Source organism: Colossoma macropomum, unplaced genomic scaffold, assembly GCF_904425465.1.
Source record: "Colossoma macropomum unplaced genomic scaffold, Colossoma_macropomum, whole genome shotgun sequence".
In the NCBI taxonomy this organism is placed as follows: Eukaryota; Metazoa; Chordata; class Actinopteri; order Characiformes; family Serrasalmidae; genus Colossoma; species Colossoma macropomum.
In genome coordinates this window covers 12,563,012-12,635,100 of record NW_023494810.1, presented here as the reverse complement: position 1 = coordinate 12,635,100, position 72,089 = coordinate 12,563,012, and the positions used below count along the sequence as shown (strand labels likewise).

At 38.0% G+C, this 72,089-nt stretch overlaps 1 protein-coding gene across 1 annotated transcript; it reads right to left on the bottom strand.

Annotated features, from left to right (window-relative positions):
- Positions 1 to 17,439: 17,439 nt before the first annotated feature.
- On the bottom strand, positions 17,440 to 61,454 carry slc6a11b (solute carrier family 6 member 11b). Its single transcript, XM_036559528.1, has 14 exons — positions 61,090 to 61,454; positions 59,352 to 59,486; positions 58,742 to 58,882; positions 57,526 to 57,607; positions 54,910 to 55,042; positions 45,885 to 46,019; positions 38,891 to 38,994; positions 35,838 to 35,962; positions 29,381 to 29,493; positions 27,562 to 27,699; positions 24,787 to 24,889; positions 24,296 to 24,396; positions 22,448 to 22,618; positions 17,440 to 19,050 (listed from the first exon to the last, which is right to left on the bottom strand). The coding sequence occupies exons 1-14, from the start codon at positions 61,310 to 61,312 to the stop codon at positions 18,901 to 18,903; spliced, it is 1,854 nt and encodes a 617-aa protein (XP_036415421.1). The 5' UTR covers positions 61,313 to 61,454; the 3' UTR covers positions 17,440 to 18,900.
- Between the last annotated feature and the right edge of the window lie 10,635 nt (positions 61,455 to 72,089).

The following is a 72,089-nucleotide window of genomic DNA, read 5'->3' as shown; positions in this document are numbered from 1 at the left end:
TTCACTCTCAGAGAAACCAAGTTTTTCAATTACATGTATCATCTGTCAACATGAATTAGTATAAAACTGTATTTTTTTTTTTCAACAATTTGGTGGGTGCAAATCTCTGACCTTCGATTATACGTTTTAAGAAAGCAATTCAGTGTATTATAAAGTCTTAAATTTCACAGTATTATTAACTATTATTAGTCACTACTTATATTGCACTTGAATTTAGATAATAAAAACAAAACACCACACTTTACAAGAGTTTTACATTTGAAAATGAATTTTACTTATTTATTCTGTTTACTAGAATGAACTGGAATCATTTCCAATATTCCAAAATGAATCCGTTCAATGCACTGATGCATTTTTCAACCATAAATCATGTAAAGGTTAACCTAAGCAGGAATACAGCACAGACAAATATCTAATGTAGTTGATAACAAATTCACTTAGAAACCCGAAACAGTTAATATATTTTCCTGAATTAAGCCAAAATTAATCAAACACCCATTTCCCAAAACTTAATGGGATGCCAAAAGCTTTTCAGAGATGCTTTCTGAAGTGCATTAATTGCGTATGGTCTGCTTCCGTTACATTATCCTCTTATTCCTCTGGGATGGAATATGCAAGAGATTAATAACATTTCACACTTGAGCAGGAGAGAGTGTCAGTGGAGGAGTGAAGCCCTTCAAGATTAGAGCGTACACACGCCACATGCTGCAGGGATTTGGATAAACGAACATCAGGTACTTTAAAACAGAAACTTCCATTTGCTTACAGAGAGGGAAAAAAGAGCTATGCCTATACATTTTCTTCTCACAACGTACCAAAAGCTGCTTTAAAAATAAAATATCTTTAGAAATTGATACATATATACATGCTAAGACCTACAGCAGAATTTCTGCAACACAGTCTGCATTGTACACAAGGAAAGCTAACTATTATACAGCTTATCTATTCAGTTTTGTGTGCGTTTGTGTGTAGATTTGCTAATGCTGATCCAGGACCATGATCTTCATGTCGACCCTGGATAGATTTACTAATGTTGATCCAGGACCATGATCTTCATGTCGGTGATCCAGAACCTTCATCATCATGTTGACCCTAGATAGATGTTCTAATGTTGATCTAGGACCATAATCTTTATATTGATCCTGGATAAATGTACTAACGTTTGATCTGAGACCATCATCTTTATATCGATCCTGGATTAATTTACTAATGTTATCTTCTCATTATCTTCACATTGACCCTAGATAGATTTACTAAAGTTGATCCAGGACCATCATCTTCATATTGATCCCAAATAATTTTACTTACATTGATCCCAGACCATCATCTTCATGTTGATTCTACATAGATATACTAATGTTGATCCAGAACCATCATCTTCATTTTGACCCTGGATAGATGTACTAATGTTGATCCCAGACCATCAACTTCCTGTTGATTATCCTGGATGGACACTGAATATGGCAACGATGAATCATCAATGACAAATGTATCCAGGATAAACATTATAATGATGGTTGTTGGTCATAATCTGCAGACCACTCAAGGAGGGACTACTGTGATAGCTAAGTTTGCTTAGATCATTAACAGGCCTCATTTAAATGAATCATTAAAAAGGTGCAGCCTTAATTTATGCAATGAATAAAGGACTGACACTGAAATGAGATGAACAACTCAAAGAAAAAAGAAATTAAGATGTTCTTTTCAGTGATGGCCTTTATAAGAACCATTCTGGTAAAGGCCTATGATTGTCTGTCTTTCTGTCTGTCTGTCTGTCTGTCTGTCTGTAAGTAGCAGTCTGTATGTATTTTGTATGTATTTTCTTGTCACATTCTTATTGTTAGTATCCTCTCTGGCATGTGGTCATATTTTGAAGGTCATAGGAGGCCGTATGTATCTTTTCATTTTGGATAAAGGAAGAATAAATGAATAAAATCTGGCTTTTTTCTTTCTTGAACTTGAATCTATGCAGGATATTCAAGATGTTCTCTCCCTGTCAGCATCAGCGAGCATATCCTCTCTCGTCTTTCTGCTTCCTTTTTTTTTTCTTTCCAGCCCATTTTGTCTCAGACGTTCCGGATTATGCACCGGATCCCTCTAATCGGAGGCGCATAATTCTCTCGTTTTGCGTCTGAAGCCACGTGTCTGCAGTCTGCCGCTGCTGTTTGGGCTCTTATCGCATATGACAGCGCGGCCCCCGGAGAGAAAGGCCATTATCATACAGGCCGGACTGTGATGTGTCTATCGGCCAGCCGAACTGACACCTCACACACAGGTCTCGCTTCAGTTTTTAGAGGATTGGATGCATGTGTGGTGGGCAGTGGGGGGGGGGTGAGAGAGAGAGAGAGAGAGAGAGAGAGAGAGAGAGAGAGAAGCAGACAGTGAGAGAAGGAGTCGTCATAGGTCAAGAGTAAATCAAAAGAAATTACACAGCTGCCAAAGCCCTGTTACCTCAACAACACCAAGGTAAATATGTTACACGCCCCTCCCCCTCCTCTAGATCCACATACGGCTAAAAGTAATGAGAATTTGCATTTTGTTTTCTAGAAACACATTCAGCAAGACCAGAGCAAAGAGACTGCAGAGTGTGCATTTGTCCACAAAACATCTACTTTGTGCTTTATAACAAATCAACGTGCCAAAAACAGTTTATTGGTGCTATACAAAGGTAGAATCAATTTGGGCTCAATGGATGGTTCTTAAAAGAACCATTTTTGTAAATGAGATGTGTGAGTGTGAAGAACCTTTTTCAAAACTCTTGATTTTGGAAGAAACGTTTCAAGAGTCAGTATTTACAAACATTTGGAGAAGAGATGTAAATTATTTACAGCCAGGGTTGTGAAAAATGCTTTGAAAAAGTAGTAATGGATTACTGTGATTAATAACTGACCACAATGATTTATCAGTCTACTCAGGCTTTAGCAGAGCTCAGTAACACTGAGATGAATAACTGAGTATCATATTGATTTATCAGTCTACTCAGGCTTTAGCAGAGCTCAGTAACACTGAGATTAATAACTGAGCATCACATTGATTTATCAGTCTACTCAGGCTTTAGAAGGCACTTAAGTATTTGTAAAGAAGCTGTTAACTTAGGTTCTCTTTAGAAATCATAACATGTAGCAAAAACATGCAGTGCACTGATACTAAAATAGTTAATGAATAAATATTGATGGTGTACCTTTTAGAAAATTGAATGATTTTGTTTTATCTAGTGAGTAAATATTCTAAATTTGTTCTCCAAAAATTGTAAAAAGTAACTGTATTCTGATTTCTGTCTTTTTAAAATGTAACTTGGACTGAATACAGATTGTTGATGTCTGTATTATGAATACATATTCCCAATACATGTGTTCCATTACATCCAAACCCTGTCAATAGCTTAACCTTTAACTAACAAATAACCAATTTTTTGACCAATGCTAAAAAAAAGTTTTTAAAAAAATCCATAAAACAACAGTTCCTATTTCAATAGTTTATCATTCAAGTTGAAAGATGTTTTTGGAGTGTACACACGAGGGCAATGGTTCTTGTAGCCAGGCCTACTAAAAAATGAGGTGTGAACATCAAAATAGTGGCATTCGAGAGCACAACTACAATGATGTACGACCTCATTTCCAAAAAAGTTGGGACACAAAATAAAATGGAATGCAATGATGTGCAAATCATGTAAACCCTATATTTAAATGAAAATACTACAAAGACAACAGATCAAATGTTGAAACTGAGAAATTTTATTGTTTTTGAAAAACGTATGCCCATTTTGAATTTGATGCCAACAAAACGTTTCAAAAATGTTGGGACGGGGGCATGTTTACCACTGTGTTTCATCACCTCTTCTTTTAACAACACTCTGTAAGTGTTTAGGAACTGAGGAGATGAATTGCTATAGTTTTGAAAGTGAAATGTTTTGCATGCAGTGATTTCCACTACAGAATCATGTCTGTTTTTAATGCAGTGCCTCCTAAGGGCCCAAAGATCATGGCCAACAAATACTGGTTTTTGGCTTTGTCCCTTGCATACAGTGATTTCTCCAGAATCTCTGAATCTTTTAATGATATTATGTACTGTAAATTAATGAAAAGTAAAAGTTCTTTGCTGTTTTATTCTTAAATTGTTGCACTATTTGCCTGTGCAGTCTTTCACAGAGTGGTGAACCCCTCCCCATCTTTACTTCTGAGAGACTCAGCCTCTGGGATGCTTTTTAATATCCAGTCATGTTAATGACCTGTTGTCTATTAACCACTGGGTGTTTTTTTTAGTATTACACAACTTTACCAGTGTTTTGTTGCCCCCGTCCCAATTTTTTGGAACATGTTGTTGGCATCAAATTCAAACTGGGTATATATCTTTCAAAAAACAATAAACTTTCTCAGTTTCAACATTTGATATGTTGTTTTTGTACTATTTTGAATGAAATATAGGGTTTAAAAGATATCCACATCATTGCATTTTGGTTTTATTTACATATTGCACAGTGTCCCAACTTTTTTGGAAATGAGGTTGTACCATATCGAAAGGAAACATGTGCAAGGGATAGGACAGACAAGTATTTAGTGCATGTTCTCTGACAGAACATGTGATTCTCAAAGCTGTGAAGAAATCACACATGGGTGTGAACATTTATAGAGAAGGATGTGGTACACTGAGCCACAGCTGCCCCGGTCATGGTGTTTATGTTCGTTTTTGCTTGGGCAAGTAATGAATGATAAACATACACTCTTAAGAAAAAAGGTTCTTCAAGGGTTCTTTAGTAAAGAAGATGGTTCTACAAAGAACCTTTTTGAAAAGGACCCAAAAGGGATATCAAGCTTGTAAAAATAGAAGAACCCTTTTTGGTGCTATACAATACTCTTTCCAAAAAGGTTCTATATAGAACCATCTACAGCACATTCTCCATCAATCTGAAGAACCACTTCATGATGCAAAGTACCATTCAATCATGCAAAGGGTTCTTTGAGAGTTCATGGTTCTTTATAGAATCATTTTCTTCACTAAAGAACCCTTCAATAACCTTTTTAAGTGTACACCTTTAGAAATTCAGAATCTAGAACTTTCAGTATCTGATCAATCTGTAATACAGAGATTTCAGTTTCAGTTTTTGGGGTTCATAATCATAAATGCATTGTTGCTTATATCTCCATTTTTGTCTTTTTAATTTTTTTGTGCAGAATTTGAGAGGTCCAGTTAGTCGTGCCTTGTGTTACAATTTTGGATTAGTCCAATAAAAATGGTCCAAAATTACAGGAAAAACATCTTGGACATACAAAAAATGATGCACTCATGAATGTGTATAGTGTTTTACAATGGCATTAAACATACTCAGCTTGAGTTTAGGCTTGCAGTTTCATGATTAATTGCCAACTAATGTTGGTCAGTTGTAAAAGAAATTGCCAATATTTGCGTCCCTAGTTTGGACAGATATCCAAGCCCAGATATGTTGGTCTTTTTTGTTGAACTTGAACTACATATCCTATAAATATACTTTCATGCGCATACAACTAACATCAAATACATATGGTATAATAGTATAATTTATCAATAGAATAAAGGACCTGAAGCGGATTAACGTCATTCCCACATGGCACACGACTCTAGATTGGATTTCTTTGTTTTCTGCTTTTCAGTGTGACCTCCATACTTCACCATCGATCAGCTGATTATTACCCCGAGGAGAATCCATTCTGAATAGAGCAGAATCAATGTGACTCTTCATCTAGCAGCAGAAACACCATTTAACCGGTTATTATTATTGGATAAACTCATAGTAAACAAGAGAATTGGATAAGCTTTATGAGAGAAGAGGAATGATGTGATATAAGTGGTCATTCATGGTCATAGTTAGCAGTATGTTTGGTGGCTATGTCTAATAGACAGGCTTCTGTCAGGTACACTGTTGTGCAGACCATAAAGTATAATACACATCTGAAACACAATATCGATGTTATTGATGTGTCCAGAATAGCAGCTGTCCAGCTGGGTCTTTCAGTCTTTGCACAGAACCTCAGTTAAGGTGGGAACAGAAAGACCACACAGTTTATATTCCTTCATTTTCAGATAAGCAGAATAGTCTATGATGTCACAGGTTTTCATTTCTTTGCCATACATAAAGTTCAACAGTTCCACTTCATCTGTAACAGTGGATACATCACCACAGTTGTCACATGTATTATTAATGTGTAACTACACAGTTATTACATGCTACAAGGAAGCACAAGTTTTTTCAACGTGTATGCGCCTCGTCTTTCCTGTATGCACAGAATGTTTCTTCTCATTGTGGTTTGTCGTTGCTGCAAATTTTTTTTAGCTGCAATCATGTTCAATCTCAAAGTATGTTACTATCACCAAGTCTATCTTCAAAAGTAATTGTGCCATCTCTTTGAAGTCTCCGCTTTTCATTTGCTAAAAATAGGCCAACTCGGAGATTTATTCATTAGACTGAATGAGGAAAAATTTCTATGGGTTGAATAACGTGCCTGGAGGTCTCGTGCTTTTGACCTATGAATGAAGTACTTGCTGTACAGACATGAGGAGGTCAGTGACTGAAACAAGTCTGGCTGGTACAATGGGTTTCTTTTGAGCTAACCTATCCATGCTCCGCCCACAAATATATTCTTACATAGCAACTGTTGACAAGCTTACATAGCAAGCTGTTGACAAGAAGGATCTCATTCAACACAATGAGTTTTGTCAAAATACCTAAAGATCAACTGACTCTAAATGTAGGTATTGTGATATAAACTGAGTCTGTTCTACAGTTTCTCATTAGGTTTAATGAATAACTGGCTCTTAATGTAGGTATTGTGATATAAACAGAGTCTGTTCTACAGTTTCTCATTAGGTTGAATGAATAACTGGCTCTAAATGTAGGTATTGTGATATAAACAGAGTCTGTTCTACAGTTTCTCATTAGGTTGAATGAATAACTGGCTATAAATGTAGGTTTTTGGGTGGATCATGGATAGGTTCATAGTTTTGGCCTGTGATTCAAGGATTAGTGGATGGCATTTGTTTTATGCTCTATTAATAGTGTTAATAGAAAATCTGTAACATCCTCTATAACACAACTATCAAACAGAAATAAATACAACTGTCTAAACATTGAAAGGTTATTTCTTCTTTAGTTGTGCTTTTTTTCTGTCTGTATCTGGGAAAATGTATTCATTTCTCATTCTCAGTCTCTGATAAGTAAAAAGGAGTGCCTTCAAGCCCATACAATTTCATACCAAATGCACATGTCCAAGGTCCCTCTTCTATTTACTTTGCAATTCTTGTAGCATTTATATAGGAAATTGAGTCTTTTTTCGTCTTCTTTCTTGCATTGTTCAGTTTCTATAGAAACCAGAGCTCGCAAATCTGTTCTTTGTAAGTGGACGGTTGCCAGACACCTTGTGCAAGGACAAGACAACCTAATGATGCTGTCGGAATACAAGACATTATGCTTAACAAGCCAAATGTATAAGAAGAACAAGAGAGGTTCAGTTCAGCCCTGAAGTCCAAACAAAAAGATCCGAGTGATTTTGTTTTGTCTGAGACTGATTGGGACAGAAGATAAACAGCTCAGGAGTCTAAATTTAACCAAGGTGTTTTTTCAGGCTCAACTGCTTATTGTTATTATTACTAGTATTATTATTATTCTTTCCATCAGCCTTTCCTACCTGTGTTGCGTCTCCTTGAAGTTTCTGTGACAATACTGCATATTGCCTTTTCCCAAATAACAGTGTGAGATAGCGCTGCTTTGAAATTCATTTATAATACCAGGGGTTCAAAGGCCTTTAATGTAAAACGAAATACTTAAGATGACACTGAAAAAAATGCCTTCATGCCTTTGATGTCACCACTCCAGGCTTTAACAGCTTGCTAGTGAACTAACTGTGTAATATCACGTTGATTTTGTGTGTTTGCTGCCTCCTGCTGGCTAAGGATATATGAGTTAGTCATCACTGTTCTCCCATATATCTAGACCAGTTTTGACTGAAGGCTGAATTTATATTTCTGACAATTTAATTATACATGAATTCCATCAGCTCAGAGGACATAAGGTGTGTATTTTTAGCCCTGAAATCACAATTAGCCCTATAATTATAATGCTTTATGTAACACTTAGGAGGGTACAGCACAGTGAAACATTATTTAGCATAGCCCATAGGTAACTGAACAGAAATTATGTTTTGTTAAATGAAAAATGACTATGAGTGCAGCTTTAAAAAAAAAAAGCAGTTCGACAAAAAATCAAGTGTACCCAATTTTCCACTTACCTAAAATGTAGGCAAAGAGCTAAGACATGTTTGGAGTTCAAATTTTGCTTCTTTACTAGCTGCAAGGCTAATTGTTGCTAACAAATACTAGAACTCAATAGTCACCCATGTAGCTCAAGTGGTTTCTGTAAAAACAGACCCCCAAAACTCCTCTCAATCTGCTCAAAAGGCATCCAGGTCTTGTCTATGCTGTTTAGAGCACAGTATGACTTAATGCGAGCTATAAAAATGAACATAGATTTTGAGGGACATATTTGGTGAACCTCATTGAAAGTCTGTTATTTTATATAGTCCCCAAATTTCAGTGGTTTGTAAGTAATTAGAAAGTCAGCTATATGTTGTTATGAGTTCTTGTGTGAGTATGATAACAAAAAGTGCTAACATCTGGAGTCGGCTGCTGTACAAGATGCAGCCAGATGGTAAGGCCTAACAGAAAGGCCAGCTTACAGTTAGCTAAAAAAACAAATTTTAAAAGCCTGCAGACTTAAGACTTTTGTCTTAGGGCCAGATGAGATGAGGATATACCTGTACTGCAGTGATGGAAAGAGTAAAAGAAGGACAAAGTGGAGATGATGATCCACAGCATGAAACATGGTGGCGTGGATATGCCAGTGGGAATAATTCACTTGCCAATATTAATGATGTGACTATTGATTGACAAATCCTGAAGTGTACAGAAAGATTTTACCTACTCAGACCCAACCAAATAGATCAAAATTCAATTGTATGTTATTTCTCCTTGCATCAGGAAAGTGACCCAAAATATACTGCTAATAGACTAAAAGTGCAAAGTTATTTACAGGCCAACTCAAATCAACCAACCTGAACCTCTCAGAGAATATATTTGGATCAGTGAAGACTGAAAATGGCTGCCTTACAGGCCTGGCTACTCTGGGCTAGTCAGTGCCTGGTGTTGTGTACTGGCCATAAACATGCGATTTTCAAGCCAGTTCCCATGTAAAACTAATCCATTTCAAACAGGACTATATTCATCATTTATTTTTAAATAAAATGTACTTGAGTACAAAGCAACAAAAGCTGCATCACTGTCTGGTTAGCACAGTGCTGACCTTATCAGTCTTGTAGTACTGGCCAGAAAAATCTACACATTTGGCAGATATTTCTAACTGAGGGAAGAGACTGGAGTGCTGATTCACATCCTCCCCTTCAGCTGCTTAAGCACTTCATCCGCAGCAGGGCTTTCTTTCATCTTCTCTTTTTTCTTTTTCTTTGTGGAGGAAAAAAGCAGACCTCATTTCTGAGGTGAGGTGAAGTCTCACTCTGTCAAGCGTGTGCAGTCTTAGCTGGTTTACTGAGTCATATGGATAAATCAAAGTCAGCTGATAAAGATCACTTACTGAATTTTAAAAAGCACTGTGTCAATCTGGGTTATCTGCTGTATGGAAGTTCATTCTGACAGATAGAGAAATATTTACCTCTGAATTGTCTTTTTTCTCCTATGTTTCTGGCAACAGTACGTCAACAATATGACTTAGTATATTGTAGTAATTTTTTACTTTCAAAAATTAGAATCTGTTCTCAAAAGTGTCTGATTTTCTCAAAACTGTAACTTTTTATTTTTGATTTCTCAAATTAATATGCATTATGTTGAAATAATGGCTTATTTTTCAAATATTTTGATGTATTTCAAAATAATGTCTTATTTTCAAAATATTTTGTACTGACTTTCTTGAAATGTAATAAGTCACTATTGTAAGGTAGTAAAGTATTGTTCTGAGCTATTAACTATTTCAACATTGTCCAAATAATGATTTAGTATTTCAGAACAATGACCGTCAAAATTTTGACTAAGTATCTCATAATGATGACTTACAACATGAAAATCTGACTTAGTATCTCAAAAAAAAAAGAATTACTGTCCAAATAATGACTTACTATGTAAAATGTTTGACTATGTATTTCAAAATAATGACTGTCAGCATTTATCTAGTATCTTAAAATAAGGAAGTCATTATTTAGTCATTATTTTGAGATACTAGGTAAAAATGTTGACAGTCATTGTTTTGAAATACTCAAACTTTTTACATAGCAAGTTGTTATTTCAACATAGTAATTCATTATTTTGAGATATGAAGTCAGATTTTCACATTGCGAGTATTCATTATAAGATACCAAGTTAAAATTTTGACAGTCATTATTTTGAAATACTAAATCATTATTTTGAGAAACGAAGTCAAAATTATGACATAGTAAGTCGTGGTTTTGAAACACCAAGTCAACATTTTGCTATTCTGCTTCTAGAAACATCTGAGGGAAATTAATTCCTCCTCTACATGAGGGGTGAGGGGGTGAGCCTCCATAATGCAGAGGCTGAAAAAAAGGCATTCTCAATTATAATTTCTAATTAAATTTCTAATTAAAAAAATTATATATAATTTGTTTTTCAGAGTACAGAAGAACCAAACAGGTATTGGATTGGGGGGTTTCCTTAAAGAGAAGTCATATGTCCTTGGTCTGCATCTGCCTCAGCCATGCCTATAATGATGCCAATCATTTTCAATACCCTCACTGGAACCCCTGTCCAGAAATAGCAACTTCATGGTCAATTTTCAGGGAACATTCATGTCCCTCCCTCTGCTTTCTCTACACCCCCCCACTAACCTCCCTGCTTCTCCATTTCTCTCTGTCTGTCTCCTTCGCCTTCCCTCTTTCACTGTCCTGGTTTCCTCCTCCTCGTGCACTCCACCCTCCCTCTCTCTATCTTTTCCTCTCTCCCTACTTGCCGGTCTTCACTTGGCTGAAGGGCATTTGTACTGTGACGCAATGTGCAGCAGCAAGGCTGGCTTGACAACGCGCTGGCCCTTCCACTCCCTTGGCCTCCTTCTGTTCTCTGTTAGCTGTCATTTGCATTCCATTAGAGTTCACTCACTTTGCCTTCGCTGCCAGAGCCTCATCACTCCCATTATGCAGCAGAATTATTTCATACGCCTCTGCATATGCCGGCTATAGCGAATACCCAGCACTTCCAAATCATGCGCACATTTCCAGAGGAGAAAGGGGTGGAAATGCTCTGATTAGCGATTATTTATGACCGGAGGCTGGATGTACTACTTTTGACATCGAATGTCCTTGATGAACTGCGCTATATTTTTGTGTTCCCCATTTAGATGCTCAGGTCAGATCGAGACGAGATGGAATGTTTGCAAAATGGTAAAAGTGTGGAAAGAGAAAAAAGATGAGCTTAACCCCTTAAAACCCCAGGATTGTTACATACTAAGGCTTATTATTCATTAAATACAGGGACTTCAATGCAAACTAAAGGACCTATTCTGGTAACACTTTACTTGTATTCTAATATTTTATACTAATGCTGTTTGCTATCCGGTGTGGACCAGAGGAGGATGGGTTCCCCTTTTAAGTCTTGGTTCCTCTCAAGGTTTCTTCCTCTTGCTCTTAGGGAGGTTTTTCTTGCCACTGTCGCCATTGGCGACGCTCATGGGGGCTTGGACTCTTGGAGATTTTTCTGTACAGCTGCTTTGTGACAACACCTGTTGTAAAAAGCGCTATATAAATAAACTTTGACTTGACTTTAAGGGTGTCTATATAACACATTCATAACATCTTACAGGAACACTTCATAACATTCATGAATGTTTAATTCAACATTCATAAAGCATACGTTTTACATGATATCAATATGGATTACTATGTCCTTTAACTGAGAGGCATTTTTCAAAATAATCGTCCTCATTTTTTATTTTGAAAAACCATATTATTTTCACTGAAATGCCTCATTTCTGGACAGCCAAAATAAAAATATCTTTGCTCTACCGCTTTGGTCAGTGCTTTGACATCTATACTGTCAGATTCTTTTGAATTATGTGTTTCTTCCTAAGCATTTGTATTTTGCACTTTGTTTTGCTTTTACCTCAAAAGTGATGGACGCTAACCAGACTGAAATGTAAATGCTTAATGTTATGTAGATCTTTAAATTGCACTGCAAGCGCAATGAGGACTTTTATTTTGAAAAATGTATCTCAGTAAAATGACCCAGTAGACCATATGAACATCATGTAAAACATGTATACTTTATAAATGTTGAGTAAATATTCATGAAAATGTTATGAAAGGTTTATGTGAGATGTTATGAATGTGTTATATAGACACGCTTCGAGTAAAGTGTTATAAAAGTGTGTAATAAAACTTTGGCTTGGTAAGAGGTTAAAAAAATAAATAAAAACCCTGACAACCCTTGACATTCAGCTAAAAATATCCAAAATAAAATCTAGGTTGTTGTCATCTTTAGGCAACACATTGGGCAAAGGCTTTTGGTTGCAGTCGTCTTTGAGTTACACAGGGTACCAATATCAGATCTATCCTGAAGCGGTGCCTATCCACGTTTGAATCTGAGTAAGCTGATGAACCATGCGCCTGACTCCAGGCAGGAGACGATCACAGCTTGACTTCACACGTCACATGCTGGAAAAAAACCAAAGGCCTGAAGTGCACATAAAAGCAATCAGGATATGAGAAAATCTGCCACTGACTCAAACATACACATAAAACACTGTTTTTGTAAATGCAAATAGTCCTAGCCGAAAAAAAAAGACTTCTGTAGTGACGCAGAACTGTAGATCAGTGATCATAACACCTATAGAAGCTCGTCATCACAACTGACATAAACCTAGATGTACACTTGTTAAAGCTTACTCCAATTAGCATTGTCTGTCATAAATGCTGCCTTTGTCAACGTTAATGTCAAGCTGACAACACTGATTTTTCTGACATTTGGTTGTCATGACACTTTTTTGGGTGAAATGACAAAGCATATGCATATTGTGTCATAATGTGATGTAATTTGTTGCAATAAATATTAACATTTTGTCCACAGCTGGCTTTGTATATGTTATACATGTTATAAATGTTTATGTAACTTTGTCAGTTGTCATAAAGGGCTTGTATAGGTGTTATGTAGCCTTATAAATGCTGCCTTACAGTAAATCGTGACCAAATTTTCCAGTGTTTTGTAGTTTCCTATCTTAAAACTTGCTATACCTTTCTATCATTTCAAAGCAATGCCTTTTGGACTTAAACATGCCCCTACAAACTGAAGTACCTGGATAACAGATACTTTAGTTTCTGGAAAACAATGCAAAAAGATGCAAAGGAAGAATGAGTGTTTGCATGTTCCTTTTGTTTTAATTACAGCTGTCGGATCATTTGACTAGCTATCTAACAATGTGCCTTCAAGACAAACTAAGGGCAATACTCAACATGAGAAAACTGAGAATGTCACCTGTAGAAGTCTGTTTTGGATCATTATTTTATGTATTGTAAGGTAAATATTTCCATCTTCAGTTTTCTGTAGATCCAGGTATCCAACATGGTTGTTGTCCTTGAAATATGTAGGGGCCACAGCTTACTAGATGTCTACAGAAGCTTGTCATTTGTTGTGATGAATTATGTCACACTAACACTTTCCATCACTCTTATTATGTTGTATCATATGCAACTTGAGTGCTCATAAATGTTAATAAATATAATAATAATAATAATAATAATAATAACAATAATAATAATAATAAAGTCCATTTGTATCCAAATAATCAACGTTGGTCTTTAATCTTTGTCTTTTCGTTAGCTACTGGCTAGGATGTTGTCTGCATTGCTATGGTGACCTGCAATCTGCACGCTGATCTTCAGGGTTAAAGGGTGACTTAGCAGTTATACATTAACTCCAGTGTTTAAGACCATTTATTGTTAAAACTGTATTAAAATGATTAGCAGAGCTTTATTTTACTGCAAAGGAGGAGTATAATTATATAAAGGAGCCAAAACAAGAGCCTCCGGGGCCTCATGTTGCCGACCACTGGGCCAGGTCCTGATGGTCATATGTTTTCCACTTTTTGGTAACACTTTACTGTAGGGTGCTGTTCGTAAGGCTACATGACACCCCCATAAACTTGTCATGACAACTGACATAACCCTACATAAATGTTTATAAATACTTATTCCAATAGGCGTCATTCACTATAAAGGTTACGTTTGCCAATTTTGATCAAAGTTAGCTAAAGTAGCCTTTATGACAGATGACACCTATTGGAATAAGCATTTATAAAGAGTTATGTAGGTGTTATGTCAGTTGTCATTACAAGCTTATGTAGATGTCATGTATTCTTATGAATAGCACCCTACAGTAATGTGTTACCCACTTTTTAATGTTCCAAGATATATTCATAACTTTTGAGATCTTTTTTACATTTTTACAATCTCTGCTTTAACTCTTACAACCATGTACCAAATGTATTCTGAAAGATCATTTTTCGCATAGTTTACCTTGAAATGCACCACCAAACAAAGGAGCAGCTGAACTTAAGCTGAGCTAATTAAAGTAACTACAGCTTCAGATTAAGGCCAATTCTCTCACTTCACAGTGTTGACAAGCATCCTGGACTTGAGGAATGACAAAAATATGAACAATCATAAAACCAGAGGAACTCTTCAATCATACTAAACATTTACATCACTGGGAGATCAACTACAGGGGAATGCTTCATTTTCACTCTGTGGTCATGGTTTATGTATCAACTGTATTAACAAAAGCTCCTTGGTTGTCATTGTGCATGGCAGAAGGTGGTAATCCCCTAAAGCAGGGGTGCCCATCTCTGGTCCTGGAAACTAAACAACCTCAGACAGTGCTAATGTTAAGGTACTCCTGAAATGGATCAGTTCTGATAGATTTGGGTTGAAACCAAACTCCAGGACCAGAGTTGCGCCTCCTTGCCCTAGAACCATTAATTTTGTTGATAATCCAGGACCAGTTGTGGAGGTACTGTTGAACCATATATCAGCTTCACAGTTCACTTATAACCTCTGACTGAAAACTGCAACCTCAATGTCCTGAAACAGTTTCATCTTCAAAGACCACAACAGAAAACTTTTAACACAGTGATGCAGGAGTGGAGCAGAACAATGAGAGCCTTATCATCATTACAACATATAATGGTAGCAGTATTAACACAGATAACTGTTACCTAAGTTCCCCTACTTGGTCTTAGGCAAGGGTGCTCATCTTATTCACAAAAGGCTGATGTGCTGCAGGTTTTCATTCAAGTCAAGCAAGAGCACCCCTGACTCCACTTCTATAATCAACTGGTCTCTATCTTAAAAAGAACTGGTCAGGTGTGGTCCTGCTTGGTCAGAATGAAAACAACATGCAGCCTGATAATCCATTAATCCAACTAATAGCTCAATCAGAATAGAATACATCCATGTAAACACATCAATCAGAATAGACTAGTCTGATTGAGGCCATTCAGAATACAATTTCTATCCGATTGAACGAGGTGGGTAATCCCGTAAATAATCCATTAAATAGAAGAATAATATCTGTGTAAATGTCTGTATCCAATTACAGTCCTAATAGGAAAGTTTAAGTATGTTCTGCGCATGTGCGTCGCTTTATAGCGAAAGTTTGTAAAGTCCAACATGGCGTGAGCTGAAACTGGTCTGCAGAGGAGATGAAGTTTAGGTTCTGATCTTTAAAAGACGGCGGTGGGACGGGCATCCAGCTTATGTGTCTCAGAACATGACGCCATGATGCCCTTCTTTAATCAGTACAGGTGAAGTACGTTTTCCTGAGTCCGACATCATTTTAAAGCGATTGAAAACACAAGCACTTCTCACTGCATCAACATCTACATTGTTACTCTATGCATGCACGTCATTTTGGATCATTGGATTACTTGTAGTGTGAATGTAAATGGAGATTTTCATCAGATTGTTGAGTAGAGTGCATATAAACACCTCAGTCTTAATCTGTAATCAGAATGTGTTCAATCGGATTGGCAAAAATCTTTGCATGTAAACACAGTTACAGAGACTCAATTCCTCAAAAGTCATTCATTCTTCGGCATCCACACAAATATGTTAATAAGATTCATTGAACAGCAACAGTAATCTGATTATTGCATCTAGTGCCCAAAAATTCTAATGCTGCTCTCATGGAGCAAATATGAGAACTTCTTAGACCTCTCACTGAGTCCACTTGGTTCAGACACAAGGCCAGTAATTGAACACAGGACCTCTGGATGTGAAGAGTGATGATACTGCTCTGATAAAGAAAATGAGGAGCAAACTTTGAGGCCAAATACTCAAAAGAAGTCACATGTGTCTTGGAAGGGATATGTCATGGTCAGCTCTGCAATGAAAGGACAGGTCATTGAACTGCCTCATCTGTTGATGCAAAGAGTCTGCTTTTCCAGCTGCACCAGACACATCCTTTTGACAGAAACCTGGTCCCCAAAAAGTTTAACATGTTGACATTTTGTACCTTGACTTTTCATGTAAAGCATATTTATGAACACCGTATCTGAGATTTGTTTGGATGTTTTTAATATACACTTACTGGCCACTGTATTAGAAACACTGTTCTAATATGGTGTACTAAATTCTTCATGGCATGGATTTAACAGTTCTGGTCTATGTTGACATTAAATTTGTCAGCTGCAACAAAACTCAGGCCATGCCACTCGAACAATTCTTGATTGTTTTTAATGGTTCCAATGTGTGCCAAGAAAACATTCTCCCGACCATTACACCAAATCCACCAGGCAAAACTGTTGACAAAGAGGCAGGTTTCATGCTGTTTACACCAAATTCTGAGCCTACCATCTGTGTACACAACAGAAATCAAGACTCTTCTACTGTCCAGTTTTGGTGAGCCTGTGCCCACTGTACCTTCAGATTCCTCTTCTTGGCTGACAAAATGGAACATGACGTAGTTGCTGCTATTGTAGCCCATCCACCTCAAGGTTCAAAGCTTTTGTTAATGCTTTTCTGATCACCACTAGGGCTGAACAATATGAGGAAAATATCTATTTGTGATTGTTTTCCAACTTAATATCACAATAGTGTGATTATTTTTCATAAACTGAGATTCAGGCTTGGTTTTTTGACCAAGAAGACCAGAACATAAAGCTTTTGATTTTATGCACTGCATTGCTGCCAAAGGATTGGATGAACTAGATAACTACACAACTGTGCAGGTGTACAGGCGTTTGTAATCAAGTGTTCTGTGAGTTGTGGACTAGCATGAATGATTAAGCTTAGAACTTAAAACACAACTGTACTGCAACACTGCAGCGTAATATAGAATAATTCGGAATAGTCTAGAGAAAAATTCCTAACGTTAAGATCACTGAAGGGCTGAAACAGAAGAGTTTCTTTTTAACTTTTATTTTTAAAAATGAGTAAGCAGATCATTCTTATGTCCTGTGAATACCAAAATCTGTGTAAACAGCACATATTTGCATTATGTCTCTAAATCTTAATATGAACACAATGTTGAACGACATATCAAAAGTCTTCCGAGAAACACTTTCGACAATGTCATGATAAAAACAGACCATACCAAAAATCACATGCATGTGCACAGGGTTCACAGTGGATTCAAGATAACTGGATAAAAGTACTTCTACAGTGTTGAAATAGCTGGGTCCCATCCCGAGAATCTCGACAGAACTCTCTCTTCACTTCTCCTTAATCAACACTTGGTTTACTCTTGGCTTAATGATGTCAATACACTATCTACACCTACCGTTATTTAATTAGAAATCTATTTCCTATGTTTCCAGTCTAAATCCTACTACTTAGGCATCAACAACAAAATCTCCCCTTCGAATATCTCAAAACTGCTGGTACTGCTTTTGTATAATAGCTGCTAGTGTGTTAGGCAGTACAACAAAGTATGGGAGGCTTAAACCCTTTCTAATGGATCTCAATTACAACATACTTACCTTCAGTCGTCGGCTATCTTAAGGCCCATTTTCACTTAACATGGTTCCAGCAATGACAAATCAATTAAATCTACATAGCATCCATATTCTGAATGTTTGCTGACCTTTCTTTGCACTTCTTCAGCAACAACCACCCTTGGGCCTCAAGCTTATCAGCGAACTGCCCTTGTAACACTGACAGTGTGAAGTCACCACTACAGTATAACAGTAAAAGGACAAGACATTTACTGACCTAAAGAGTGAGTCAAGATGGCTATCTGGACAACCAGCCAAGATAAAATAGCAAAAGTGAAGAATTGTGTTCAGTCTGTCAGGTTCGATTAAACTCAGTTTAATCACTGTGAAATGGCAGCAAATCTGTGTCATATAAGACAACACCACGGAGAATGGGTTTGTCATGTCATGCTCGTCCTGCGAGGCAATGTCAGCCAAAAGGACAGAGAAATACACCACAGCCAGGGTTAACGTTAAGGTCTGATGACCCTTCACCTCTAAGAATCCTCTACAAACATACCTGCAAAATTTGGAATGGTCCAAAATGGTTCTTCTACACATTAGAAACGTTCCCTACAGAATAATGCCAAGAGACAAAATGTAGAAACATTTTACAGCACATTTCACCTTGGCTTCACTCTAAGTACAGTAATAACTAGTGTCACAAATAGCAACAAATTACAAGATCACCTTTTAACAGTCTAGATTTTGATATAATCTGATACAAAACATTTTAATAATAATGTTAACTTGTGATGGATGTGTTAATCGTTTGTGCAAAAAGGGCAAGACTAAGAATGTGACAATAATTTTCTCTCTCCAAAAATAAAGGCAAGCTTTAAGTTCTTTTCTTTCTTGGTGGTTGTGACTGTGTCTTGGTAGGTACTGGTTTAGAAATGTGTCTCCTTCTCTGTGATGGTGGAGATCTTGCCGTCCGCCCTCATTTTGGCATCAGCGTCGTTGATAGCATATGGACTCTTGGCACCGAGCTGCCCTCTCATCCTCAGATCAGAGCTGGGAGTGGTGAGCTTCTTGATTCTCTGGAATCAGGAACAAATCCCACAGAGAACGTCAGTATTACATCCTATCGAACACTAGAGGGCGCTCCCGAGCTAGTCCAAAATGAATGGGTTAAGATGGAGCATTTGAGCATATTATTAATATTATATATTATTTGATATTTTTAAGCACTTTTGAACTCGAGTTAAGGGAGTTTAAAACAGTGCCTAATGGACATCCATAACATCCTTAATGAGCTGCTCTGCTTGCCAACCAATCAGAACTCAGTAGCAGTAATGTTAGCGTCTTGCTGCCCAAAACCTGTTTGCTGTAGAAAAAAGGAAATATATAGGTAGGTTTTCTTGGATTTTTTAGTGAAATACATCCTTGTACTTTCTAAAATTAAAGGAAAGTTTTGGACAAGTGATTAGAAACTATGTTAACTTTTAGTTTTTAGCCGTTGAGCTCCATTTACTCCCATTCATTGAGGGCTCACTCGCAGGTGCCTTTTACTGTTTTGCAGTCATATTTTGATATAACGGGGCAAATAGAAGTGGCCAGACTCCTCATAAACCAGCTCTGGTATTAGTTCAGAACTTCTTCTCTGGTCAGTCAAACATGACAGGCTACCGAATGAGAAGTGTTGCGCAGCAGCACAGCTACGCTGCATAAGAAGTGCCACAAAAAAGCTCTGATAAACAAGAAACTGAAGTTCATTCTAAACTCTACTTGCATAGATTTATTCTGACTCTGATCAAACTGTCAACATTATGTGAATGTACTGGGTTTGGTATCAGCCAAATAACTTCACAAATTTGCTGTTTCTGAGCTAAAAGATACGAGGTGAAATGGACCACTGAAGTGGTGTCATTCTACAGTTGGCGTCACACTTATATTAGAAACTCTGAGTCTAAGCTGGATTCCTTCGTGGCAAAAATGAATGGGATTTCAGAAATCGCCACTGACTGTGCCCTGTGTTTAACAAAACGGTTCCACACTCGAGATGTTTTCTCCTATGTGCTTAGACCTAGAACTGCTATTATGGAAACATCGCCAACTACAGAATGACGCATGACTTCAGAGGCCTCAATGATGAGGTAGGTGTCTAGTAATGTAAGCTGAGGTGAAAACACACACTTGGCATTTGTCTGTTTATCTTAAAGACTTTAAGCTGGCTGCCTTCATATGTGTACATTTCAAGCCATGTGTCACCTACTATAGATTTGCGATCTGGGTTTAATATAGTACAATAATAGTAAAATGCTGAATGGTATCCTTGCTGCATATGATGTGCAACAGCCTGAAGCATTAAAATTTCTTTTGTGAAGCTTTTCTGTCAATTGTGAGAGTTATTGTTTATCGAATACTGTTTGCATAATGCCTTATTTTGAAATCTGCATATCAAATTTGGCTGAAATGTCTATCAATAACTTTGGCACACTGTGTGGACACAACTGTGTTATGTTCAATAAAATCCACTGTTTTGAAATGCTAATTCCTGGTGAAGCATAACTGGCTAGAGTCCTGCTCAAGACAAGCAGAGTAAACAACACCTACAACCAAGCAGCTTCATGGTTTTTGAAGGTCGCTCAGTCAATAAGACATGGCACAATGGGGTCAGACCAGGGCAAAGCCTCCCTTACACTTACACACGCAATACGGTATCAACTCTGCCCTGCACTCAGAATACATTTCCAACCCTGCTGTGCTGCAGAAACCTTCATCTCTGGCTTGTCATGGTTCCACATGAAGTAATTTTCTCAGAGTAGTTTAGCTAAGAATTTTGTCCTGTCAGACACCTGTCTGAACTCAATACCCTAAACTGAGAAGTGCTGTCAGATCACTGTTAGGGCTGAGTGCTGCTCGAAATGTTTCAATATTGATGCCAATACCTCGATACCAACGCCTGAATACTATTTTCTGATACCTTCTTTTAAATGACAAAACTGAAAATGGGCAGCTTTCTGTTTCAGTCGCATTTTTAACAGGACTTTGTCCTCTTGCCCTCGCTGCTACCCTTTGGTGGAACTCCTGACGCCATCCTCAGGGCTGTTTAATTTCTTTATTAGCTAAAGTGAAGGGTGTTTGATGAGCCTTCAGAGGGTGAGGAACTGCACAAAAACAAGTTTAGCAGCAGAAATCACCCAAAAATCATAATTTCCATGCAAAATGCAATGATTAATGTTTCAAAACCACAGCATTTAATTTCCTGACCTTTTGGTCAAAATCTACTCCATCTGTTATTCAGGACTGCTAATATAAACCCATTATTTTACTCTGGTAACTAGCTTGTTAGCATGCTAACAGCTACAAGGCTAACAACAACAAAGAGGCACTTCAAATTTTACAGCCAAACAAAGCAATTACTCACAGACTTTATGTATGCTATGTTTAAATATCTTTAAAAATGTTGTATGGTGAGCCAATAAGCTCACTGAGGCTAACACTCTTTGCTATCACTTCCTCCTCTTATGCTGTGAATGGCCGAGTGACTTTTTGGGAGCCTGTACTGTAGTGTAGTATTGTACAGTATTGAAATGGAAGCCTAATCAGGAATCGCTGACATTTCTAACATGCATTCAGGATGTAATTTAGACATTTACTCAGTGGTCTAGATGTTGATCTAGATGCTGATGAGGCTGACAACTTAGGTACTGAAATCTGGTTTTGACTATCATGGAATTTTTCAGTACTGTGTAGTATTGATGTAATTCTGTCGGTAACAAAAGTATTGAATTTCAACACCCTGACTTCAACAAAACTGAACTCTTTGTGGTGCAATACAGAACTATTTTAAATGGTGCTTAAATAAACCATATACTAGAAGTTTTCATCATAGAGAAGAACCATTTAACCATGCAAAGAACCATTTATGCATTCAAACTGCCCTAGTTCTATTCACTGACTAAACTGAACCGACCAAGAAGAACCTCTTCTTTGATGGTGTAGCCAATATTAATCAAAAACAGATACAGTTGTATGCAACAGTTTGAACACCACTGGTCAAATTAACACATTAATTAACTGAAACATCCTCTGAGAATTCACTTTTAGTGCAAATTTTAGTTCAAAATTTGTACTGTAGTTTAACATATTGGGAAAAATAAAATGTGCCATAACTTTAGCACAGACCACAGTTTCTTTTATTATTTTTTTAAATATCTTAAATTCAGCAAATAATCAGTACTTGTGCATGTTACATTGTGCCTATTTGCTTACACTGTTACCATCATCTTATTTGCATGCTGCTAGATATCTCCGGCCTCCAGCGTCCATCCTTATTTAATACTCGGTCAGTTATTAATTTTACTTCCCTTTTTGGGGAAACTATTTGTTTAAAGAATGTCTTGTATGCCTGTTGCTATTTCTGAAGCTACACAGCCTTTACAAAAGCAAAGTACATGAGAGAAAATGTGAGCTTGCAGTCAGAAAATGTACCTCCATGAAGGTTCCTTCCGTTTTCCAGATCTGGACTATAATGCCCAGAGGAATGCAGACCATTGAGGACAAGGCCATCGTCCACCCAATCCCATAGCCCCAGTCCGGATAGGTGTAGACGTTGTTATATTTCAGAGGCTTATACTTGATCAAGAAGAAGAGGAATATACCCTAAAGGAGGGAGAAGAAATACTTATCAAACTATACCACACAAGAACTTTACACGATTACAATCACATCACTGGCACAGCCGTATTAAGCCATTCTGGGGCCCCTAGGCTAACACTGTCTTGGGGCCCCCACACACCCCTATCAGCTCACCAACACATTCATCACAATTTCCTAGAGACCATAAGACCATTTAACACTGATATACATCAGAATAAAACAACCTAAATTAATAAATCACGACATTTTTAGAAGTTCTAAGAAAAATAAATATGAGTTAAGCTCAATAATGGACATAAAATCATAAGGGTGAGATGCAGTCCTAAGTTAAACTGGGCTTAAGGAGGTGCTGTGGTCAGTCCTTTGATGGGAATGGTGTTGCTCAGGGTAGTCTATTAGTTAATGTACTGAGTTCCTAGCATTGATACACCTTCTGTCTTTCTGTCTTAACTCCAAGCAGTTGGTCAGACCTAAAGTTTTCAGTGTTTTGTGGTTCAGTTTTGCAAAACAATAATCATCATAATCATATAAGTTGCCTATCAAATGAATCAAAATTCCATTCACATTAAAGAGGAGCAGTGTTTGAAGATTTTATTTAGTTTTATGTGTCTAGTTATTCAATAGAATGCAGGAAATAAAACAATAGCAATACTCTAGTCTCCTCAAAGGATGAGACATAATTAAACTACTTTATGATGGGAAGATGAGCCATTTAAAGCAGGAGGTGTTCATTAAATGATATAAAACATGGAGCAAAAAACGAATTACCATTAGAACAAAGGAGCACACACAAGTGTATAGTGGCTCTTGCTGTGGTTTATCACTTTGAATAGTTTTTACAAAGACTAAGTTACATTTCTACCAAATTATAGAGTAAGAGCTCAGTTTCTCTTGACGTTCACATAAGCCATATAAGGTTCATATTCACAGCAGGACTGTGTTAATTGTTTTGTTAATTGTTATTATTTGTTAATTGCATTAACAATTAACAATATATTGTTTGTTGTACAATACTGATAATGGCAAAACACAGTAATTTGCAAACAGGCTTTTTCACTGTGTGCTGTGAGGATCCTTGACGAACTCTGGAGCTCTAGATGAGTCTCTATGGGTGTTTTGATGGTTCAAGGCATTCAGGTTATCCAACAATAATTTTATCAAAATATAATGTCAAAACAAACAATCCAATCTTTAACCTTGTAACATTAAGGTGTCTTAATATATTGCAATGCATATCATAATCACAATATCTAGCAATATAGTATTTTGTCTATATTGTGCACTTCAAATACATATACATTTCAAACAAAATTCCGTGGGATGCATGATGATATTGGAGTCTTTCTCTCTATAGGACAGACGTTTAGATTTGACTGACATTTCAAACTGATAACTGACATATTTATTGAAATCTGGAAGAGTAGAATGTTTAGGTAATGTTGGACTACTATGATAAAACATCTACATTTTATTTATATTACTGTGTTTGTGATCCAACAGAAATAAATATTAATGCCATAGTGCTAATCCAGACAGATCCAGTCTCAATGTCTACATTATATAAGTGATTAAGTATCTGTATTGGCATTGGCATGCTGGATATCAGGCACTGGCCCACGATTCCCATATCAGTGCATCCCTAAAAGAACATAATCATGTGCTACTTAGGTTCAGACTCACAGAACAGATGCCAGGGGTAAGGATCTTCCAACACCACTTGATGAAGAATATGGGCTTGTAACCAATCATGTCCTCAATGTTCAAATAAAACTTGTCGCTGCCTGAAAATGATAGCAAATATTTATAATCAGATAAGCCTCTAATGAATAAACCATTCAATTTCACAGTACATACTCAGTGACAAACTCACATTTAAATAAATGTATCTTAATAATGAGAAACTGTAATTTAAAATGTTTCTCCTTTCACTCTGATCTTGTGTCAATTCTGCTGAAACCTGCAATACTAGCCTCTTTCCAGCAGGTGGCATAGCAGCAACAAAAATATGCCATCTCATGGCAAATGTGACTCCACTGTCCTGATATTTTCAATAATTTATCACAAGGTTGAATACATAAGGCGCTGCCTTTTTCCAAACACGCAGAGTGGTCAGTGATGTGTGACTTTACTATGAAATATGGATGACCAGGTAGAGCTGAAGAATGCCTTACCGTAGACCCACCCGATGCAGATGGACTCAAAGATGGCCACAAACAGCAAACACATACCACTGGCAGCGTAAGAGTCAAACAGCTGGAACACATACATCCCACCCTAATAGAGGAGAGAAACAGTACTCAGTCAAGTAAAGTAGTTCAAATCAAACTCTGCACATCATGCACTTACTGCTCTTGTGGTACTACATTATTGATTGAAAAAACCTCACAACAAATCATAGCTTGGTTAGAACTTCTGAGTGCCAGCAGCACTAAAGTGTCTCTTCAAATTAAACAGCTGTCTAACTTCTTAAAAGTGGGATACTGGGTACATATATCTTTCAAGTACTTTCATAAGGACTTTTAAGTACACTAAAACTACACTTATTTCTAAGGGTTTTGGCAGTATATTAAAGATCTGTATCTTAACCCTTTATTGCAGGATGTTGCCTCAGGGCAACAAATTCAATTTCCTTACTTTACAATTGCATGATAATGAATATATTGTGATAATTTAATCCCAATGTGATGCTTAGTAATAAAAGGAAAAGTAAAAAGTTTCTACTTGGTCAAAAGTGGGTCCTGGGGGATAATTTTTAAACGTCTTTTTGGCATAATGTGGCTTGTCGATGACATGTTTCTGTACCAGGTAGTATTCCTTCAGAAAAATTCTAATGTTTTTAATTTGATCTATCCATCTGCTGGAGTGTGAAGTTATTTTCTTTTTAACATTCTGTTTTATGTAAATGATTTGCATTGCTTAAACATATATGTTTCCTAGAAGCAACAATGTATACAGAAGTTACTCAAAAGTTTTATGCACCTTTTACACATAAAATTCTATTTAAAAAGCAATTGATTTGGGCAACAAGTGTTTATTTGCTCTGAAAAGCACTAATGTTACAAGAAATACAAATAACACCCATACGGAAAGTAGTGATTTGTATGTGTGTAGGTTTTTAAACCTCTTCCTGTTTTCATTAATCTTGTCAATTTTAAGCAAGAAAAGTGAATCAAACATTTTTTAAACATTGCTGTCACAGTGAGTGCAACGGAGGGTTAAACTGACAAAACAAACATGTTGCCTCACTGTAGCAACAGCATTTCTCAGATTCTGCCCTAGACTCTTTTCAAAGTACCATCCCTCTTATAGCTGGAGCCACTTGAGATTTATTCATGGCCTGCTTTACAGTGGAAGTGTTCACCTGACTGCACATTATTCAGACTGAAAGCTCCTGCTACTGTATTGCTGAATTCAAGCCTATTTTTACACTCTACCAAGCCTTAAAAGCTCACCCTAAGTAACAATACAGCTACAGCTATTCCTCAGAAAAGAATGGCAGCTGACTATTCTTAATTACAGACCACAAATTCCCAAACTGCTCTTCATAGTCATACGCACATTCCTATAAGTGAACTTGGGCTGATATATGGATATTTTAAACCTCTTTTCAGCATGGTGCCGCTAGTGAATGACGTGGTTTTTATGGATTTGTATTTTGCATCAAATACATCTTCAAGCAAGAATGTACCCTGTAAAGACAAACTATTCTGAACCCCTCTCTTGTCTCTCCTGCCCTTGACAGCGGCATTTTTCTCCAAAAGTGACACACCTGATTTGTCTCAAAGGACTTAATGATTATTTCATGAGCTGTGTTATGTGTGGCAGAGCTAGACTGAAATAAAAACAGGTTGCAGAAGAGCTGGAGCATCACAGGTATACGTAAATAAGGCCACAGTAACTGTAGAAAACTATTCTGTAGCACAATAATGTGCCATTCTAGGATGTAAATGTTAAGGTAAGTAGGCCTGTCACAATCGTGAGAGTTTAGCTGATGATTAACTGCCATATAAACAATTGCAATTAACAACTTTATTGTATTTTTCTGCTCACTGCATGCAAGTACAGTCCTACAGTCACCAAATTCACTAATTAACTAACTTCCGAGCTGTCCATCCTTAGCAGATAAGGACGCACAGCTCAGGCTCAAATAAACAAACATTACTCACTGCTGCCCTCTACAGGTGATATAGCACCAGTCAGAAGTTAGAACTGCTGCAAAAATGATATGTAAGCAAGTGAAAATATCTTAAATCTAGCTTAATTGTCTAATATTTCTTATTATGAGACTATCGTAATAATGTAAGATTATTTAATATACTTCTTGACATTTGTACTTGTTGTAAGTCATTTTATGTAAAAAAAGTGTTTTGTTCCTTTGGCAGATTATTTAAGTTGTTCCAAATAATTCTTGGAGGCAACAAAATTATCTGCATTATTTTTTCAAAAGAAAATGAATAGGATGATTTCTTTAGATAAATTACTTAAAACATTGCTTAGATATAATTCTTGCAGTGATGACGTGTTTCAATCTTCTCTTTATATGTATTTGCCCAAACTCACATTTTGATTAATGCAATATAAACTTAAGATCAAGGAAAAATAATTACAATCATGCTGTTATTTAATGCCTGTAACAGACCATATTAAATACGCTGCAAAAAAAATTATATTTTAGCAAGTGAAATCATCTTAAACTCAGTCTAAGTATTTAATATTTCTCATTTTGAGATGGTTGTAGGAATAGTATTAGATTATTTCACCTATTTCTAGATGTTTAAGTACATTAAGTCAAATGATCTCACTATACTGGCAGATAATTCTGCTAGTTTCAAGCATATTTCTAAAAATAAGCAAAAATTATTTACCAGTATGTTGAGATATTTTTCTTAATAAAACTATGATTTTCCTTGTTAAGACATCATTTTTGCAGTGTAACAGAAAATTACCTCTGTCAACATGGTTAGACCCAAAAAATAAGAGGCCACAGACATCCCTAAGATGAGCAGCTCTCGACGGTAGCCCACTCTGAAGGTTTTGGGGTACATGTCCACCACTGCAGTCACAAGACTTTCCACACACACAAACTACAGAGAGAAAGAAGGATGGATGAGTATTTATCAAATAATAATGTATAATGCTTAAGTCAGAAAGATGATGTCCTTAGCTATTTCTCTAACTTTGCATTATTATGCTTCATACCTGTATTAAAACTTCTTTAACTTTTTTTGTTACCTTGAGTTGGTATGACATTATTTCCCCGATTTCAACAATCACTATTTCAATGGATAATTCAAGTTAAGATGTCACACAAACTCATTCAGAGTGGTTTGGTGTGAAATGGTTGATTGTAGAGACTCATATTTCTTTACAGTGGTGGTGATAGGAACCAGGGGTCACCATAATTACAACACAAATATAGACATTTTCTTCTGACAACAGCAATATAATAATTATGATGGAAAATAGCAATAAAAGTGAAAAAACAAGTTTTCTTTGGGGAGTATTTTGCCTTCCAACACATTCACTGCAAAAAATCGTAGCTTGTGAAGTGAAATGATATTAAATCTAGTCGATATATCTAATATTTCCCATTTTGAGATGATTGTGCACTTATTATATCTAGCTAATTTCTAGACATTATTTTCTCATTTGAAGTACTTTTATTGAGTAAAACGATCTCACTATACTTGCAGATAATGTTGCTGGTTTCAAGCACTTTTCTTAAAACCACCAAAATTATCTGCCAATACAGTGAGATAATTTTACTTAATAAAATCATTTAAAACAAGTAAAAATGTCTAGAAATGAGGTATATAATCTTGCAAAATCTTGTAACTTTTGCTTGCAACAATCTCAACAGGAGAAATTTTAGATTTATTGACTATTTTTAAGATAATTTTACTTGACACGATACCACTTTTTGGAGTGTTGTATTTATCTCTCCACACCAAAACTTTGTAAGCTATCATGAAACAATGTCAGAGGCATCAGGCAGCATAATTATAATCATTTCATGTAATAACATAACTTAAACCCTTCAGGCGTCTGGTTCCTATCACCACCACTGTGAACAATTCTGACTCAGAAAGTATCTCTAGAACAGAGCATTTCACACTCCCCTACTAAACAGCTACTTACTGCACTTATTTAGTTATGAAAAGAATATTGTCTGAAATTTCACAGTACCTAAGTGCAGAACAAGTACATAGAAACTTACCTCATATCGCAAGAATCTTATTGTTACTTTGGTCAAACCTCTGATATCAAATCTAAGTGGTATATGATCTGAATTCTGCTCCGGATACATGTCTGTGTTGCATCTTACAAAGCTACAGTTGCCAAATATTGCATACAATAAGCTTCATTTGCATACAGATGTTATTTACGATGTGGAAGATGGTTAAGCACCTTCCAGTGGTCTTATCATTGTCTCCCATTAAAAAAAGTAGATGCAGTACTTAAAGAAACCATTGATGAAGGCCTTACACCACTAGGTGGCATGCATGTTGCGAGGTTAGGGTATGCAGTGAATGCAGTTGTGTGTACATTTAATATATGAGATACAATCTTGTATGTGATGTATTAAATGTATGAGATACAACGTCATGCTCATTCCTTTCATATGACATCAAGTTGTGCTATGTATCATATCTTGCCAATGCCCATCTGTCATGATTGCTGTGATATATATATACACACACAAAAAAAGTATTATTTATATGTCAGATGACTGTCATCTAATGCTACATATACATATTTCATCACCTGACTGTCCAGCCCAAGGAAGATGAGCATCATAAAGAAGAGACAGGCCCACAGAGGAGCCCAGGGCATCATGGTTACAGCCTTAGGATATGCAATGAAGGCAAGACCAGGTCCTGAAATAAACATGGAATGTGTAATTATCATGAAAAATTAAAAACAAGAAAACAATTATGTACAGAGACACAGTATGGTGCAAAATGGTGATACCACACACTTCCCAGCAGGTCATCTGCAAGCCAGACTTCTGCCTATCATCAGAGAGTCTGGTGCGTTTTGTCGCTTAACACAGCCAAAAACCACCTACTTTGACTGGAAAAGGCTGTTTGACTCTGAGCCAAGCAAAGAGCATTGTTTCTGAACGACATGTAAGGGTAGATGATTTTTACAACCAGGCTACAACAAAAAGACATTTGCAGGAAACAAAGAGGAACTGGAAAAGACATGAGCCTCCCATTTTCCAGCTATTCAATTTTTCAAAGAAAACTCTTAAATAACTTTTAAATGTGAAATTCACAAACTTTTTTCAATCTTGCAACTTTATCTCGCTATGAAATACTCATTACAGTGCGAAGAGTGGGCAAGCGCTTGCAGAATGCAACTGACAAAAATCCAATAGTTATGGTCAGCTTAACGTGCAACAGATATCAAATGCTTTATTACCAGCAGGTAATAAAGGTATCCCATTTTATTTGGTGCAAGTTATGTGTATGGACAAGTGAATAAATAAAAATAATGCTGACAGGTTTGTGGACTGTTTAAGAACATACTATAAAACAGCAATATGTCAAAGAAATTTGGTTTGTTTAGGTCAGGGGTCGCAACCCAGATGTTAAGAAGAGCATTTTGCCCTTTCAACAAAAATTAAACCGCCTTGGGAGCCACAACATTTTATGTGCATTTTACCATCTTGGCTGTAAATATGTCTCAGTATGTGCTAATGTCCTAGTATAGACTAAAGAATATAATATAAACAAAAATGCAGACTTACTTTGCTCTGCTTTAAGCTTTAGTTCAGCTATGGCCGCTTTTCTCACATCTCCGACAGGAAACCTTTCCACAAAAGTAGAACATATTCTACTTCTTCAATGTCTCTGAATGTTTGGCTGAAGTCAGTTTCTCGTTCACCAGCTTCCTGTTCGAATTTACCCGTTCCTGCTGCACCATTTAAGGTGGAACAGGAGAAAGTACAACAAAAAGCTGGCAAACAAAAAGCTGACAGCTTCGCGACTTTTTAGTGTTCGACAGTTTTTCGTTGCAGATGAAACATATCAGGGAACCAGCTGGAGTGATTACAAATGCAAAATTCATCCGTCTCCAAAGTTTCGATGTTCATCCTAAATCTCTCTCTTTGCCTTTTTGTTAGCTACTAGCTAGGCGAGACTGTTATCTGTGTTGCTATGGTGACAAGCAGTCTGCGCACCAACTTTCAGGGTTAAAGGGTGAATTAGCAGTAATACATTAACTCCAGCGTTTAAGATTATTTAGTGTTAAAACTGTGTTTGAACGATCAGCAGAGCTTTATTTTACTGCAAAAAAGGTTATTTTATGTTTACCTAAAATTCTGCTGTGGAGCCGCAATAGAGCAGTAAAAGAGCCACACGTTGCTGACCCCTGGGTTAGTGGTTTTTTACAAAATATACTTCACAACATGAAAACTATGATCATGTGCATGAGAGACAATTTAGGAAATTTGCCAAGATCTTGAAGTTTTGGTACTCTTATTTACTCCCAGTATGCTAGTCAAGTGAACAAGCCAGAATGTGTTTAGCTAAGAAGAAGTGTCACTGCAATGGATCTAACATCTACAGGGAACCCCTCAGAGATGGTCTTCTTTCATCTTCTCAGAGCCTGTTGTTTCTGCAAATAAGGACTGATTTCTGTCACCAATCTGTGCCCAGTTGTGCAAGCAAGGCTAAGAAGTCTTTTGAACAGTGGGGGAAATGATTCTGTGATCAACATGCAACAAATGCCAGCCTTGGAACCATGCCAGGCAGTGAGAATGCTGAGAACTCAAGGGTTGAATCAATAGCAGCAGTACCTCCCAGAGATTGTGCTGTTTCTTCTCGCAGCACTGAGTATGTACTGCAGGATATCTAGTACTCTAAAAAAGAACACATAACCCCTTGTCCTGTGTTCTGTTTACAATGTCCAGTTCTGCCTAACTTGGTTTCTTAGCCTAATGTGGCTAAGAACCACCTGCAGCAAAGGGCCATTTGACTGACATGCAAAATAACCAACTACATTTTGAACCCAATGGAAAAGGAGCATAAAGTGGTGATTAAAGCTGGAGAAGATGATTCAGTAGAAACCAGGAAATTTTAGCTCGTTTTTGAAAAAATCCAACTGAAAAATTCAGAAAGTGCTGAAGCTGTTCAAAGTCAATTTCATCTAGCATAATATATACACTATGCTTGCTCAAAACTATAATGTAGAAATCGTCAAACATATACACACAGATCATGCACAAGGTAAACATAGTCAGCTAACTTAGACTTACAGCTTGTACCTGCTGCACCATAAGGTGGAACAAGAAAACTAAAACAAGAAGCTGATTTCAGCTTTGTGCTACTTTATTTACTTCATTTCACCATGTTATGTTATGTATTGTATGTTACACATACAATGTCTTGGTGAGTCATGCGTGTATGACATGTAACGTACTAATAACTAACCAGACCAGACAAGCACACAGACTATTAACAAGACTGTTTTAACTAAGACACACACACAAACACACTTTCTAAGCCACTTATCCTTGTGGGTCACGGGGCAAGCTGGAGCCTATCCCAGCAGTCAATGGGCAGAAGGCAGGAAACACCCTGGACAAGTCATCAGTCCATCACAGGGCAGACAGACACATACCCACACGTTCACAGCTAGGGGCAATTTAGTGTGTCCAATTGGCCTGACTGCATGTCTTTGGACTGAGCACCCGTAGGAAACCCATGCAGACATAGGGAGAACATGCAAACTCCACACAGAAAGGACCCTGGTCGGGAATTGAACCCAGCACTACCCACTGCGCCACCATACTACCCAACTAAGAGACAAATACAATAAAAAACAAACAAAATAAGAATATAAAATACAGAATAAAGGGCCATGAAGAAATGCTGATAATAATATCTACACAGATATCCCATGACCTCCTCCGCTGTGCTGATTATGTGCTGGAGTTTGGCTCGTTTATTTGAGGTGAAGGATCCAAATCAGATGGTTATAGATGATGTAAGGATGAACACGATGATCACTGTGTAGAACTGGATCATCAGGCTCTGCAGCAGGTTGAATATCTTCAGCCGTCTCAGGAGGAACATTCTCTGCTGAGCTTTCTTGGTGACAGAGACCGTGTTCCTTTCCCGCTTGGTGGTGCCCGGGAACTTGAGTTCACAACAGTACTGAGGGTCCGGGGGGTCTAACGTGTTTTTCTCGTCTCACATGCTGTCTCCTATTTGGCAGGACGTCCATGACCTACTGGCAGTATGCTGAGCTGAAGTCCACACACAGAACCCTAGCGTAGGTTCCAGGACTGTCGAGATGCCAGAGTACGAAGTGCAAGGCCGAATTGGCCGCATCATCAACAGACCTGTTTGCTCTGTAGGCAAAGTGCACGGGATCCAGCAGAGGATTTGTAATGGCCTTCAGGTGTTTTAGGACCAGGCGTTCAAAGACCTTCATGGCTACAGAGGTCAAGGCTACTGGCCTATAGTCATTAAGTCTAGTAATGTTCGCTTTCTGGGGGCTGAATTGACAGTGGAGGTTTTAAAGCATGTGGGAACAGAACAAACTTCCAGTGATTTGTTGAAGATACTGGTGAAAATCGGTGCTAGTTGGTCACAGCAGTGCTTTAGGGTGGACGGAGAGACTCCGTCTGGCCCAGGAACTTCTCACCTTCTGTCTGCTGAAAAGGCTGTTAACATCCTGCACCTTGATGGCGAGATGAGCAGGCGGCACAGGTAAAAGAGCCAGAGTGTGGGAGAAGGGCAGGGGGCTGGCAGAAAGAGACAGCAGGTTGTTCTTGGTGCATTCAAATCTGCATTGTAGTTGGAGATCTCTTGGAGGCCCCTCCAGGCTGATGTTGGGTCATTAGCACCGACATGGCTTGTCCATGTAGCTACATAAGTAGCCAGCTGCATTGGCCACATAATTCAGGAAAATAAATTCCCCCATAAACAAAACAAACCAGATAATTGCCTGTCCAACAGAAAATCAGTAACCTTGGCCTTGCTTTCCAGGCCTTATAACTCTCTCAGGTTTTGCAACTGTTGGAAAAGCACACCGATGTTCACTCTGGTTTGACCTCTTGCTTTATTCAACCTCTTTTTGTTTGAGGCCTTTTCAACTTCTGGCTTTCTTTACTTTCTTTGTAACATTCACTGCCATTCTTGTGAAACTACCTCGCTACTTTTCTCTGCACAATGTGTACACGTGCAGAGTGTGCGCTTGTGGGCAAATCATGAGGTAGGTAGACAGACAGGCAGGTAGGCCATCCAGTCAGTGAAATTATAGGAAATGGATTTTACCGCCTTGTGGACAGATAATGATTGTTTTTCATTTTTATTGTCAGAGCATTTGATTGCTATGTGTTACTACAGGATATAAAGAGTACTCCAAGAAATGTAACAAAAAAGTTTATACTATAAATCACTCTACTTTTAAATTATGAATGAATGAATGGTGAATTATAGCTTCACCATTACCTTTGGGTCAGTCAAGCAAGCCAAGCTGCGTCAGAAGTATGTAAGCGTTTTAAATATGAACATTTGGACATTTACATTAAGCATGCATCTAGCATTATTTGTTGTAGATTCTTTGAATATTTAGTGTTTTTATACTGATATATTGTACACTGTTTCTTTTTGTTACAGATTTTATTTGCTTACATGTTTCACTTTACCTGGTTGTTCAATACAGTTATTGTTATCAGCATGAATTAAAAGTGGCCTGTTACTCTTTTATAATAACTAGGGCTGTGTATAGGCAAGAACCTGGCCATGCGATACATATCATGACACAGGGATTACACCGATCATGCATAACATTATGACTTGTTTCTACGCTCATTGTCCATTTTATCAGCTCCACTTACTATATAGGTGCACTTTGTAGTTCTACAATTACAGACTGTAGTCCATCTGTTTCTCTGCATACTTTGTTAGCCCCCTTTTACCCTGTTCTTCAGTGGTCAGGACCCCCATGGACCCTCACAGAGCAGGTACTATTTGGGTGGTGGGTCATTCTCAGCACTGCAGTAACACTGACGTGGTGGTGGTGTGTTAGTGTGTGTTGTGCTGGTACGAGTGGATCAGACACAGCGGTGCTGCTGGAGTTTTTAAACACTGTGTCCACTCACTGTCCACTCTATTAGACACTCCTACCTTGTCAGTCCACCTTGTAGATGTAAAGTCAGAGATGATAGCTCATCTGCTGCTGCACAGTTTGTGTTGGTCATTCTCTAGTTCTTCATCAGTGGTCACAGGACGCTGCCCACAGGACGCTTTTGACTGGATATTTTTGGTTGGTGGACTATTCTCAGTCCAGCAGTGACACTGAGGTGTTTAAAAACAGCCAAAATATGCAGGATTCATTGCTTTGGATGTTCACCCGCTCTCTGTTGTCGAAGACATTGGATTTTGTGCACATACTGTGTGGCCTACATAGTATAATCATTTTAGTAATTTCTTTTTACGTAAACTGATTTTATTTTTTTATTTTGTTCTATTGCGGGCAGATTTTATTAATAATAAAAGTATATTGTCTTTATTACCTTGCAGTTTTTATGTTTAGTATATTTATTTAAAAGCATAATGTCGCTGTTCAATGAAAAACGTATCTCCATTTTTTGCGATTTTTACTTTTCTGCATCATTTGAGCTCGCAGTTCTCCTTTACATTGTGTGAAAATTTCATGATGATTGGACCAATAGAAATGCTCTAAAATTGCACAGAATAAAATATCTTTCCATTAACATATAATTGTAAGTAAAGAACATTTTTGCCCTCTCCTGTAAAGTTACTATTTTGGAGATACCTGTTTTCTTTGGACAGCGACGATAAATAAAATAGCAAATAAAGTTATTTTGGTTACGGCCAGGAATTTCTTCTCGGTCCGTCACTAAAACTTACATTTCGTATTCTTTTTGTGTAATGTGAGGAACAGTAAGTCTCACAAATATTATGCAATATATATATAGACCTGGAACAGCCATCAATAAATAACTGTTGAAAAGCCAGATGTATAGTCGTCCTCTAAAACGCACTGATTCAGTTGTGCACAAGAGTGGTAAATAAGTAATGATGACTCGTGCTGAATAAGTCATACAATGAGAAAGTGTTTTTTTGCACATGCATACAGTTCACAGCATGGCTTCTATCACACAGCACTTTATGATTTCAGTGAAACGATCTACAGACGAACACACACACAGTTACAGACACCCACGCGCAGTCACACTCACCCGACTCTGCCACAGCCTCAATCGGCACATTCTGTTCATACGCCATGAAGCCCAAGACGGAGAAGATTGCGAAGCCTGCCACGAAGCTTGTGCCGCTGTTCAAACAGCACAGCATGATGCAGTCCCTGTAACGAGCACAGACAGCTCAGTGGGACCAGAAGAACACTGAAGACTGGCAGATTATTGCCTAGTTCTACAACTGATGTGACACTGTTAGCATTATTCCTACAACAATCTGCATTATGATTATAAAATATTTTAAAATTATTATACTTTGTGACTATATTCAAAGGGCCCAAATTTCCCACATTTTTTTGGAGGAAAAGAGTTTAATCTAGCATGTAAACCTTGTTAAAGCTTCAAAACCTACCACTCACCACTCCATACAGTCTACATATAGACGCTAAGCTGCAAACACAGCTCATTTAAAGATATTATTCCAGATTGCTGTATTGTTCTATTTGTACATACGTCTGTAGATAGGAATTTTTATATTTATTCTTCCTGTTATACACACAGGACAGCCAATCAGAACAGAACTCATTTGCATATGTCAGTCTTCGATGCAGTAACGAAAACAGCCTGTATGATTATAAGGGATAAAGACAGATTAGAAAACGGTAATGTAAAAACAAATTACAACTATTTTGGGATTCAAAACCACACAAACTTCATAAGTGGACCTCATGGAGACAAATTAAATGCAATTAAAATGCAGGACATGGGCCCTTTAAGTCTTATTTTGGAAGTTTTGTACTTCACTCAGGGTTTACTGAAGCTGTATTCTTATAATTACTCACTAAATCTTGAAGTCCATGAGGTTTTTTTATTGCTCTGTTACTGATCAGTCAAGTTCGAGCACATTTTTTAAAATCAAAATATCCACTGCCCACAGTTATGTCAGTTTATCTCTGCATTAATCACTGCATCACACCAAAAAAACTAAAAACAGAAAACTTCTCATTCTACTGTTAAATCATTTATTTTTATATACTATAGCAGTAAAATGTTTAAATGTAGGTATTGTTTTGACTTGTACCGTTTTACTAGTCCTGTCACGATCATGAAATTTTAGCTGACGGCTAATTGTCCTGTAAATAATTTAGGATTTAATTGTCTTTTTTGTTCTCTTTATGCAACTAAAGCAGCTTAATCAGCTGATTAGCTATAAAGCTTCCTAGCTGTCTTTACACTAGACCATGCTAACAGGAAATGATATACTGCACTGTATCTCAAGTTTTTAGACTTAAGCCCTATTTGGACAGGAGAACATTACACATCGGCTTGATTTCAGCCACAGAGAACAACGAGGATAAAGTTGGCTTCTTATTTGCCAGCTTCTTTTTTGAATTTTCCCATTCCACCTTAAATGGTGCTGTAGTTACAGTCTGGCTGCCGCACTATTTAAGGTGGACCAGCTTTAGCTTCGTCAGAGAACACAAGAAAGTGCCTCTTCGACCCACCATACTTAAGAAACTCCCTTTCCACAGGATATGCTTACTGACACAGGAGTGCACAGTCCGTAAAAATGACTGACATGATGCTTTCGGACGAGACTAAAATCAGTGAGAAACACAGGTAATAATTACATTACCCCACCTCCCCATGTAAAACTAATCCTGTCCAAATAGGGCTTTAGACAGAATCCTGTGTAGACTCAACCAAAGCTTACGCATTTTATCTAGACTGAAAATATGAGCAAAAAACACTTGTTCTGCAGGCACATATGCAAAAGCTGGCATTAGCTATTGCAATCAGGTGATTATGTAATAATTGGGACAGGCCTATTCCACACTTCTAAGAGAGTACGGCCCAATCCTATTTCACCCTTCATCCCTACAATTACGCCCTTACCCCTCCGTTTTGCACGTTCAGGCCTAGGGGTAGGGTGTCCCGATTCTTGTTGAGATAGAGGGGTAGGGCAAGTGTTTGGGCTACATGCAGAGGTTTTTCAGAAGCACACTCTAAACAGAGTGTTATGAGAAAAAAAGAGAAACTGGCAAGATGGCTGCATAAGCAACGAAAGACACTCACAAATGTGAGCATTTTCCCCATTAAAATATGCTAACCATTGTAGTATCTTAGTTTAATGATGTTTCAAAGTGTTATGGTCTTTTATTTCATAACAGGCATAAAAAATCACTAATAGTCTCTAAAATCACTAATAATGTCTCGGTAGCTAACTAAATTTTCCGTTCCACCTTAAATAGTCCAGCAGTACTGAAGTCTTAAGCTCCAGAGTGCAACTGCTGCTCCATTTGAGGTGGAACAGGAAAATTCGAATGAGAAGCTGATGAATACCTGACTTCAGCTTCATATCACTGAAGAATTGAATCTAACTAAAGCCCAGCACTGTGGTTGCTGAACTTTACCCTCCTCTGCTATCACTGCAGACTGGCAGGGTCACCTACAGAGCACCGCTAGTAGCCTGTTAATGAAGTAATGTTCGTCTTATTTGAGGGTCCCATTTCATAAGGAAGATTTCAACCACTACCCCTTGTAACTCAGTTCCAAGGCACAAGGTGACCCTCGCAAACAAGGTGTAGGGGTAAAAATAAGAAATGGGATTGGGCCAAAGAGTTTGACACAGTACCCAAACTTTCTCTGTACTTGTTCTACCTCTGTGACACATTGATAGTTATTAGCATATTGTTGTTTTTGGCTGTAGAAGTTGTGCCTACTAAACAATGGCTGAATATAAAGGACCTCCCCACAGTAGGACAAAGGAGCTTTGCTCCGTGTGGCTGGCAGGATGCCATACATCCTGAGAGCATGACTTGGAACGACTGCACAAATTAAGACTTAACTAGTTGATCAGTTACTGCATCAGCTACTCCACATAAGCATGACTGACCAATTATCTGTAAATTATAACTGAATTTCAAATCTGGGAAAAGGTTTAATGAAACCTAACTCAGAATTCATTGTACACCATCTGGTGCCACTGTGTGGGCCTCAATTTTGAGCACCATCAGTGAACAGCAAATGGGATTAATCACACCCTCGTCTCCAGCAATCCTATACTATTACTGTTCACTGAAGGCAAATCTCACCTGTAGCAGTTGTTATTGTAGCTGTTGTAGCTTCCAAGAGCGGTCAGACAACCCAGACAGATGGCATAGGAAAAGAAGATCTGAGTTCCAGCGTCCACCCAAACCTGTGTGGGAGAAAAGTATTGGTATGTTACTTTCCTGATACACCTCTTATTATGGTTTGTGAAGATATTGTCACTAGGCCTAAACTGTTTTATAATCGCTTGATAACAAATAATTGAGATGAGCACATTTGTTTAAGCTGACCTCAATAGTTTTCCACAGTTCTTCTTTTTTATGAGTTCTACTGAGGCAAATGTATGCAAATAAAAGAAAACAGAAAACATTTGAACTAAAGCCCTTAGAGGGTGGCGGAGAGCAATGTTTGTTTATGTGATGCTTTGTTAATAACGCCTTTAGTGGGCAGTGGTGAGTAATGCTTCTTATGTATATTTAACAGATGTTGTAACAACTAACTATATTGTTTTTTGTCAGTATTTACTGTGTCCACCCTTGACCTTTATTACAGCTTCCATTCTTTTTAGGAGACTCACTCTTAGTTTCCCAAAGAAATCTGCAGACACACCTCCAAAGCTTAGTCTTAAGAGTTGGTTGATCATTTTCTGAAGTAATCCAAACACATTCAGTGCTGTTGAGGTCTGGACTGGGGTGATCAGTCCATTGTTCAGCTTCTTTGTTTGATGTGTCTGTCTCCTTTTCTCAGTGAGGTTCTTCTTGACAGCTACACATGCTTTCAGACCCATAGCGCTGAGTTCTCTTCTCACAGTGGAAGGATGGACAGAAACATCTGTGGATGTTTTCAGATCTGAAGCAGCTTAATTTTCTCCTCTCTCTCAAAGATGAAAGCTTTAAGTGCTGTTTATCTGGTGGGCACAGTGTTGGTGTCGACTAGATCTTCCAGGTGGTTGTTAGGGGGCACATTTTCTCTGTGGCTTTTAATCAATCATTGAACTCCAGTTTTTTTCACTTATTTTCCTTTGACTTTCTCCTTCTTCATGCAAGTGGAATGTCTTATTTCTGAGGATATCTCCCAAAAATTAAATTAAACAAATGGTGGTCCCTGACATTTGAACAGTATTGCATAAAACATTTATATGACCTACTGGCACACTGCAGCACAGTAAAGAGCATTATATATAGTAGTGCTGTGTACAGAGAAGCGACAAAAGTAGTGTGGCCTTTAACTTAATCTACATGCAGTTATTTTGGGCATATTTCCAGATTATTCTAAAATCTGCATCATATTCTTCCATGTGCTGAATTGAGTCTTTATACTGTTGTGTAAGGAGGTTGTAAAAATCTGCCCATAGGGCCCCGTGAGCCGACGGTAAATACGGCACTACCTCTTTAAAATGCTCTCACATAACCATTGAGCCACTAATCTCCTTTACTGGGAAAACAATTGACAACTCACAGTATTTGCTTCCTCCTGCGGGTAACCAGGGCAACCCTTCTGACCTCGCAAACACAGAGCAGCTTCCCTCCAAGAACATTCATTCTATGGGGATGGTCATTTACATCCTTTCTGTTTCACACTAGGCCACTGTGGATGCGCTAGCTTGGCTGTACTCGGACATGACGCTACATTATTTAAGAGTTGCTTATTGATGTTGTGGCTAATTTGGTGGTTTGTTTTGTCTTGTTTTGGGTCAGCGGATGCAATCTGAAGCGCGGGAAAGTTCTGCAGTCTTTCATGCTTGATAAAGGTGTTTTTTTCAAATCCTAAGTTGTCTTCAGTATCCTCTGTAAATGAGTGCAAAAACGTGTTCACATAAAAAGTTCACACTACAACTGAACAAACATGAAGCGACCGTATTCATTTAATGAATTGATTCAGTGTAAATTGGCTGGCGTCCCTCACATCAAAATTTCATGGTGAATTTAGAATGGAAAGACAAATATAACCTTCAGCTCGACAGCGTTTCAAAATTAATACGGGTTTTGCCGATGCCTCTGCTAAAGATGAAGCGGCTAATGGATATGGGGAGCATGAACATTTCATGCAGTACGCTTCCAGGAATGGCACGAACACACAAGAGCCTGTTAGGTTTTCTACAGAAGGAGTGAGTTACAGACAATAACTTCAGGATATTTCATTATCTGATGGTTATTTTTCAATTCAAAAAGAATTATGTCAGTTTTAATAAATATTTCCTTAAATTAAAAAAAAAAAACTGGCAATGGACAGACTTGACTAATATAAAGCCAATATTTATTGAACTCTAGAATAGCAGGTTTAGGCGACGCTGGGTTATTACACTAAAATGCCTGCATTTTTAGTCATTTTACTGCATTTGTAATGTTACATTTCTCTGCAAGGCTAATCCAAGTAGATGTAGTCCAAATTTCTACATTGCATAAATGTTTATGCACTGGCAGCAACAGATTTGCACAGTCATATGCAAAAAATTGGGCAACCCTGGTCAAATTATGTTTTGTTGATTTAAGTGAAAATAAGTCACTTCCTCTGCAGAGAACATTTCTGCACATTTTAATGCTCAATTACTGACAAATTGGGAAAAAATACATAAAATAAAACAGAAAATGTGGCCTGTGCAAAAGTCTTGGCACATTTAATATTTTGTTTTCCAATATGTTAAAATTAGCAAATAAAACAGAAACTAAAACTTGCACAAAAATCCCACATTTAAATGTGTTTTCACTTATTTTCATTCAGCAAATTTAACAAAAAGGTGTTCAAACTTTTATATACAAATAATCAGCCAACAATCAGTCCATCTCTAGACACAGCCATGTTATTTAACCATTCTCTTTTCCAGTGACCAATGTTACCACATCTGGTGAGAGATATCTAAATTAAAACAGAATAATAGAGACTCTCGGGTGCAGAAAATTGGACGGTTGGGTAAGACGGGGTGGGCGATACACAACAGACCATACAGAGTCGGAACAGACCACTTATTGTCCACACTGCAGGCTAATTAAACACTGGTGTCGGAGGCTCTCCCCAACAGACAGCAGTCTTTTATCACGCTCGCTGTTTCGCCCTGCCTTTCTCTCCACTTCTCACTCCTCTCACTCTCCTCTCACCTCTGCATTTCACATCCCTCTCACGTTCTTTCTGCTGCGATGATGAAACTGATGACTAATAAGACCAAAAAGCTGTAATCTGTGTGTGCATCTGGTGTTCACAGCCTGAAATCCTACAATCTTCACCTTTTGTTTCTCGTCCTTCAACACTGTTAAACAGCAAAGGTTACACTTTGACAAACTCAACAGAATAATCTTAGGAATGCATCGATATGGGAGATTCTGGGCTGATGCTGATACTCATCATGTATATATCTGTTTATGCCAATACATACACTACCTACATACATATGGAAAAGTTTGGGCACCCCTGACCAAGAATATACTTCTTGTGGAATTCTGAAGTGCTGTTATAATAGAAAACATGAATTTAACTGAATATTTGCAGGGGAAATCACAAATTAAATCAGCATTATGCTAAAACTGCATAATTACAGTTTTCATTTGCAGTTTACTGCTATATAAATATACCTGATATACAATTGTAGGGACAAGTCTTGCAGAATTATGCTGTACTAGGACAATTTCTGGTAATGAGATTAAATTAAATGCAATATTTTCTTGATTTTTAAAGTGATAAGAACAGACTTCTGCAGAATACTACTTTACATATTTTTTTTCTGCAAATGTTAATGCACAGTTACTGTTAAATTTGATTTATTTAAAAAATAGAAAAACTAACAGTAGTCTTTCTAATCTTGTTCCAGGAATTTTTTACCCACTCTTCCTTACAGAACACTTCTAGTTCTGCAATATTCTTGGGCCACCTTGCATGCACAGCATGTTCAAGATCTACCCACAGACTTTCAGTGATATTCACGTCAGTGTACTGTGAGGGCCGACTGGATCAGCTCATGATGGATTTTGAGATATGTTTTGGATCACTGTCGTGTTGTAGAGGCCAGACTCTTATTTGCCTCCTGAATTTGTGGAATCCACCACCGTGCTCAACAGTTGGCAAAGCATTCTTTTCATCAAATGCTGCTCCTTTTCTCCAAACATACCTTCGGTGACTGAGGCCATTTTTACTTAATCTTTCCACAGCACTTGTTTCCAAAATGTCTCTCGCTTGTCTAGGTGTTTTTATGCATATTTCAGACACTGACTTTTGCTACAAGGTCGCAGCTAAAATTACCTTTTTAAGACTCTTTCATGCAGATTGTATTTGTGCAACCAACACTTTACAGTAGAAAAGTGCACCACCACTCCTGTATCAGCTACACCTTACTGCTGTAATGTGGGGGTTTTGCTTCGCCTTTCTGGCCAGCATATGAGCAGTTCTATCTGAGAATTTCCTTAGTCTAACACATGTTGCCTTGACTTCCACAGTTCCCCTTAATTTCAGTCTCTTAATGATATTTTGGATAGTGGAAATGTGAGCTAGAAGCACTCTGATATCTATTTATGGTCTTCCCCTGCTTTGTAGGCTTTAATTAGCTTCATTTTCAGATCCTCAGCCAGCTGTTTAGAGAAGCCCATGGTTGTTGAGTTTGATAAGTCACAATTTATTATGCTCTGTAACCATCGTTATTCCTAATGAGTTATTTACCTGCCAAACCAGTTCTAATGCCAGTCCTAAGTCAATTAAGGCATAACAAGTTAATCAAGTTCTGAGACTTTACAACTGGAGGGATGTCAAAATTTTCGCACAAAAATTGCCAAAATTACTATTCTCTTTTTTAAATTAATCAAATTTAAAAGTAACTATGCATTGATTTCTACAGAGGTTGTATTAGCATCTTTTCTCTTTAAAAATCAAAATATGACATAAAAATTTACTCTCATTACCAGAATTTGTCCTCTGCAGAAAATACGTCTGCAAGATACCTTTCAAATGTATATCAGGCATATCCATATAGCAGTAAAGTGTAATTTGTATTCATACGTCTTTAGCATAATGCCAATTTCATTTGTGATACAGGCAAAAATTCAGTTAAATTAACAGGTTAAATATAATAATATGCTCTAATATAAGTTCAAAGCTAAGACTGAGCATCACTGCATCTCATTTAGGACTGCAGACCTTTTTAAGCACCTTTGTGTATATTGATTTTTGCAGACATCTCAGTGGATCACTGAGGGTGGTCTCAGATGTGACGGGCCCAGGGAGAGCAATCAAAAAGGATTTACTAGGAGAGTGGCTAGCTCTATTGAGTTAAAGATGTAGTCAGAGGTAATCATGATACTGTCAAGGGACGCTATTGCTCAAAACTAAACCGCAACCTTTAGAAGTCTGGAGCTATTAGCGTTGTTCTGCCACACTGTTTAATTAGTATGCAATGAATTATTTATATAGTTATATTTACATTGCATGCATTCTGGTTCACATCAACTGCTCTAATGTTTGCCTGTTTGTTCTAATGTAAAGACATTCCCGCAAAACAAGACTGTATACACCAGTAACATTTCATCAAATTAAAATCATAAAAGAATTTTGATTTAGAATTTTTTGACTTTTACTAACAAACACAAATGTGTGAATGATTAACATCAAATTACACCAACTATAAGAAAGATAAATACAAAGTATACAGTTTTAATACAGTCGTATGTGTAACAGAGTGTTAATCTCAGCAAATAAACAGAAATTGTGCACTAATATTTATGTGTCCCCTATAAAGCATGTGTTAACAATGCTCAAATGTAATATGTTCAAACTTTGAATATGAACAAACTACAGATGGTTTATAAAGGTTACGCTTCAAGGCTGGATGATTTAGTCAGCCAGGGAATCAGATTACATCTGATGGCATTTCCAGGAGCTACTGCAGCTTCATGTGTCTGGTCTTAGGACATCACATCAAGCCAGATCATTTACAGTTTTCTCTGAACTGTTTTTCTGCTATCATCTCCTCTCACCTCTTCATTTTCATTAGCATTTCACATCCCTCTCATATTCTTATAGCTAACGTTACTGCTCAACCAGGGCTATTAATACTTAATCCCCAACCAGGGGCCTTCATTTATACAACAACATGTTTGAACTTTTATTCTAAAGGCAGGCACAATCAGAACAGGCAAAAATTGGAATAGGCAGATTGTTGCTCCCAGATTCAGCAACCAGCCAATGCTTTTTATTTTGGCAGATATTAGAGTATATTAATTTAACTGAATATTTGCATGTGAAATTGCAAATGAAATCAGCTTTATGCTAAATATGTATAATTACAATTTTTTGTTTACTGCTATATATAGCTGATGTACTATTGCAGGGACATGTCTTGCAGAAGTACGCTCTACTAGAACAAATTCTGGTAATGAAATAAATTTTTTAGTGTAATTTTTAAGTGAAACAGAGGCAAAAAAACTCAACCTCCACATCAAACTATTTTATGTAATCACATTTTTCAAATGTTAATGCACAGTCAATTGATTTGGTTTACTTAAATAGAAAAACTGAGTTTTTCTAATTTTGTTTCATTTTCACCCACTCTTCCTTCCATCATTTGTTGTAAAATTTTTGAGGTGTTTTTGATCAAATTATTATGCTGTTCCTCAATTTGGTATAGTCACCAAAGGCTTAAAAAAGTCCAGCAAGATATTTTATCTCACATTTTCGCACATACTACTTAGACCATTACAAATTGCACAGAATAGTCATCAATAATTGAGCCCTTCCACTGAAAATTCCACCCATTTCAGGATTATCAGTTATTTTATTTTTTATTATACTTTGTACATCCTTTTACTTTTTAAAAAGCCAAACTACGCCTTATTTACATTTTAGCAAACCAATCTGAACTAAGCTTAAACTGAGAAAATGTTTGAGAAGTCTTGTTACCAGCATTAGCTGTAGGACCACAATTGTCTATGTAAGGGCTGTTAGCAATGTCTCTTTTACAAGCACCGTTTTGGATACTTTGGATACAAAAGTATGCGTCGACATTACTGAGAACACTGTGGCATGGCTCAAGGAGCGAGTAGGATCTAGATAGGCTCTTACCTGCGGGTCCGAGAGCCGAGAGATATCAGGGTAAAGGTAGAACTTAATTCCATCCGCTGCACCAGGCAGTGTGATCCCGCGAATGAGCAGGATCACCAGCATAAAGTAAGGGAAGGTAGCAGTGACATAAACCACCTGCAGAAAAAGAAGCAATTGATGATCTTTAGTATTTTTAAAGTTGGTGAAGGTTATGAAAGATTCTGAACATGTTGTATAAGCACTCATCTATTCAACTAAGCTACCAAAACAGTCCATAACAACTATTTTCTTGCATACAATGGTAAATATATAGCTTTTTGGCTTGGTGTATGGTTCTAGTAAAAATCCTTTAACGGGCATAGAACATTTACAGTTCGTGTGCAATGTGTTCTCTAAACCTTTTTCACATAAAATACAACTCTGTCTGTTTTGGAGGTCCCTTAATTTTTGTCTTCATAGGTAAGTGAGGATGTCATTTCCAAAAGTGCTGTTATTGTGTTTAAATACTGCTTGTTTATTGTGTCAGTTGTGCAGGATTGTTTGATATGAAGAAAGCTGTGTGTTTTATCTCTGTCCATCTTTGTGTAGAGGTGTAAATAGTTTTCATAACAGGGGGTCTCATCCCTCCCCCTTCACCCCTCACTGCTCTCTAGCAGCTCAACACAGTCATAACATTTCACATGCATAGAATCAAGAGTCCTGCTGTCACAGGAGACGATCCAAGCACAGAGAGGAAAACCTATGAGAAAGGCTTAAATGTGCCGTGTTTAAGTGTATGATTCAATGTATATTATAATAGTTATTGCTTTTAGACTGTTAGAATGTAAGTGATATTGATGGGTGTGGATGAGCTTGATGGTTGTGCACATTTGGGTTAAGATCACTCAGAACTGGAATGAAACCACCGATGTGATGAACGGTAGCTCAATGTGTTGGCACAGCGCCACTAGGAGACGCAGGTGGCAGGTAGAATTACAACCAGAGTGGCATAAATGGCAGGAAAAGACAAAGGAGAAAGAGCATGTACAAACTAATGGAGATCTCAAAAATAGAAATAAAAAATAACACCGTCTTTTATCTTTTCAGTAGTTTTGGGGCAATTTCTCTTTTCTTTTTAAAAAAGACACTGAGTACCGTACCGGCCACCCCTCTACAAAGGTGTGACACTGACAGCTGTTTGTCACAGCCTGAAATGCAGACGTCTAAAGGTGTGTCTAGTCGTTGCTGATTAGCATGTGGTCCTCTGGGAAATGGAGTCAGGCATATAAAAGAATACAAAGACCACTGCAGTCATATGTTATTTTGTAGATGGCGTCATGCTCAATTAAGGAACTTCAGGTCTGTTTCTCTATGGGTAAAATGATCAGCCTCCAACATGCACCCTGCTGTTGCACTCTGTGATAATCAAAAATTTTCCAAGCCAATTCGCTTCGTTCTGTGTACATTCTCCCCAAATTTAACTGAATTATGAGGTGGTTAAAGAGTCAAAATATGAATAACGCTACAAGCTAACACTCAACTGATGTTGTACGATAGTTAGCCTACTACAAATATTCAACATCAGCAACATTAGACTTCTACAGTTAAAGCAGCTTAACTACCAACCGATAAATGATGTTGGTTAGCATAGGCTATACTGGTGAGTTTACCAGCCTCATATCATCAGTTCAGTGTACTGCAGTCTTAGCTTGTACACAGCAATGTTTATATTTCAACTCACTCATGACCTCATAGTTTAGAGGATTCAGTGACAATTGATGGGAAAACATGAACAAGACAGAAAGTAAAAGCTCTTAGAACATTTTTGTTTACTACAGGTGACGACAGTCCGTAGAGAAAAACAGCTTAGACCTGCAGTTCTTTATTTAGGCATGCAATATATATCATTATGAAATGATTTGTTTCATCTGAGTACCAATAAAATGTGACTGACGGGAATAATTTCAATATTCAAGTATCTGCAAGACTTAAAGAATGAATAGATATTTGATTAACTGTTGGTAAGGCCAAAAACTTTGAAGTGCTCCCGAGTGAAGCAACCTAAGTGTTGGCCCTCTCATCAGGGGATCGCGAGTTCGATCCCTGGTGATGTTACAGCCATCTGTGGCCGGGAGTCCAAAAAAAGCACAACTGGCATCGATCTTTCACTCTCTGGGTGGGTAGGGCGTCCCCCCTCTCCCCCCATCACTCAATGCCATGCTAGACAGCGCAAGCTTCTGTTAGCTGACGTAACAGAACTGGTGTTTGGTTGCTTACAAACATGTTCAGCTGTCCAACGACGCTGTGTTAGAGACAGCTCAAAAAGAAGTGGTGGTGCTTCACGGGTCTCAGAGGAAGCCTGTGCTAGCCTTCATCCTCCTGTGTGATTGAGAGAGCTAAACTGAAAATGACTAAATTGGGGAGAAAATTGGTGCAAAATCCGAAAGGAAAAAAAAACTCTGGCTGAAATTAAATATGCCTGGAGGCTTCCTCTTTTAGGTGACAGAACTGGTGCTAAGAGGCTACAAGCAGCATAAAAATTCAGCAGCAAACAGAGGAATGCTTTTGAAAGGTTGTTTTATTATTCAAAAAAGCCAGCAGAATTTGTGTTGGATGAAAAGGAGGCTGCCTCTTCAGATGAGCTAAAACTACAGCTAATCGGTACATCACTGGAGGCTAATGAGGATATAGCTTTCATCAGCTAATGTAGTTAGAAATAACCAGTCACATACTTGCCAATGCGTCCTTGACAACCTTGACGGCAGCACAGTGTAATACATTCAGTTGTATGCAAAAGTTTGGGGGTCCCGGTCAAACTACATTTTTGCTAATTATCTAAGGGAAAAAAGTTAACACACTTCTGCACATTTTTTTTGGATTCTTCCCCATTTTCTCTCAAATTTAGTCATCTCCAATTCCACCCACTGGTTAGGACTCCCCCAATCACACGATTATACCAGCGCTAGGAGGGCGAAGGCTAACACAGGCTTCTTCCGAGACCTGTAAAGCGTCACCACTTCTTTTCAAACTGCCACTAACACAACGTCATTGGACAGCGGAACGCACTCGGAGGAAAACGCCAACCGCCCATTCTGTTACGTCAGCTAACAGACGCCTACGCTGACTAGCATCACATTGAGTGATGTGGGGGGAGAGGCAGGGCCATCCTACCAACTGTGCTCTCTTGGATTCCCGGCCACGGATGGCTGCAGCATCACCAGGGATCGAACTCACGATCACCTGATGATAGGGCAAACGCTTAGACGGTTGCACCATTCAGGAGCCCTACAATGTATTGCAAAATTACTGTTTATTTGCTGAATTTAACATTACATGAAAAGAAAAAACATAAAATGGGGCCTGAGCAAAGGTTGTGGCGCATTTAACATGTCTTTCCAATATGTTCAACTATGTGTTCTCTATAGAGGATGTGTTAACTTTTTTTTATTTAATTCATTTGAACATTCACATCACTAGCATATTCACATTTCTATGTTTGCTTGCTCTAAAGCAGGGGTCAGCAACCCAAAATTTAAGAAGAGCCCTTTTGTCCTTTCTGCAAAAATCAAACCACCTTGGGAGCCACAACATTTTATGTCCATTTTACCGTCTTGGCTGTAAATATGTCTCAATATGTGTTAACGTACTAATATAGGCTAAAAAATAAAATATATACAAAAACACACACTTATTTTGCTCCTTTAAGCTTTAGCTCAGTTTTCCTGCATCTCTGGCAGGAAACTTTTCCGATAGTAGAACAGTTTCTTGTAAAATGTCTCTCAGCATTTGACTTTTATGAGGCTGAAGTCAGATTCTCACTCACCAGCTTCTTGTTCGAATTTTCCTGTTCCAGGAAAAACAGGAAAATTTGACCGAGAAACTGACTTCACCTTTGTGACTTTTTAATATTTGACAGTTTCTCATTGCAGATTAAATGTGTCAGAAAACCAGCTGTAGTGATTATAAATGCAAATAAGTCCATTCGTCTCCAAATTAGCAATGTTTGTCCTAAATCTTTCTCTTTGTCTTTTTGTTAGCTACTAGCTGGGCGAAACTGCTGTCTGTGTTGCTATGGTGACAAGCAGTCTGTGCGCCAGCCTTCAGGGTTAAGGGGTGAATTAGCAGTTCTACATTAACTCCAGCGTTTAAGACCAAATCTAAAATTGTGTTGAATGATCAGCAGAGCTTTATTTTACTGTAAAGGAGGATTATTTTATTTTTATCTAAAATCTAATTCTGCTGTGGAGCCACAACAGGGCAGTAAATTTTGCCGACCCCTGCTCCAAGAATTTTCATCTTCGTTAGAATTAAAAGTGGTTCTTCTACAGCATCGCTCCAAAGAACCCTTGGCACCTTTATGCTTAAGAGCAGACAAATGCAATGTCATTTCCTCTAAAGGAGGTGGTTTGGGCACTTCACAACAAGCCAAAGCAAGGAGGACCCAGCAAAAATTAATACAGGAGGAGGTCTCCTTTCACTGCTCTACCAGATTTCAGTGAATGGCGATTGAGTGAATGAGAGGAGATGAGTGGTGGGAGCCTTGCTCTTGAGGTGATGAGAAGGGGTTAAGGAATGCTCTGAGACCATGCCAAGCAGGCAGGTTCTGTTCTGAAAAGCCTAATTGAGAGCAGACTGAAAGACTGATTCTCAGGGGAAAGGAAGAGGTTCAGCTTTGAGCCAGAGGTTCTGATGGAAAAGCACCGAGCACCATGTCTCTCGCAATTCTGCGCACAAAAAAGGACAGAAATAGAATACCCAAGCGGCTACCAGGTTGTGACTTGTCAACATGATGTTCATAGTCTAAATCATTATCAGCAACTGCAAGAGTTTTGTCTCCCGAGAGACAGGGGGGTTGATTTTTCTGAGCGAAGCCAGTGTGCAAACAGAGAGAGTCATGAGAGTCTGGAATCACTTGCCATATTTTAAATTTTTTACATTTATATGCAGTGGCGTGAAAAGTTTGGGCAGTCAAATTACATGCTTTGTTGATTTTCTGAGTGAAAACATCATCTACAGAGAAGACACACTTAAATATGACAATTTCACTGAAAATTTTACTGCTCAATTTCCATTTATTTGCTGAGTTTAGCAAGGCATGTTCAACATATCTCAAAAAACTGAAACATTAAACATTAAATGTGCCATAACTTTTGCAGATGCCACATTTTAGGTTTTACTTTTTCCCCCAATGTGTTAAATTCAGCAAATGAACAGTGATTGTGTATTAAAATGTGCAGAGGTGTGTTCTCTGTAGAGGATGTGTGTATTTTCACTTAGAAAATCAACTAAACACGTCATTTTACAAGGTTGCCCAAACTTTTCATACGACTGTACAATACTTTCTGTCAAGTTATCTAACTTGAGATTTGATCTCCAGTTTTGTAATATGATGATTTTTTTTCAACAACTTCGTTGGTTATGTTCTACAGTTTTCTTGGTCATTTTAGAATCTTCCACAGCTGTTCACCATTCACAATACAGCAAATTAGAATCATTTTCTGCAACAAAACTGGTTTATAGAGTCCAAACTTTTGAATGCTAATGTGCATTAGTGTGTAAGAAACTTCACATTTCCTAGTTTTGGTAGCTAACACTTTTGCCGACAGCTTTTCAAGGTCCTCAGAAATGAGTTTAACATATTGAAGCTCTTTCAGTCGTATGAACAAAACCGCCCTTGGGGGGCGGCACTAGGTTCTTGTTCTTCTGGCGCTCAGTCAAGACCATACGAGGACAAGACAGGGTTTGGACACAAAAGCCTTCTGCCCTGTTTCCCTCTAGAAGGAGCCCAACCGGGATGTGTTGGCAGTGTGGGAAAATGTGTGGCAAAGCAACTTACAATAACTGATGCCTTCACTTTGACCTCGGTCATTTACTGTACTTTAGGCTACATTTATACCAACTGATGGACGACAAATGCTACTTAACCAGAATTAACAAGTATGCCATCGGCACAGTTGCATAATCAAAAGGGATTTATTTTCTAGTCAAAACAGCCATTAAATACAATTTTTCAGATTCAGAAAAACAGAAATTTACACAGAAGCCTCAACAATATCATTTAATATCCGCTCTTCACCTTTATTACAGCTTCCATTCTTTTCAGGAGACTCACTTTCAGTTTCTCAAAGAAATCTGCAGACACACCTCCAAAGTTCAGTCTTAGAAGTTGGTTGATCATTTTCTGAAGTAATCAAACACATTCAGTGATATTGAGGTCTGGACTCTGGGGTGGTCAGTCCATTGTTCAGCTTCTTTGTTTGATGTGTCTGTCTCCTTTTCTCAGTGAGGTTCTTCTTGATAGCTACACATCCTTTCAGACCCATAGAGCTAAGTTGTCTTCTCACAGTGGAAGAATGGACAGAAACTCCTGTGGATGTTTTCAGATCTGAAGCAGCCTGATTTTCTCCTCTCTCTCAAAGATGAAAGCTTTAAGTGCTGTTTATCTGGTGGGCACAGTGTTGGTGTCGACCAGATCTTCCAGGTGGTTGTTAGGGGGCACATGTTCTCTGTGGCTTTTAATCAATCATTGAACTCCAGTTTTTGCTGTTTATCTGAAGGGGCAGTTTTGGTGTCTACCAGGTCTTCCGGGTGGTTGTTAGGAGCCATTGCCTCTGTTGCTTTTTAGCATTTTTTGAACCGCAGTTCTGGAAACTCTTGTTATCTTCCTTTATCTTTCTCCTTCCTCATGCAAGTAGATTATCGTATATAAAATCTCCTCGGAAATAACTAGAAAATGAACAACGTATACTTCAGTACTGTGAGACTTTTGCACAGTACTGCATGTTCTCTTGTTACCAGTTCTTGCTTGTTAAGGAAACGGCACCTTTTTGCACAAATTATCCCAATCCATTCTACATCCTGTTTACTCCAAGGCACATTTAAATGAAGTCTGTTAACATCGTTCTCTCACCTCAACCTCACTGGAGTAAAGAATGCAGCAGATTAAAAACTACAACACAAGCCTGTTACATTAGCAAGAAGAAGATCCTTTAATCCAAATGTACTCCTCAGCGTGAGATTGGGAAATCTTACCCGCCTCCCAGTTCATATCCTTTTCAATTAGTCAAATAATATGATTACATATAAAAAACCATGGCCAGTGGGCAAATCCTCTGCTTTGCATTCAGAAAGCATGTGTATGGTTTTTACAAAATGAATGGGACAATGCTGAGACTCGGCGCAAGTCGCTCAAACACGCTGACTTTCTCCCAACTCTCCCCGGGTGAACGTTTAAGCCCTCAAATTCGAAGGTCAAACCCCATGCCATAAATCTACTGCCGGCCTATGTGAGAATCACCGGCACTCACAAACGGCCACAAAAGGCCTGTGGCGAACAGCTTAGCAATGCCCCTTGAATGCTCCAATCTGCATAGTGGTCAAACAGGAGGAAGAAAGCGTTTCGCTAGCCGCCATAATTCCTCACAGAAGGGAAGAGGCGAGCGGAGGGACTCTGCATGCTCCTCATGAACGCTCTACTTTCCCCCAGTGAATACAGAAATCAATCTTGGACTGGCTGCTAAAGCCTCGCCATGAAGAAGCATTCTTCCCGTTACTTCATGGCCAAACAAAAGCCACTTCAGGAGATACAGGCCTCGCTGCCGAGCTCTTTTCTCCCGGACCTGTACAATGTGAACCCATTTATTTTTCCCCACACATCCCTCTTCCTTTTTCCCCGCTTTCTTTCTGGCTCATTGAGTCTGTTAGACATTCTTAAAGGCTGCTAAAAGAATAGCATCCAGAGGAAGGCTTGTGACTGAGTTTCGTCGATTGGCAGAGGCATGAAAGCCCTCATAATGCAACAGACTGTGAGTACAAGGTGGAGGTAGAGGAAGGCCAGGCTTGTACTTTGGTTGCACACACTGGAATAATGTGTTCACAACTTTTTTTCTTCCATTATACAGCTTTTTCATAGTAGCATTTGTTTGAATCGTTTACTTATCTATGTTTTCTTTTACCTTTGCTGGATTGTGACCAACTTAAAAGACACAGACTTTTCAACATTTCTACATAATTCAGTGGCTGAGCTGTAAATAGAGTCTTTCAGAGTGGTTTGGTGTGAAATGGTTCAGATTTCTTTACAGTGGTGGTGATAGGAACCAGGGGTCGCCATGACTACAACACAAATATAGACATTTTACTTACTATCCAAAACGAGTGACCCTAAAAGTATCTTTTGAGTTTTATAAGGAATGTTGATGATGATGTTTGTACCGCTGCACCAAGAATCGATACAAAAATTAGGTTGTATGTCAAACCCTTCTCAAAACTATCGCAAAATGTCTCAGACACCAGGCAGTGTATTCATAACCATTACATGACATAACTTTCTGTAAGGGAGCTTTTAGAGGTGAACTGTTTGGTTCCTATCACCACCAATGAGAGCAATTCAGACTCTGTAAGCTCTCTAGAACAGAGAATTTCACACCAAACCACTCTGAATGACTTTGTTTACATCTTATCTATTTAATTATGTTTTTAAAAAAATCAGTGGAATTGCCTTTTGACACTTAAAATACAGTAATTTACAGTTACAGTTAGCAGCTATACACTTTTTTGAATTTGGTCTAAAACTAAATGCAAAATTAATCATCTTCATGTAGATGATGTCTACATCCCATCATCTAATTCATCATCTAATATTCTTAAATGCTACACTAGACCTTGAAGGCCCTACAGTTTAGTGGTGGGCGATATTTCAAAATTATCACATCAAATACTTCCAGACATTTTCACTATACATGATACATATAATATATATTATCTCTTAAGTTTGTCTGTGGTGTGATACGTAACAACAGAAAAAAGAAGAACGATCAGTCCCAAATTTTAATACTATCAAAAACTATGAATACAATAGCTTTAATTTAACATTTCTCACACTGTGCTGGGACTAATTATGCTCTCTCTGTAATGAAACATAAAGTTAGTCAGTGTACAGTTTAAATATGATACTGCACAGCATGTTTTGATGTCTGAAGTAATTTACTAATCTACTAACTCTCATCTTCACACAGACACCTTTAACCGCTACTGTTCAGGTTTAAAGAACAATAACACCTTATTTTACCTTGCCAGTTGATTTTGGGCCTTTCCATATGCAGAAATAACATATGATCCAAGCCACAAGCAGGCACAGCGCAAGCTCCCAGCGCAGCTTCCCAACCTGCTCAATTCCACCGGATATACTGAGGACACGGCGCCTGAGGAGGGAACAACATGATGTAACTAATGAGCAGTAATTCATAGTTTTATCATTTCTGGTAATACTTTGTTTTAACAAATATACACAAACAAATATACACATATTGGAGGTTTAAAAGGTCTTGTTCTTTGTTCAGTAAAGCCTGCTATGATTTATTCATTATGTATTAAAATGTGTTATGTAAAAATCATGAATAATTGTGTTACTAGTAATAATAAACAATGAACACTTTGAAACTATTGAGCTTGAATTATGACCTAAATTCACATCTTTCTAGTGCGTAATTGGCAACGTTCTATTCTTATTCATTCCTATTTATTACTTTTATGCTAATAAAAGGCTACAAATCACAAAATAAGTCAGTTTGTATTACAAATTCTATGCTTATTATTTATATGCTTATTTCATTTCCAAAATGAAGTTATCACATTTGGTAATTAAAATTGGTTGAAACCAACTTAAAATTTCCATCTTGCAAATTTTTGGCTACTAAAATGCAGTGAAATAATGTTTACTTTACAATAGAGGATGTAAACTGACTTGAATTGAAACTCTGTTAGCCTCCAACAAGTGATGAAGCAATACATAACAAGTCATATGACACTATCTAGAACCTACAAGATTTGAATGCTGTCAATACACTAACAGTATGTAAATCTACATATAAAATCTGGCTTAATGATTTTCAAAACAACATCATAAAGTGTTTATTATGCATTATAATGCCATTTTAGTGATTTCCAAATAATACACCTACAATTACAGGTCATTATGAGCAAACCTAATGCAAACTAATTAAAATATTTATAAAATTGTCTAATTTCGGCTTTCACTGAAGAGAAAACCCTTAATAATCCCTGAATATGTGTTAATTGAGATAAAGAGTTACCTCATTTACTTTTAGCTATACAGACAGGAAAACTGGTTCATTCTCTCACAAGTTAAAGGTGCTCTTTTCTTGGATCTTAGCCAAATGAAAATCAAATGGCATAAAAGGCCCCACTATTCCACTCATTTAATAAGGTCTGAGTGAAATTAGCTTGATGACTCTGAAATTACAGCACTCACTTTCTGATATACATGAGGTTAATGCACTGAAATGCATGCTTTCTATATTCTGTCAGGTTTAATTAGCTCCATAAATCAAAGCGTGTTGATTCCTCTGATAATTAGCGAACGTCCAATGAGTGAAATCTTTGCTTAAAACCTGTCGCCCGTCCAATTTCGATGGGGCACATGCTAGATGGATAGAAGCCATGATCCTGTCTTAGCCCTTCCACCTGCTGCCATTCATCATCTTCGACATGTTCTTGGGTGCAGTCCAGCGCCGGGCAGTGCCCCCCATCAGAACCAGCCTACTCTATTCAGTCTCAAGACTGACAGCCCCTATCCCTCGCAGCACTAGGGTCCTGACTGGTCAGCACAGAGCCAGTCTGGGCTTTCCACCATCTAAAAACTTTCAGACTGCTAAGGCCTGGCTGCTTCCTCTCTGCTTGGCCTTGGCAACCAAACAGGAATTCTGTGCTAAAAAAACAAGCCAGCTGGGGCCAAATTTGTGTCCATACCATTTCTAGCTGTGCGAGTGCCCTTTTGATGCTTGTTGACAACGGCAATGCAAAAAGAATGACAAATTATCACTGAAAAAGGTTACGTAGTACTGTGGAATAGTAAGCAGTGGCCAATGGCTCAACAGATGTGCTGTGCCAAAAGCTGTCTGGCAAGCTCGCATGTCACTGTGTTTTGTGACTTCCTTCGCTTTTATGTCGAAGACACCAGATAGATTGTGAGTGGAAGTCCTGAAATTGGCTTCTCTAGGAAACACCGCTGGGGTGAAGTTATTGATTCCCCTGTGCTTTTATGTAATGTTACTGTTCAAAAAACAGATGCATCATTTTTTTCAATTTTATTTTTCAGTATCATTTGAGCACAGTGTCTTTTGCATTGTGTCAAATTATAATGAAGACTGGGCCAGTGGAAATGCTCCAAAAGTAGAAAATTTGGAAAAAAACGTATTTAATTAACTTGTGTTACAAGTAAAGAATATTTTTGTTTTTTCCTGTAAAGTTATTATTTTGGACAAACTTGTTTTTATGGGCGGCAACAATACCTGGAACTTAGGGGACTGTAAAAGAATGCGTTACTCAGTGTTTTGGCTTAGAACAGTTCATAATAATCTTATCTCTCCACATATTATTGAACATGTTGTCACTGTTGGGAGAAAAAAACTTTCTATCTCCATTATTATTGTTGCAAAGATTCAAAGTTAAGAACGTTTTCCTTCTCCTGTAAAGTTACCATTTTGGAGATATGCAATGCCAGCTCTAACTAGAAGAACAAGCTTTTTTAAGTATGACATTCAAAATGGAAAACAACATGTTGCTTTTAAACGTTCAGTAACCTCTTCCTTCAAGGCAAAGCTTTGTTAACAAAGTTTATATTTTGAAGATCGAAAATCGGTAATAAGTAACGTAAAATACTCACTCCCAAAACTCCATGACTGGTGAGGTGGCGTAAGGGTTGCTGAGGTTTGCGATGCTGGCATTGTTGAAATCCACACAGTTTTCTGAAAGACAATACATTAGACCAAATACATAGAATATACTGAGATCTGGACTGTTGTTAGTTTGAAGTCTTACCTCAGTAATGCTATGCTAGGAATATCTGAAATTTGGAACTGCTCAAAACATAAACATCATCACTGTCATATTAAAAACCTCTGGAATCCACTTTGTTTGTTTGTTTGTTTTTTGATAAAACTTGAAAACATCAGCCCTTTATACATTGTATGAATATTTAATGACTATGACAAAAGCTCAAAAACTGCTAAATAAAATCATACAAACTTAAATAAAGTTACAGGAGTAACTTACTGTTACTACTGTTACTACTGATTACTACATAAAATAAACAAACTACAACGATGTAAACAGAGTCATTCAGAGTAGTTTGATGTGAAATGCTACGTTCTAGAAATCTTAGCGAGTCAGAATTGTTCACAGTGGTGGTGACAGGAACCAGACGTCCACCTCTAAAAGCTCCTTCACAGAAAGTTATACGTAAAATGGTTACGAATACACTGAGACATTGTTTAATGATAGTTTTGAGAAGAATTTTGTCCTGAAACACATTTTTTTAAATCTATTTAAGGTGGAGAGATACATGCAGGGCAAAATGGTTTCATCATCAACATGTAACATAAATAAAATGTCTATATTTGTGTTGTAGTCATGGTGACCCCTGGTTCCTATCACCACCACTGTAAAGAAATCTGAACCATTTTACATCAAATCACTCTGAATGTCTCTGTTTACATCTCAACAACTGAACTACGCAAAAACTTCAAAAAATTAGTGGAACTCCCCTTTTCAGAGATATGAGGTTTCATTACAACATGGAAAATATGCATAAATGAATTAATGAATTTGGGGGCTAGCTCACAGTCACTACTTGAGCAGCGGAAACGCCACGGTAGAGTTTATAGGGCCCTATCATACGCATGAAGAAATCAACTCTGAAGAAGTCAATACAGCAAACAGCACTTGTGTATATGATGCAGTCTGAAAATATATACAATATTAACTTCCTTACTTCACACCTAAGTACACACGTCCACATTTCTCCATGCAGAAATCACTGAATACTATTTTATATGTAATAACCCTCCTCTACAGATGAACAGGCATACAGATGATCCTACCTGTGTTCCAATAATGGCCACAGGCGGCCCAGGGTAGTTCCGTTGTGAAGCAGTTGACCAGGTAGAAGATCGCCCACGCCAATATGACCACATAATAGACGTTCAGGTGAGCTTCAATGACTTGGGTTGCATATCCGATGCCTTACGGAGACATAACGCCAACACAAAGATATCCATTGACAAGTAGTCTTAAGCGCTCTCTGTTTTGTTGATTTTCTAAGTGAAAATAAGCGAACACATCCTCTATAGAAGACGTCCTCTATATATTTTTATATTATATATCTTCAATATATTTTTATATTTACATGTATTTTTGACATAATTTGAAAATGCCTGTTGCCCTTTACATTGTGTATGAATATCATGACGAATGGACCAAAAGAAACAGCCAAAAAATAACTGGAAAAATGTGTGGTTCTATTGATTTACTTTAAAAGTGACGTATGTTTTTTCATAATTTTGGAGATATGAGATTTTGTTCCGACAACAGCGATATGTTTTCTATGTTAAGTAGAAATTGTGCACTAAAATCTGTAGTTTGGATGTGTTAACTTCACTTGTTTTACAATTAGAAAACATGTAGTCTGTCCAAAATATGATCTGGACTTACCTTCAAAGAGTGGGCACACTTTTCGCCAACATGTGATGCCCCCTTCACTGGTGAACTGGCCGAGCGCTGTCTCCAGGAAGAAGACGGGGATCCCACAGCAGACGAAGAAGATGACATAAGGCACAAAGAAAGCACCTGCAAGTGCAAGAGGGTCACCACAAAGCTGTGAGTTACTGTCTTTTAGCTGAGACTGACTTGCGAGTGTTGGAGTGACTGCAGCCTTGCCAAGAGAGATCAACAAGTGTGTTATGTTACAATGATAACAGCTTCTCTACTCTTCTTTACGCCTTTTCATTAGACAGACAATGAATACTAAGATTTGATAAATGCTGATTATTAAGCAGCAGCATGACACCCACCTTAAAGTTCATGATTATTAATGATAAGAGGATTAAAAAAGCCACTGTCACCATTTTGTATTTTGTATTGGCTTTAAAGCTAAAACTGACATGACTGAATACTCCATTTGTTTACTGAAAGTCCATAGAACACACACCCAGTTAAATTTTCTCACTGCGTCGTATAACATATGTTAGACCAAGATGCAAAGGTATAGTATATATGAGCATCTCATGTGTACTGTTTAAGTATCAGTATCAGCAGATGCACATTAAAAATATCAAATATCAGTATTCCCGTATCGGTGCGCCCCTTACATACAACACAGACCACAATGCTGACAAACAGAGGTCATATCTTGGGAAGGACTGGGCCATAAGTGGACCTCGCATGTGTGGTGATGGCAGAACTACTAACCAAGGCAGTAGGGGTTGACAATATCACGATATTGTATCATCATTGTGATAAGTTATGTCACAATACACTTTTCTGAGCACATCGTGTACATCATCAGGGCTTAAAGAACACTGACCGTCTGCGTGCTTCGTTACAAAGTGAGCATAATTAGGCCAGTTTAACTAGATTAATTAGTGCAAAACACTAACAATTTCTGTCGCTGTAAGTTTATTGTTATTATTATTATTATAATTGTATTTTTATGTGCAACTAGGTTCTATTCTGTTTGTTCCGACTTCTTAAACCTCAGAAAAACTAAATATGGTGATGCATATCATGTAGAGCTGTGCAATATGACAATATTTCACAACACGCTGAGCATATTGTTGATATCATCTGTACTTAAAAATCACTTCCCAATTGCATGTTTGGCTACAAAGAGAGCACAGTTAGTCCTGTTTAGTTGGATTTAGTGCAGCAGAGTGTGAAATGTTCAATACAAGTAATCTGATTCATAATTTTAGACAGTATTTTTTAAAATTTGGCAATACTGTTTCTGCTCAAACTTATTTTAAACATCAGAAAAAAATAACATCATAACACACTGTATATCATAAACAACTTACAGAAGTATCGCAATATTGCATTTCACCACATCTAATATCGCGCCTTGGAGTATCGTTATATACACACTGCTGTATCGCCCACCCCTACAAGGCATGGCACAAACTTTCAAACCCAGTGAGTGTTTTGACAGCTGGAGAAACGTAAGACACAGCAACCGGCAATGAGATGCCTCGTTCTTTGGGCGCACAGCAAAATCCTAAATCCCTCCTGCCCCCCAAGAGCTGAAAGGACCAGCCGGACCCAAATGACCACTTTATGTGTTAATTCAGCACTGTAAGGGGATTCTGTTGCCTTTACAATGGTTTTACAGAAGTGCCCGTCCAAGCAAAAGGCTTCCAGTCACTGTCAGAGTGTGGTGAAGGGAGCCCACTCTTACCTCCTCCATTCTTGTAACAAAGGTAGGGGAATCTCCACACGTTGCCAAGTCCGATAATCTCTCCGGCCACTGACAGCACAAACTCAATCTTATTGTTCCACTGTCCTCTCTCGTTCACCACTTTCTTGTCGTTGCTGCGTACCAGGTTGGTGTTCGAAGCCTCGGCGTCCATCGCGTCGTCCGCTTTGCCATTTATAATGGGAATAGTCTTTTCGGCTGTCATGACGTCCTAACAGCCTGCAACAAATCGATTATTAGAGCCGGCGTTGAGGCACATGCCAATACTGGAGAGCAAATGAATCTTTACTTCAAAAAATGTCTTCGGGCGGTTGTGTAAACGCATTACTTGTTGGATTAAAAAGGAGAGAGAGAGAGAGAGAGAGAGAGAGGGAGAGAGGAGGAGGAGGAGGAGGAGAAGGAGGAGGGGAGGGGGTGGGAGCAAAGCAAAAGTCTCGAGCGGGAAAGTGAAAAAGCTCGTGCAAATTCAGTTAACACCGGGTGCTGATGGAACATGTCTGATCCTCAACAGCGGCAGGTGAAGCCCTGAGACTGTTAAAGGGCAATTCCACCGAAATGTTACAAAACGTCGTGCATAATTCAGTGGCTGAGATGTAAATAAAGTTATTCAGAGCGGTTTGGTCTGGTTCAGATGTCTTTACAGTGGGGGTGACCAGGGGTCACCATGTCTACAACACATAGCTATATAGCCATTTTATTTACTATCCAAAACCACCAGTGAACTTAATGTGTCTTCTGAGCTTTATATTGAACGTTGATGGTTAAATAGTGGAAAAGCTGGGGAAAAAAGGTTTTTGAGGACTATTTTGCCTCACAACACCCTTCCCCCTTTGGAATAATCAATTAACAAGGTAACAACGTTCTCACAAAACTATCGTGAAACAGTGTCTCAGTCATCAGGCAGTGTATTAATAACTATTTCGTGTACTTTCTGTGAGGGAGCTTTTAGAGGTGGACGTCTGGTTCCTATCAGCACCACTGAACAATTCTGAGCATTTCACACTAAACCACCTTGAATGACTGAACCGCTTAATTATGTAGATATTTTTTTCAAAATGGTGGAGTTCCCCTTTAACTAACTACAGGCAAAAACAGGCTGTACACTAACCTCACCTGCTGTTTACCCTCACGCGACCACTGTATTTGAGCTAATATCCCGTATGTGAGAAAAACAACAAATGAAGCTGAAACTGATTCTCGTTCGGAACTATCCGTTCCACCTTAAACGGTGCAGCAGTTAACATTGTGGCGAGAGGCGCCAGTATGGGTAACTGCTGCACCATTTAAGGTGGAACGGACAGGTCCAAATGAGAAGCCAATTTTAGCATCACCAACTACAAAAACAAGAACAAGTAGGTCCGTACCGGTGTTATGTCTCGCCTAAGGAAAGCAAGCACCTTCAGTATGAGTGTGCCGTCTAGTGTAGCCTGTGCTTCAGACTCCGAGATGTGATCTCAAACGCCTCTCGCTGGAAAAGAGCCATGTGGTAAACTGCATCCTCTCCAAACACCGCTGTAATTCACCTCAGCGGACGCCGCCTCAGTGGAAGGGAGGGCTGAGCGATACCCAATCAAGTATCGCGATATTTTGCCAGCATCACGATATTTTTGCCGGTATCACGATATAAGACTAACATTAAGACGTTAATAAGTTAACGTTAATAAAGTTAATAAACCCAAGCTACCGCTCTGTGCTACAATCCTGGTACAGCTCGTTTTGTTCCATTTCCATCCCTTAAAGAGGGAATTCCACTAATGTTTCCAGATTTCTGCAAATGAACAGTTAAGATGTACAGTCATTTAGAGTGGACTGGTGTGAAATGCATCGTTCTGGAGAAACTTACCAACCGACAGTGGAGGTCATAGGAATCAGACTTCTGAAGAGTTTTGTGCAGGGGTCTTTAATTAAAATACAATAAGGTCCAGTTAGAGAAAATATCCTCAAACAAAGGTCTGGAACATCATAATGTCTAAGTTGCATTATGATTCAGTGCCATATACTGTAAACTGAAGTAGCCTAGTAGGTATATCAACATCTTATGTAGTCAACAACTGAATGTCAAATCAAATAAAGTACAGTTTAGTAATATTTTAACAATTTATTGTCAGTTTTCTCTTTTTAGAGCACGCCATATGAAATAACTTCCTTCTGACTCATTTTCTTCTCCGACTGCTGTTTCTCGCCTTGTCCCTCGCCTCGTGTGTGCGTCATTCACTTGAGTCTCAGTGATCATTGTAATGCACAGATCTGATTGGCTGAGTAGCATCATGTGTGTTGTTTACAACGCATGCGATTGGTCTGTGAGTTTCCCAGATTGCTAAAGCGGTACTGTAAAGGCTAGACGAGTTATGCCGGTTAAAATAGGACGACCCTGTTGAAATGAAAGAATTCTCCATAGTTTATAGGTCCAGGTCCTCATAGGACTGCGTCTGGGTCAAGACTCAGACCGCGGTCTGCCTATTAGTGACCTCTGGTTTAGTGGTTCCCTTGTAAATGGTTATGAATAGGCTGCCTGATGTCTGAGATGATAGTTTTGAAATAATATTTTGCCCTAAAATATCTTGGTGTGTGTGTGTGTGTGTGCATGTGCGTGTGTGTTTGTGTCTTCTAAAAGTGGTGCAGGGCACTGTAGCAAAATTGTCCCAAAAGAAAACCTGTTCTTTCAGATTTACCACTATTTTACCATCATTAACATTATTTTCAAAACTGAGAAGTCACAAGTAGGTTCACTGGTGGTTTTGGATAGTAAATAATTGTGTAGTCTATATTTGTGTTGTAGCCATGGCAATCCCTAAGTAAGTTTTTCTACAGTGAACCATTTCACACCAAACCCTCTCTAACACTTTCTAATCACATGGACACGGTAAGTCCAGATCCAGGTATTTTAGGGTATTTTATGGCCTTACTTAGTACGTTCTTGTTTATTACCTGAAAATGAAACTGAATCTGGGTTGTAAAAGCAACGACTCTTACTGAGGCTTTAATAAACTTTGCATCTTTGTACTGTTTTTGTCATTTATGCCATATAACTTATCAACTGATCAAGCTCATGTTACGCGTGAGTTTGTTTGTGTTACTCTAAATAATGATATTTTGATATATTCCTCATCAGCCTAACAGCTAGAGTTTGTTATTTGAGTGTAATGTAGTTAGACTCTCTTGGCACCCACCATCATTTTACCCAAAGTAATTACACAGCACTTTGGACTTTGGACTTACTCAGTTATTATCTAGAACCCCTATTGGGCATTTCATTTAACTTAGTTAAACTGTTATGGAACTCACTAAATAAGTACCTGGTGCTTTGGGGTTTATTCCTCATACTTACCTGATTAATATCTAGAACTTAGGGGACTGTAAAAGATTGCATTACCCAGTGTTTTGGCTTAGAACAGTTTATAACAATCTTATATTTCCACATATTATTAAACTTGACTGTTGTCACTGTTGGGGGAAAAACCTTGTGTCTCCATTACAGTTATTGACTTCCATTCAAAGTCAATAGCATTTTTTCCTTCTCCTGTAAAGTTACCATTTTGGGGATACAAGGTTTTGTCACAACAGAAACAATGTTATTTCAAGCATTTTGCATATTTGACATGTTTATTTTTGGTTGAAAAGATATTCAATCTACTGAAATAATATATTTGGATCTAATATTGATAAGGACTGAACTTCAGAGAGTATCACACAGATTCTATAATACTAATACAGCAGAATCTTTATATGGAACATAACAGCAGGTCTCTTTGGTTCTCACAGCCTTTTCTTCCATCATTCTGAAACAGACTGGTAACTTTGGATAACAACCAGCTTCAAGTAGCTAGTCAACAAATGTTTCCTCCGTCCAGCTTTAATGAGTATCATGGATTAGTTCACACTTGATTGCTTCGTCTCTCAGCAGGAAGAATTGCGTGGATGGCAAGAGACCCCTTGCTCCCCCAGTGTTCCCTGTGCCATGGAAAAGGGTGACCCAGTCACTATGCACTGCTCAATTAAGGGTCAGTCGTCATTTTAACTTGAAAGAAGTAGGACACTGCATAGAGAGTGGCCACCAAAGATGCTGGCGAGCGCTCTGTTGAGTCAAAGCACGTTGATGTCTGCCTTAATGTCACCTAATATGAGCTTGTGGGTTTTATGCATCATCAAGAGAGCTATGATTGTTTTTCATTAACTTATTATTATTATTATTGTCAGTTAGACCATTACTGTGAGATTGCTTAGTGAGAGAAAGAAGAGAATTAGGACAAAGAGCTTGTGCAAACTAAATGGCATATTTTTAATCGGAAAGAAAGCTCCATGAGACAAACCGAAAAAAGGTAAAAAGCTTTTATTTCACAGCTTGACCAATGTGTGACCGTCCTTCGGGAACACTATCGCTGTGGAGAGATGTGAGATGAGTTAGGATGGAGACGTTGCTAGGATACAAGTGCATCACTTTCTTTTTTCTTTTTTTCCACAAACACTGCTCTGCTACGAGAGTAAATAGATGTGTCCTCCTTTGCCTTCATGTTCCTTTCCTTCAGATTGCTGATATATGTATATATGTATGTCCATTAAAGGCCCAAATCCTATACCAGTCCTGTACCAGTCATAATTCATTTTCCAGCCTATGCAAATGTATGTAAATGAGCCCTGTTCTGTTTGGTTGCCATGTATTGCAACTCATTTGAAAAGCAGCTTGAGCTAGAACAATACTTATAACCTCAGCGAGAATGGGCAGGGTTAAAATATTGTATGCAGATGTATGTAAATGTGTTGGGTTTTGTAACGTCACAAAAACATGAATTCAAATTGGGTCATTTTTGCTTTGTTTTCATAAATGGACTGAGGGCTGAATGGTACATTTTGAAACTTGCGATGTTTACATACTACATCAAACACGTTTGTTCCAAAAAGGAAAGGAAAATTCCGGTTTCCATGGTTTCCGTTAAGCAGCACATGTATGAATATGTGAAGCACATAGGAGCATTAAGTGGTCTAAATAATGAAATATAGGAGTGCAATGGAACAAAATGTACTCCAAAGTTTCCAAGCCTCCCAAAGATTACACATTTATCTCCTTCGGGAGGCGCTGTGAGCATTCAGCTTCCCTGTCCACGCTCAGACACGCACTTCCCCGGTGGGAGGCACTATCCCACTCCAACACCAGTGCACAAAACAGCTCTTACACAACAAGAGGGCAGAGAAAAGTCTTGTACTTAAATCCGGACTCCTGGTCTCAAGACCAACGCTCTGACTGTTCAGCTTTAGAGTCAGATTTGTTAGCTTGATTACTGGCCAGCTTTTCAGCAGAACTGACCCCATTGAACAGGAAGCCTCCAAACGCAGGCCAAATGAAGGGGGGAGAGCAGGGCACTATGTATTTTAGTTTTCGCTACAGCATGTTAAAAGTATTTGGGGAAGATTCATAGTTTTTTTAACACAACCTGCACATCTGCTAAAAATGAAAATGTAAAATGAATAGTTTTGAAAAATTCAGCCAAAAGTGGAGTGAGTGCAAACGTTACAACTTACTCCACAGGTGGGGTTAACTGTTACAAACAGAGGGGTCAGTTCTATCACTAAAAATCGATGCAAAGCGCAATTAAATACAGTTCCGTGTTTGAACCAGATATCTTTACAGGCTAAAAACACACAAATATATTAATCAAAATAAATAGAATTAGAGACGGCAAGCTGTCAAACATTTTAAATATAAGCACTAGAATACTGAAATATATTTAATTTACATGACATCTGTGCATAAAACATTCCTAAAATAGGCTCTTTTGAATGTATAAGGAGGAATATGCAGTTCATTCATTGTTTACTTTGGGGGTCTTAGTGTTAAACTAACCCCGTCATGTGGAGGCTGTGCTTTAGCCTGGCTGCTCTCATTGTGAGCTGTTTATATGCAGTGCTATATTACAGCCACCAAGAGGGAGATTAAAACAGTGTATGGGGGAATTGAGTAATCAAAAAATGACTTTTATGGTCTTCAGATTGAATCTGGAGAAATATCTGTCTGATTGCTGTCAAATGCTATAAGAATATGAGAAGATGACTAAAAGCATGTTTTACTAGAACCTATATAAAACATCCATGTTACATTTTGCCCCACATTAGTTTGCGCCCCACTCTCCTCCACACCAGAGCGTCCCGTTCTACTGGTCAGTACTTTTCTATAGAGATTATAAAGCTATGCACAATTGAGCACCTGTAGCATTTGAGTAGTATTTCCATTTTGCCAAAATATATACAGTGGCTCCAAAAAGTATTCAGACACTTGTGCCGTACTTAAAAATGTGTTAGGTTTATCGTGTTTGGAAATAACATGTTTTCAAAACAAGTAAAATTATCTGAAAATGAAACAAGACACTAGACATAATGACCTTAATAAAGTAAGAGGGTATAAAAATAGGGTAACACTTTACTTGGATGGTCCACTGTAGATGCTTTGTAAATGCTCAGTATATCTTTAAGTAACATTACTTAAGTACTGTTAAGTGATAAGTAAAATATCCATCAAATGCAACTGAACTTCAGGTTCAGTGTGAAAGAGTTTATTAAATCTGTCCCTAACCCTAATCTTAACCTCTGGGCAAAACCCACATCTACTCCAAACCCTAAGAGTATCACCATGAAGTTTGTTAATGATTTAGAGCATCTATAGGGGACCATCCAAATAAAGTGTGACCAAAAATAGGTTTAATAATATTGTAGCAAGATGCAGAAAATATTGCGCTTTAAAGGGAAATGCTCTTTTATTGAACAGGTACCAAGGGAGAACCGCCACTTAACGCTAACTGATACGGCCGAGAAGCAGGCAGATGTGCCAAATACTTTATGGGGCCACTGTACATTTTACATCTGTACATCTTACATCTGTAAAATGTACAGTGGCCCCATAAAGTATTTGGTACACTTTTACCAACATTGATAAACTTCAGTGTTCTTTAGGTTGCTGTTGATGAGCTTTTGTATGATCATTATTGTTCTAATTAAAATCCTTTGACATTATAACTACAACCTCAATTACAAAAAAGTTTAGACGCTGTGTAAAATGTAAACAAATGTTAATAAAAACAAAATGCAATGATTTGCAAATCTCATAGACCCCTATTTTATTCACAATAGAACATAGAACGCATATCAGATGTTGAAAGTAAGACATTTTACCATTTCCTGAAAAACATTAACTCATTTAGAACCTGATGGTAGCAACGCATCTCAGAAAAGCTGGGACAGGGCCATGGCTACCACTGCATAGCATCCCCTCTTCATTTAACAACAGTCTGTAGACATCAGGAAAGTGAGGAGACCAGTTGTTGGAGTTTTGGGAGAGGAATGTTGTCCCATTCTTGTCTGATGTAGGATTCTAGCTGCTCAACAGTCCTGGGCCTTCTTTGCCGCATTTTACCTTTCATGATGCATCAAATCTTTTCTGTTGGTGAAAGGTCTGGACTGCAGACCTTACATTTTACACAGCGTCCCACCTTTTTTTGTGATTGGAGTTGTAGTTAGAGCTTTTTGGGCCAGTTAAGCACCTGGACTCTTTTTCTGTGAAGCCATGCTGTTGTGGTGGATGCAGTATGTGGTTTAGCATTGTCTTGCTGAAATATGCAAGACCTTGCCTGAAAGAGACTCTGTCTGGATGGAAGCATATGCTGTTCTAAAGCCTCTATGTACTGTTCAGCACTGGTGCCTTTCAAGATGTGTAAGCTGCTCACGCCATAGGCACTAATGCAACCCCATAACATCAGAGATGCGGGCTTTTAAACTGTGCACTGACAATAAGGTGGATGATCCCTCTCCTCTTGAGTCCGTAGGACATGGCGTCCATGGTTTCCAAAAAGAATTTCAAATTTTGATTCATCTGACCACAGAACAGTTTTCCCCTTTACCTAAGTCCATTTTAAATGAGCTTTGGCCCAGAGAAGACGACGGTGTTGACATATGGCTTCTAAAGGGGTTTCTCCAGATTCTCTGAATTGTTTGATGATATTATTCACCGTAGATGGTGGGATATCCAAAGTCTCCGCAATTTTACATTGAGGAACATTTTTCTAAAATTGTTCCATGATTTTTCTGCAATTTTTCACAGGTTGGTGAACCTCTGCCCATCTTTTCTTCTGAGAGACTCTGCCTCTCTAAAATGCTCTTTTTATACCCAATCATGTGAGTTAGTAGCAAATGGCTCCTCCAGCTGTTTTTTATAAGCACCACTTACTTTTCCAGCCCCTGTCTCAACTTTTTTGAGATGCGTTGCTGCCATCAAGTTTTAAATGAGTTAATGCTTTTTTAATGAAATGGTAAAATGTCTCACTTTCAACATCTGATATGTGTTCTATGTTCTATTGTTAATAAAATTTACATTTATTTACATTTTACACAGCATCCCACCTTTTTTGAAATTGGGGTTGTAGTTAGAGCTCTTTGGGACACTTTTGGGCTAAACATGTGCATTTCCTTAGGCCTTTAAAAGACTTATTCTTGGACTACTGAAGATTAATTGACTCTAAACTCTTTGCTAAAACCTCAGATGACTAAATCAAGGCACTGTCAGGACACTGCTGAGGCACCCAGCGACGAAAAATTAGAAATTATCCACGCACACAAAGCACCGTTTCCGCTATAGGGTGTAATTGAGGTCAAATATTTTGGACTTCTTCCTCTGCTGTGAAACTTAGCCTGTGAATGGAGCAGGGAGAAAACGCACACATATCACCGTGGACGGTGACGTATAAAAGGTGGCCCCTTGCTAGGCATTCAGAATGGGCCTTTTAAAGGCGCTGGAAAAACACAAAGTTGAAAACAAGGTTAAGCAATACAAACACTATGTTTCTATGGCAATCTCAGTTCCAGGGAGGAGAATAACTACCCCTTGTGCTCCTTTATTCTCCCAAGCAATGTGTGGGGCAATTAAGAGGAGAGGAAAGAGTGGTTGGGAAAGTAAAGATGGAGACTGAAGAGAGACGAGAAGGAGAGCAAGTCTGCAGGACAAAGCAAATAGAATTGAAATAAACGCAGCAGCAAGAAACTGTTTGAAGTGAGAGAGACGGTAGCTGTAAATATAACTCAGCATGTCGCTGAGACAAAACATCTGAAATCTTCAACCATTGGCTTCTGACAATGGAGTACTGACCTAGTTTTAAACGTAGTCAAAGAAAGCAACTGGTGGGCAAATAAAAGATGGAACGAAAGCATATGCCTTTTGTGTCTTTTGTGCTGAAAACTGTCAAAGTTGGCTCAGCAGTAATCCAGCACTAGTAATCCATCAATGATTTCCCACAGCCATCACAGCACAATAGCGTATTAATCAAAGAGAGGCTTTCACAAAGTGCTTGAAAATTCTGTCATGAGAAAGTATGGGATAAGTTTTGGCTGGTTTTGCCTCAAAACCCCTTTAACTCTTTTTTTTAGTTGGCAAAAAGGTGAATAACTTAGAGGACAATGTAAAAGACCACCCTTAACTTATTAATCTCAGTCAAAACAGCTCTTAAGTACAGGTTATTCACTGTTAAGGAGAGATATAAGATAATCCACTTTCATAAAGAAGGAGAAAAAATGACAAAAAACAGGAGTTTCCAAAACTGGAGTTAAAAAAATTATTACAGAGAAAATGAAACTCCTAACAACCACTGGGAAGACCTGGTAGACACCAAATCTGGCCCCACCAGATAAACAGCACTTAAAGCTTTCATCTTGGAGAGAGAGGAGAAAATCAGACTGCTTCAGATCTGAAAACATCCACAGGTGTTTCTGTCCACTCCTTTCACAGATTTTGTTTTTGGTCAAAATGGACTTTAAGTACATTATTTTTTGTCATCAGGAAAAAAGCAGAAAACATGCATTTTAAAGAAAATTACACAGAAACATCAACAGCTAAATATACTATCAGATTTTCAATGTTCAGCTTCCATTCTTTTCAGGAGACTCACTTTCAGTTTCCCAAAGAAATCTGCAGACACACCTCCAAAGTTCAGTCTCAGAAGTTGTTTGATCATTTTCTGAAGTAATCAAACACATTCAGTGATGTTGAGGTCTGGACTCTGGGGTGGTCAGTCTATTGTTCAGCTTCTTTGTTTGATGTGTCTGTCTCCTTTTCTCAGTGAGGCTTCTTGACAGCTACACATCCTTTCAGACCCATAGCGCTGAGTTGTCTTCTCACAGTGGAAGGATGGACAGAAACACCTGTGGATGTTTTCAGATCTGAAGCAGCTTGATTTTCTCCTCTCTCTCAAAGATGAGAGCTTTAAGTGCTGTTTATCTGATGGGGCAGTTTTGGTTGTCTGTCAAAATAATGGACATTTTACATCTGATTACAGTTTTAATTTGATTCTATCCTTGGAAATAAAATACAGTGATGACAATATAACAAGTGAAAGGTTTAAAAGGTTGAAGAATTCAAAGTTGTAATTATATATGATAATTATCAATATTTATACGGATTGCAATGCAATTGTGATTAATTGGTTGTTAAGTATATAAAAGAATTCTGGTTTATGGATCTGGATTTAATCTAAATTATGAAAATTCATGCAAATTTCCCATCATCTTTGACAAGCATGCCAAACCTCAAATACTAATATAATGTTCCTCTAAAAATACTTAGATTTGTTCATTATAAATAAAAAAAATAAAAACGGCTCTTATTTTGTCACTTAGAGTTTGAGAAACAGTCTCAAATGTTTTTTTCCTGATGTAGAATATGATGAATATAAACTGTGCTGATCTGTTGCTGCCATTTCTACTTTGGTATCATTCATCTCATCATCTCACCCATTCTCATTTCCGCTCCCTGTAGATTGACATGTTGCTGCTTGGCTGTTGAGGCCCATCATTTCACTGATCTCTGTGACGGTAACCTGTAATTACAGTGTGTAATGGGCTTGTGAAATGCACAGCGGATGCTAAGCTAAAAATTAGTTCAGCTGTGAAGAAAAATATGACAGCAATCGAAAAACCTTTTGCTTTGTTGTCACCTGGAGATCACTGAT

Excerpts from the sequence above, each read along its gene's own strand:
- slc6a11b (XM_036559528.1), bottom strand. The coding sequence starts at position 61,312 with ATGACAGCCGAAAAGACTATTCCCATTATAAATGGCAAAGCGGACGAC. Across the intron at positions 38,995-45,884 it reads CTCGGCTCTCGGACCCGCAG|GTTTGGGTGGACGCTGGAAC; the intron begins GTAAGAGCCTAT and ends TCTCCCACACAG. Across the intron at positions 27,700-29,380 it reads TCCTTGGGCTGGACAGTCAG|TTTGTGTGTGTGGAAAGTCT; the intron begins GTGATGAAATAT and ends TTCTCTCTGTAG.